The sequence below is a fragment of the Mesocricetus auratus genome, unplaced genomic scaffold, assembly GCF_017639785.1.
Source record: "Mesocricetus auratus isolate SY011 unplaced genomic scaffold, BCM_Maur_2.0 Super-Scaffold_100003, whole genome shotgun sequence".
Lineage (NCBI taxonomy): Eukaryota > Metazoa > Chordata > Mammalia > Rodentia > Cricetidae > Mesocricetus > Mesocricetus auratus.
Genome location: NW_024429188.1, coordinates 5,740,079 through 5,812,167, shown reverse-complemented (window position 1 = coordinate 5,812,167; position 72,089 = coordinate 5,740,079). Strand labels below are relative to the sequence as shown.

General features: G+C 40.1%; 1 long non-coding RNA gene across 1 annotated transcript; it reads right to left on the bottom strand.

Moving 5' to 3' along the window:
- Window positions 1–35,340: 35,340 nt before the first annotated feature.
- On the bottom strand, window positions 35,341–49,881 carry LOC110339379. Its single transcript, XR_005876682.1, has 3 exons — window positions 49,832–49,881; window positions 36,211–36,347; window positions 35,341–35,718 (listed from the first exon to the last, which is right to left on the bottom strand). It is a non-coding gene; the product is annotated as an uncharacterized LOC110339379 (long non-coding RNA).
- Window positions 49,882–72,089: the final 22,208 nt, after the last annotated feature.

Genomic DNA, 72,089 nt, shown 5'->3' with positions numbered 1-72,089 from the left:
TGCAAAGTACTTTAGATCTTTTCATCTTAGCTATGACTGTAGGAATAGGATACAACTCCTCACTAGTGAGGCCTAGGTTTACTTGATAAACAAAGATCACATATTTGCCTATTTTCCTGAACTAGTGATTCTCATCTCACCTGGTCTTATGGACCAACCACCTTTCAATGTCTTTGGACACTGTGCACGCTGACTGAACACCGGATATTGTGCAATGGAGAGTGTCTTTGAGGGGACACAGGGAGCGGGACTCACAGAGCTGAAGGTCTACAGATGACACAAGAAGCTGGGCCTTCCTTGCAGAGGTATCTCAGAAACTGGAGTCTGGATGGCTCCAGAACTCTCTGCAGATGCAAGATGCTTTCTCAAAATGATTGGTTCTGTCACTGCAGGGACAGCCTAAGGTAAGTTGAGAGGAGGAGGCAGGACTAGGCCCAATTGGTGATCAGCTTCTTACCTTGAAGAGTCAGCTATATTTCTTTTTTCTTTTCATGTGAAATGAAGCTTCCCTCTCTGATTGAAGACCCTGAGACCATCAAGCCCCCCACCATACTCCCAGCCCTAGTGGACAGTGTGGCAGCACTGGAGGGGACCTGCCAGGGTCTCTGCTGCCTTGCTGGGACTCATTGTGACCAAAGGATCACGTGCAAGTGCTGAGAGTGAAAGTAAACAAACAGTGGAGGGAGGGAAAACTGACCCTAAAACCTCCTAAGGGTGGTAGTGTAGGGGGGAGGTGTTCATGGTTAGGTGCATTGAATAGGAGTGAGAATCAGTGTATGACAAGCTGGGAATGCCTTTCCGTTAGAGTCCACCACAAACCACTGATTTTCATTTCTTTGCTTCTGTCCATATCTAAGTGGAACACACTGGAACTGCCCATCGTGTCTTACAGGAAAAACCAAGCAGATCAATCAGCAGTTCATTGCTCAAGGAACAGTGTGTGTCAATGTGAACACCTCTGTATTCACTGAAATGTGAGATATATATCAGGGCTTAGGTGTTTGGGTGTTGGGGTATCAAGTAGCTCAGTTTGCTTGCAAATTCCCTTTCTAACCAGGATGACCTTGAGGTTCTGATCATGCATTCTCCACATCCCAAGGCCAGCTTTAGAGATCCATGCCAGTGCACCACTTTATGTGACCACACTAAAGTCTTCCTGCATCATAGGCATCTCTATAAAATTAAATGCAGTACCAGCCCACAAAAGGGTAGGAACACAAATAATGGGTTTCTTTACAGCAGTGCATACATGAATACTATTGGAATTAGCCCATACTCACCGGATCCACAGTCCTCACTAGTATGCCTCCCTTTTTGCTTATTCCCTTCCTCTCTGAAGAGCCAATTATTGTTTACAAAAGGCAACATTATCATTCATTAAGTGATGGCAGCAGCATGAAGGTGTTCGGTCACCTTTTTGAGCCCATCTCTCTTCTTGATATTGTAAAATGGATGAGGAACAGAAGGCTTTGGCCTGCTTTTCCCAGTGAAGGATTTAACAGGGTTTCCAGCCTCTTTAGGCTCTTTAGTCTTAAGTGCTGTGCTGTGTCGCCATCTACTGATGACTCTCAGCTCCACACCTGCACCTCCATCTTGGTGATGGTCCTCAGTTTCTAGTCTCCTCCCAGACACTCTTACCCAAGAACCCCAGGGATCCTGGACACTCTGTGTATCAACTTGAGCTCAAGCTACCCAAACATTCGTGATCTTATGTCTGGTCTAGTCTAGGTAGTCTTTGAAAGACTCCACCGTCTACCAGACTAAACCAATGCCTCACAATACTTCACTGCTTCCACTGACCCTAAGGCATCCACAATGTCTAGATGACCTGCCAATTCCTTTTTCACCAGCTCTTAGTCCTCTTCCCCTGCTTCACTCATAGTCATGTAGGAAGTAATACAGCAACACACAGAAGGTGTCTGTGATACACAGAATTCCTCAGGTTGTCACGTCATTGCTAGTTGTACATAGTACATGCATGCATGGTGAGCATTTAAGTATGTGGTGAGTGTGCAGGAGTGAAGGGGTATAAATACATATGAAGGTATGATTCTCCAATAGTCTATGGGCAGCATAAGCACAGCCACCTGGAATCTCCAGCAAGTAGCATTACATGGAGACAGGAAAACAAGTCCAGTTTTGCATCTTAAACAAAGATGATCAAACCTGGAGGAATGACAAGGGGGGAAGGATGTGAATCCTTCAGAGTGTGTACTACCAGGGAGTCTCTGCCTTCCTTCCACTGGACTTAAGATAGAACTTTGTCTCAGAAGCAGCTCTGTGTAAGCTGATCCTGCAGTTTCTGGGAATGCATCCCTTGCTATCAGTGTGAAATGCACAGTGAAGAATCAAAGTCAGCCACGTCAGGTTTTCCATTTCCCGTTATTCTTCATGAATGATTTGACAAGGGAATGGGTGAAGACAGAAGAGCAGCACCAGATGAGATTCTAATGACAGAGAAACACTGTTCATGGGTACCACTTCATCATCATCATCATCATCATCATCATCATCATCATCATCATCATCATCAACCCCCATGGTTTTACTCAGCCCCCTGTGCAGTGTCTTTGTGCAAATGAAGCTGCACCTCTGAGAATTCTCATTCTGCTGGAGTGGTCGGGGGCCTGTTCAACATGAATTTCTGAGAAGGAGAGAACCATCTGCCTGACAGCTCTGAAGTGTCATTCAGAGACATGAGGATGTCTCCCCCATTACACTGGAGTTCTCAGAATATAAATGGACACTCATGAGAACAAATAACTCATTCAGTGATGGACATTTAAAGTCTGTCTGTGACAGTATACGTCCCACTCTACCATCTTCAAACCCCTTAGTAGACAATGCCTACAAGTGGGGAAATATATAGGAAAATGTTATGGATTGGCACAGATGCAGTATTTACAGTGATGACCTTTTCCCTAGTCACAGGTAATCCAGAACTCTTTGCTGGTAACAGTATTCTTCTAGGCCTTGGAGTCTTCTGTCTGTCCCAGGTCCTGGGTGCATAACAGGTATTTAGAAGCTGTTTTGAACTCTGAAGGAAAAAAAGAAAACATCAAATCATCATTTGGGCCCATGAAGTAACTACAAGGAAAGATAAAAACCTTGCATCTCATCATTCCTCTTCTGTCAGTGTCCTGTTCTTTGTTTCAGACCCCTGACTCCCTCTGTATACCTATGAGAGTCATTCAAGGACTGACTTTCCACATAAAAGATCATCCCCTGTTAAACCAGAGACCATGACTTCCAGAAAATGAGATAGCAGGAAGGCTACCTGCAGACCTTCTCCTCTCTCTGTTCCTTCAGACCCAATTCCCATTCTCACCCCCAACTCTGCAGCAGAGCATTCATGACTTTCTTATCTTCCCCTGCCTCCATCTACTGTGTTTCCTCTATATCTTCCATTTCTAACCTCACTCACACACTTGTTGCATTGGTCCAGAACCCAACTGCAGTAGACTCTCCTGATACCCCAGAAACTCCTCCCTGGACAACAAGTAGGCTGAAAGTAGACACACACCTATCCTACTGCTTCTGAGATCTAGTCCCACCAGTTTCATCCACAGTTCTGGAGCAGGAAACCTGCTGTGATCTCCCTTTCCTCTCTGACTCCATCCCCATGGATCATAAAGACCTTCTACTCCAACCTACCTCCCCCAACACATGCCAGTATCCCACACTCTGACACACCAGCAGACAGTCCCTGTGAACACACCAGTTGAACAGGCCAGGAAATCAGCCAACACATGGCCATCACACTCTCTGAAAATAGAGAGGAACCCGACACTGAGGAACAAACCACGTATACAATGCAGAAAAGATCAGACATCAGCATCGACCATTTCAGTTGTCCCAAACCCTGATGCCTAGATGCCAATGTAAGAACACAATCAGTATGAGCCAGGGCAAGATGTCTCCACTAGACCCCAGCTATCCTTGCACAACAGGCCCTGAATATTCAACACACCTGAAGCACAAGAATAAGACCTTAATGAAGTCTATATGAAAGTGACAGATCTCTGTGTAGATGAAATCAATAAATCCCTTAAAGAAATCCTGGAATCAGAAACAGACAGTGTAATTACATGTATAACATGGTTCAAGACTAGAAATTGGAAATAGAGTTGATGAAGAAAACCATATGGCTACCAGTGACTGAAATTTATTATGACATCATCTCTAAGCATCAGAAGGCCATATGGGGTTGACCCTATGTCTGGCCGTGGAGTTAAGAGGCTCCAAGCAAGATGTCTCTAGTCCTGATCTCAGCACTGGAGGTCCTGATTGAGCTGTAGGATCCATTCTCACTCTGCTTGCTGTGGGAGTTCAGTTCCTTCCACACATGGGCAACTGAACCCTGTACCCTTGCTGTCCAGCATCTGAGCCCAGTCAGGTACTATTGGAGAGGCTTCCCCAGATGCCTCCTGTGCTCTCCCTTCAGTGCCCTCCAGCAGCCCAAGATGGATACACAGCACTCTTTCTCTATGCCTAGGTCCTATCAGCTGTTGCTTCCATTGTCTAACAGAATCATGAAAGAGGTGCTGGTAGAACTTCCAGGAGGATTCACAAGGGCATTCCCTTCCGCTGAGCACACACACTCTGGAGTTCTTTGACTTCTCTGTTACTTAAGTGACCCACATTAGCATTCAATTTTCACTTACTATTATGCTCCAGGAGACTTTCATATGGGATAGATCATATTTTAATTAGTCCTCTCATGAGAATTCTAAGACTTTTCCAACAGTGGCTGTTACATGGTCCTCAACAAACATTGTTTTACATAAGCCTTCCTGTACATCTTAGGCGGTATTTTGGTATATATTTGTGGCAGTCCTCTTCATCTTCAATGGGCACTTTTTCCTTTGTTTGCATATATTTTAATTTGTATTTTGAGAGAGAATCTCTCTATGTGAATATAACAGGCATGAAACTTACTCTGTAGACTACACTGTCCAAGATCTCACGTAGCAGTGTCTGCTTTTGCATCCTGCTACATGGGATGGGCTATCATACCCTGTCAATGGTGGAGAAAATTGAAGTGGGAAGGGATGCTGTAAGTCATGGAACCTAAACCCTGAAAATGAAGTCCCTTCTGACACTCATTCAAGTCTAACTGGTTCACGAATGCCATACAGCCAGTGGAGTTGCAGTTTCTTCAACCAAAGGAGGACCAAATATTCTGCAAAGTACTTTAGATCTTTTCATCTTAGCTATGACTGTAGGAATAGGATACAACTCCTCACTAGTGAGGCCTAGGTTTACTTGATAAACAAAGATCACATATTTGCCTATTTTCCTGAACTAGTGATTCTCATCTCACCTGGTCTTATGGACCAACCACCTTTCAATGTCTTTGGACACTGTGCACGCTGACTGAACACCGGATATTGTGCAATGGAGAGTGTCTTTGAGGGGACACAGGGAGCGGGACTCACAGAGCTGAAGGTCTACAGATGACACAAGAAGCTGGGCCTTCCTTGCAGAGGTATCTCAGAAACTGGAGTCTGGATGGCTCCAGAACTCTCTGCAGATGCAAGATGCTTTCTCAAAATGATTGGTTCTGTCACTGCAGGGACAGCCTAAGGTAAGTTGAGAGGAGGAGGCAGGACTAGGCCCAATTGGTGATCAGCTTCTTACCTTGAAGAGTCAGCTATATTTCTTTTTTCTTTTCATGTGAAATGAAGCTTCCCTCTCTGATTGAAGACCCTGAGACCATCAAGCCCCCCACCATACTCCCAGCCCTAGTGGACAGTGTGGCAGCACTGGAGGGGACCTGCCAGGGTCTCTGCTGCCTTGCTGGGACTCATTGTGACCAAAGGATCACGTGCAAGTGCTGAGAGTGAAAGTAAACAAACAGTGGAGGGAGGGAAAACTGACCCTAAAACCTCCTAAGGGTGGTAGTGTAGGGGGGAGGTGTTCATGGTTAGGTGCATTGAATAGGAGTGAGAATCAGTGTATGACAAGCTGGGAATGCCTTTCCGTTAGAGTCCACCACAAACCACTGATTTTCATTTCTTTGCTTCTGTCCATATCTAAGTGGAACACACTGGAACTGCCCATCGTGTCTTACAGGAAAAACCAAGCAGATCAATCAGCAGTTCATTGCTCAAGGAACAGTGTGTGTCAATGTGAACACCTCTGTATTCACTGAAATGTGAGATATATATCAGGGCTTAGGTGTTTGGGTGTTGGGGTATCAAGTAGCTCAGTTTGCTTGCAAATTCCCTTTCTAACCAGGATGACCTTGAGGTTCTGATCATGCATTCTCCACATCCCAAGGCCAGCTTTAGAGATCCATGCCAGTGCACCACTTTATGTGACCACACTAAAGTCTTCCTGCATCATAGGCATCTCTATAAAATTAAATGCAGTACCAGCCCACAAAAGGGTAGGAACACAAATAATGGGTTTCTTTACAGCAGTGCATACATGAATACTATTGGAATTAGCCCATACTCACCGGATCCACAGTCCTCACTAGTATGCCTCCCTTTTTGCTTATTCCCTTCCTCTCTGAAGAGCCAATTATTGTTTACAAAAGGCAACATTATCATTCATTAAGTGATGGCAGCAGCATGAAGGTGTTCGGTCACCTTTTTGAGCCCATCTCTCTTCTTGATATTGTAAAATGGATGAGGAACAGAAGGCTTTGGCCTGCTTTTCCCAGTGAAGGATTTAACAGGGTTTCCAGCCTCTTTAGGCTCTTTAGTCTTAAGTGCTGTGCTGTGTCGCCATCTACTGATGACTCTCAGCTCCACACCTGCACCTCCATCTTGGTGATGGTCCTCAGTTTCTAGTCTCCTCCCAGACACTCTTACCCAAGAACCCCAGGGATCCTGGACACTCTGTGTATCAACTTGAGCTCAAGCTACCCAAACATTCGTGATCTTATGTCTGGTCTAGTCTAGGTAGTCTTTGAAAGACTCCACCGTCTACCAGACTAAACCAATGCCTCACAATACTTCACTGCTTCCACTGACCCTAAGGCATCCACAATGTCTAGATGACCTGCCAATTCCTTTTTCACCAGCTCTTAGTCCTCTTCCCCTGCTTCACTCATAGTCATGTAGGAAGTAATACAGCAACACACAGAAGGTGTCTGTGATACACAGAATTCCTCAGGTTGTCACGTCATTGCTAGTTGTACATAGTACATGCATGCATGGTGAGCATTTAAGTATGTGGTGAGTGTGCAGGAGTGAAGGGGTATAAATACATATGAAGGTATGATTCTCCAATAGTCTATGGGCAGCATAAGCACAGCCACCTGGAATCTCCAGCAAGTAGCATTACATGGAGACAGGAAAACAAGTCCAGTTTTGCATCTTAAACAAAGATGATCAAACCTGGAGGAATGACAAGGGGGGAAGGATGTGAATCCTTCAGAGTGTGTACTACCAGGGAGTCTCTGCCTTCCTTCCACTGGACTTAAGATAGAACTTTGTCTCAGAAGCAGCTCTGTGTAAGCTGATCCTGCAGTTTCTGGGAATGCATCCCTTGCTATCAGTGTGAAATGCACAGTGAAGAATCAAAGTCAGCCACGTCAGGTTTTCCATTTCCCGTTATTCTTCATGAATGATTTGACAAGGGAATGGGTGAAGACAGAAGAGCAGCACCAGATGAGATTCTAATGACAGAGAAACACTGTTCATGGGTACCACTTCATCATCATCATCATCATCATCATCATCATCATCATCATCATCATCATCAACCCCCATGGTTTTACTCAGCCCCCTGTGCAGTGTCTTTGTGCAAATGAAGCTGCACCTCTGAGAATTCTCATTCTGCTGGAGTGGTCGGGGGCCTGTTCAACATGAATTTCTGAGAAGGAGAGAACCATCTGCCTGACAGCTCTGAAGTGTCATTCAGAGACATGAGGATGTCTCCCCCATTACACTGGAGTTCTCAGAATATAAATGGACACTCATGAGAACAAATAACTCATTCAGTGATGGACATTTAAAGTCTGTCTGTGACAGTATACGTCCCACTCTACCATCTTCAAACCCCTTAGTAGACAATGCCTACAAGTGGGGAAATATATAGGAAAATGTTATGGATTGGCACAGATGCAGTATTTACAGTGATGACCTTTTCCCTAGTCACAGGTAATCCAGAACTCTTTGCTGGTAACAGTATTCTTCTAGGCCTTGGAGTCTTCTGTCTGTCCCAGGTCCTGGGTGCATAACAGGTATTTAGAAGCTGTTTTGAACTCTGAAGGAAAAAAAGAAAACATCAAATCATCATTTGGGCCCATGAAGTAACTACAAGGAAAGATAAAAACCTTGCATCTCATCATTCCTCTTCTGTCAGTGTCCTGTTCTTTGTTTCAGACCCCTGACTCCCTCTGTATACCTATGAGAGTCATTCAAGGACTGACTTTCCACATAAAAGATCATCCCCTGTTAAACCAGAGACCATGACTTCCAGAAAATGAGATAGCAGGAAGGCTACCTGCAGACCTTCTCCTCTCTCTGTTCCTTCAGACCCAATTCCCATTCTCACCCCCAACTCTGCAGCAGAGCATTCATGACTTTCTTATCTTCCCCTGCCTCCATCTACTGTGTTTCCTCTATATCTTCCATTTCTAACCTCACTCACACACTTGTTGCATTGGTCCAGAACCCAACTGCAGTAGACTCTCCTGATACCCCAGAAACTCCTCCCTGGACAACAAGTAGGCTGAAAGTAGACACACACCTATCCTACTGCTTCTGAGATCTAGTCCCACCAGTTTCATCCACAGTTCTGGAGCAGGAAACCTGCTGTGATCTCCCTTTCCTCTCTGACTCCATCCCCATGGATCATAAAGACCTTCTACTCCAACCTACCTCCCCCAACACATGCCAGTATCCCACACTCTGACACACCAGCAGACAGTCCCTGTGAACACACCAGTTGAACAGGCCAGGAAATCAGCCAACACATGGCCATCACACTCTCTGAAAATAGAGAGGAACCCGACACTGAGGAACAAACCACGTATACAATGCAGAAAAGATCAGACATCAGCATCGACCATTTCAGTTGTCCCAAACCCTGATGCCTAGATGCCAATGTAAGAACACAATCAGTATGAGCCAGGGCAAGATGTCTCCACTAGACCCCAGCTATCCTTGCACAACAGGCCCTGAATATTCAACACACCTGAAGCACAAGAATAAGACCTTAATGAAGTCTATATGAAAGTGACAGATCTCTGTGTAGATGAAATCAATAAATCCCTTAAAGAAATCCTGGAATCAGAAACAGACAGTGTAATTACATGTATAACATGGTTCAAGACTAGAAATTGGAAATAGAGTTGATGAAGAAAACCATATGGGACATATGGAAATGAAAATTTTGGGAGATCTAACAGGTACCTTCAGATGCAAACTTCCCCAGCATTAGACAAGGGATTGAAGAGAAAATCTCAGCCATTGAAGATATTATAGAAGAAATAGTTATGAAACATCTCGAGTGCAAACAAACAAACAAACAAAGTCCTGACTCAAGACACCCAGGAAATCTGGTACAGTAACAAAATACCAAATGTAAGAATAATAGGTATAGTAGAGCAATGTTTCTCAACCTTCCTAATACTGTGCCACTTTAATACAGTTCCTCAAGTTGTGGTGACCCACAACAATGAAATCATTTTGTTGCTACTTCATGAGTGCAATTTTGCTGTTTGTATGTGACCCCTGTGAAAGGATCCTTTGATGTCAGCAGTAACTGTCTTATGACCAACAGGTTATGAATTCCTGGTAGATAGGAAGGAGAAGAAACCCAGCTCAAAAGCCCAATGATGGTTTTCAACAAAATCATAGAATTTCCTAACTTGAAGAATGAGATGCCTTTAATGGTAGAAGTAGTAAACAGAACAAGGAACATGTTGGTGTGGCAGAAAGCCATACATGTACAGAACAAAATAAAAAGAATATTAAAAATTGCCAGGGAAAATGACCACGTAAGTGACCACATAGCATATAAAGGAAGACCTGTTAGTAATATACTTGAGAGCTCAGTAGACATTCTTAAAGCCAGAAGGGCCTGGAGAGATGTGTTGTAGACTCTAAGAGACCACAGATCCCAGCTCAGACTACTGTACCCAGAGAAACTTTCAATCACCATAGATAAAGACAATAAGATATTCTATGATAAATTTAAATTTAAACATTGATGTATAAATCCAACCCTACAGAAGGTGCTAGAATGAAACTTCCAACATAAATAGGCTGACTGCATCTATGAAAATACAGGATATAGATAACCTCATACCAGCAAAATCAAAACAGGAGACCCACACACACACACAAACACTGCACCACCAGGAAGAAAAAAATAACAGGAATCAACAACCATTAGTCACTCATATTTCAATATCAATGACCTCTATCTCCTAATAAAAAGACACAGACCAACACTATTGATGGGAAAGCTGTATTCATACTGAAAGGGGTAAACTTAACTCAAAGGTTTCACTTCTAATAATTTAGAAATAATGGGACCAGACCCTCACTCAGTCCCCTGCTTTAGTAGCCATGACAGGCTACAGAAAATACATGTAGACCTCTGACACAAGGAAACTCCAGATCCTCTGGCTTCCTGGAGTCTAGGGCCAACACTGAACACAAAGAAACTCCAGACACCCCTCCCCCAGTCTCCTAGATACTTGGTTCCTGGGAACTGTTTGGCTACAAAAGAAACTCCAGGGGGGACCAAAACATTCCCTGTAGTCTTCAGGAACCAAAACATTCCCTGTAGTCTTCAGAATATAGTTCTAAGAGCTATTGGTATCTATGTACAACAGGCCACCTGCAAGTAACAAAACAATGGCATAGAAACCACAGAATGTTCCCTCTCAGCACTGACCAATGAAAATAATTGGTCACAGGTATTTTATGCCAAAATATGACTTTGAGAAATTCTCCTAATAGTTCCCAAAAGTCAACCAATCAGAAACCACCTTGGACTTATGGATGTAATCCTGTAACTTTTGTCTTTAAAATCTAGCAGTAGACAGGGAACTTCACTCCCTCTGGAGGCTGCTATGACAGCTAGCCAGACGGGGTCCCTGTCATGGTTGGATGAACAATCACGGAACCTTGCTTTTGCAGTCTGGTGGGTCTTCCTGGTGGTCTGTGGGGACTTTGCAACTTGGGCACAACAATACTTCTGCTGCAATCAAGAAACATATCAAGAAAAGATATTACCTTAGGGTAAAGGGTTGGAAAATGATATTCCATGCAAATGGACCCATGAAGAAAGTGACAGCAGCCATTTTAATATATAACAAATCATATCTCAACCAAAACCAATAAGAAGAGATAGAGAAGGACATTACATCCTCAAAGCAAAACATTCACATAGAGGACAATGCAATTCTTATCACCTATGGAAATCAAACACAAGGGCAAACAAGTTTGTAAAAGAAACACTCCTACAGCTTAATTCACACATTGAACCTCACACATTGGTAGTGGGAGAATTCAATACCACATTCTCACCAATAGATAAGCCTCACAGACAAAAACTAAATAGAGAAATGCTTGAGCTCACAGACATGGTAAATCAAAGAATATTTAACAGATATTTACAGACCATTTCACCAAAGCACAAAAGAATATATGTACATCTCTGCACCTAATGGAACTTTCTCCATATTTGATCACATCCTTAGAAACAAAGCAAGATTCAACAGATACAAGAAAATTGAAATGACTCCTGGGATTATATATAACCACCACATATTAATTCTGGATATCAACAACAACAAAAAAAACATAAAAAAACTAAACAAAATAAAACTGAAAGCATACAAACTCATGGAAACTGAACAATAATAACACTAAAGAATTATAAATGCATCATGTCGAGTGTTGATGATTCATGTACTTAATTCCATCACTTGGAGGGATAGCAGAGTTTCGGGCTAGCCTGGTCTACAACAGCAAGTTCCAGGATATCCAGGACTGTTACACAGAGAAATCCTGACATGAAAAACAAAAGCAAACACAAAATAAAAAAGAATAGAAAAAATTGTTCATGAATGAAATTCAGAATTAAATTGAAGGGATTCTAAACTCAATGAAAATTAATACACAGCATTCCTGATCTTATGAGACACAATGAAAGCGGTGCTAAGAGGAATGAGTCAATAATTAAGGGCCTACATAAAACAGGAATGATCTCCTACTAGCCACTCAACAGCACGCTAGAAATCTTTGAACAAAAAGGATTAAGCACACTCAAGAAGAGAAGTTGCCAAGAAATATTCAAACTCAAGGGTGAAACCAATGATATAGACAGAAAGAGAACAATACAAAAATGAATGAAACAGAGTTTGTTCTTTAAATACTCCATATTATAGACAAAAATTCATGCAAACTAACTAAAGGGAGAGAGAGAAGATCTAAATGAAAAACTAAAAGGTACACAGAACAGCAGACAGTGAGCAAATCCAGAGAATCATAGGAATATCTAAAATAAAAGATCTTTTTATCAATAGGTACCACTTACCAAAAATAAATAAAAAATCAGATAAACAATCTAAGTATACCTACAACCCCTAGAGAAATAGAGGAAGTCATTACAATCGCTCTTTCAAAAACAAAACAAAGCAAAACAAAATAGGATTTGTTGATTTTATTCAGAAGTCGATCACAGTTTGAAAGAAGACTTAAAGAAGCCAGTGCTCTTCAAACTATTGCATAAAGTACAAACAGAAGGAACATTGCCCAATTAATCTTGTAAGACCACAGTTACCCTGATATCCAAACCTCATCAAGATTAAAACATGAAAGAGAATTACAGAACAATTTCCCTTATAAACATAGACCCCAAAACATTCAGTAAACTCCATAAAAATGAATCAAAGAACATATCAAAAATACCATGCAGTATGATGGTTCCTCAGGGAAATGGAAATCAGTCTACCTCAAGATTTAGCAATTCCACAGGTTTCGAGGGAAGACAAGGAATCTTGTATGAAATAAGCCAGGTTTGGAAAGATAAATATCATGGATCTTGTTATGTGAAAGTCTTAAAAATCCAAAGTAAGCTAAAGGAGAACAAAACTGGACATAACATTAAATGAAGGGCTGGAGAAATGGATTGAGAAATGGGAAGAGAAGGGATAACAAAGGGTAGTAACTGGGGTGAATATAGCCAAATTATATTATGTGCACATAGGTAACTATAAAATGATTAAGTAGTTGGTAATATACACTAATAGTAACTGAAAAAGACAAAGCTGCTTTGATGGGTGTCCAGGCACGCTGTCCTCCATCTCAGGATATCAAATGTAACAAGTGATGTTTGACTCCTGAATAAAACAGAGGATGACATCAACAAGCTTTATCTCCTTTGACTCCTAGTGTCTAGTACATGCTGCTTGGAGGGTCATTGGCAGCATTTTCCCACATACCCTCTGCTCCCCGAATGGAGAAAAGCATTAGTCTCCACTAACAGAGTGACCAACTTTTCCAGATCCCACATACAGTCTTTCCTTAAATCCCACAAGTTCTGTCTTAGGTTGTAATCGCTTCTAGAGTTAATTGTCTTCCCAACAATGTCGCGGACCACTCTGGCAGAGAGTGTCAGACCGCGGGAGCTCAGGGTCGAAGGTATCAGGAGAGGTCAGGATACGGCGCAGGAAATGACAGACAGACATTAAGAGTTTTAGTGAACTGTTGTAATTTTATTGAAATTTAAACTTTTTTTATATAGTGATAGAAACAAGGAACTTGACAAGGATAGAAAAAATATAATTTATATTATAGTTGAATTATGATTTTTTAGAATTTGAACATCTTAGCGAAAAATATCTAGCCCCAAATCAGACATAGAATAAGTTTATCTATTAATATAATTATTTGTGGCTTTGTGGTTGGTCATGAACTGGCTGCTCGGTGAATCATGTCTAGTATATCTTTAGAGACAAGTGTCAACTTTTTTTTTATATGGACAGTTTTAGCTTTTCTCTGATGTACTTAGTAATGTGTTTTTTTAAGGAATCACATCTGTGATACAAGGCTTTCCACAAATGCTTGCACAAGCAAGCATGCCAGTATCTTAAGGCTGGCATTATATTTTTTAAAATGGCTTGTCTCTCTTTAATTAGATATTGAGTATATTTTTTGGGAAGTGTTTTATAAGGAATTTTTTTTGTTTTATAGTATTAAAAAAATCTCCCAGAGTTTGATTACTAACCTTATTGTATCTAGCTTTTATATAAACAGTCTGGATAAATGGAGGTGCCTCTAGTAGTGGGTTATCCACCTTAGGGCTGGTGGCATTGTCAGCCTCCTTTTTAGAATTTGGGTCAGCCTATGTTTGGGAAACAGATAGCAAAGTGATTAAATAGATTACGCAGAAAAGCATAAAGAGAATAGAACATATTGCTCGGCAGCGCAGGGATCTTCTGGCGGCTCTCATGGGTCGGGCTTCTCTCTAGGAGACTGCCTGGGGCTCCACTTCGAGAAGCTCTGACCCCGTCCCTTCAGGCGGTTCCCCCCAGTAGAGCGGCATTCTGCTACAGTTACACAGGGGTCACCGCTGTGGGTGTAACACAACAAGGCATGTCTTCCCCCTCTTAGCACAATGTTTGAATGCCCTGCCACAGAGTATAAAACTTTCCTATGTCTCATATACTTATTCTTCCTATTTTTACTCTTCTTCTAGACACCGGTACACCCTGATCCCTCCCTTTCTACAACTATCTGCATGGGTAGGATCTTCTCAGCAAGGATGGCCTGGAACACTCCATTTAAAAGTACATGCTGGACAAGATCTGGGCATGGAGGTGCACACATTTAATCTCAGCACTCTGGAGGCAGTCAGATGGAACTCTGAGTTCTAGCCTAGACTGGTCTATAGAGTGAAATGCAGAACATTGAGGTCTAAGCAGACAAAATACCGTCTCAAAAACAAAAGAATGCAAAACCCGGAAAACCAACAAAGTGTATGCCCTGACATGATAACCATCAGGGTGTAGTATTGACAGACACACATGCATTGCGTATAACAACAGCTTTCAATGTAGACTTAGGACCCACTCAATAGTGAGAAATCAAGCCTGGTACTGGAAAGCTAGTCAAATATCCACAGCCTGGTGAAGTGAAGAATCTCGAAGGAGATTCTACAACTGACATTTTACTAAACCTGCATAATCCCCACCTACATTCTAAGTATGTTTCCTCATATCCACAGATAAGATGATCACTAAGGATTACTAAGGATAAGCTATCACTAAGGAAACTTAACAACGATTCATGGAAAAGGAGACAATGAAGTTGAAAGAGAACAAAGAGAATGATATGAGAGGTCTTGGAGGTTAACAAGGGGAGAGGAAATGATGTAATATTTATCTCCAAGAATCTTAAGTAGATGTCCACCAATCACCAATGGCAACACCTACCCCTCCATTCCCCATCCCTACTCATTTGCTTTCCTAGCAGAAAAACCACTGCCTCCTACTGCACTGTAATTCACATCATGTTGATTCATTAACTTCAATTTTGACTTCTGTAAACCAAAGTACAACATAAACTCTGTGAGTGTTGGCATTTTCAACAGTTCCCTGGATCATGTCCAGTTCTTAGGCCCCTTTTTACCATATGTCCATCTCCTAGGCCACTTCCTGTCACATAGTTGGCGGTCATTAAATGTAGCTGGATAAAAGAAGTGCCTGACATGGAGAAAGGCTCCCTAAATTACAGCATTTGTTACTATTGCTCTCCATCTCTGTGGGGTGAGGCTGGAGAGCAGAGAATCAATGAAAGATTAGGACAGTCTGATGAACCATAGGGGGAAAGCAGGGCTTTGGTAGGGTCACCATGAGCCATTAGTTGTGCAGATGAGAGTCCTGGAAGTTTTTCTCCACTGAGTAGGTGTCGCTCAGTCTCCAGAGAGGTACCCTGTGATTAGACACCATTTACCACACAGTCTTGGGAAGGGTTTGGAAAGAAGCCTTTCAGTTAGGAGCAGGAGCTGTTTCCCAATTTCTCCTCCTACAGAGCATCTGGTCAAGGCTCAGGCTCACCTTTTCATTGCTTCAAATTCCATGTTGCACATACTAGCTCCAGAGCTAATAGTCCATGAAATTGAAGCTGTATCTCTCCCGGCTACTAATAAACAACTGACAGCAGTATGCAAGGCTGCTACATCTGTCCCCAGATCCACAGTATATTAGACTCCCATCAAAGAAGGCACATGAATGTTCAGCCAGAAACAGAGACAATCCTGAAGATACAGAGCTAGTCACAAGGACGGCACTGACTGGAACCATGGTAGGGACAGCTCTGGAGTCTTTGAACTTTCCATCCCATGTTTTTGATATAAACATCTACCTTCATAAGGGAGCATGTATGCATCACAGTGAAAGATTAGTGGGGGTGGTGATAATAGACTTGAATGACTTGAAAAAGAACCTCAAAATAAATGGGGCTTAAGAGTAGACTCTGTTCCTTTAAAATTTTCCTCCTGTTGAAAATAGATTCTTTTGTCACGAGATATATTCTGATTGAGGTTTGTTCTCATCTCAGTTCTTCCACACCTCCCTTCTCATCCATATCCACTCCCTCTCTGCTCTCAATAGAAAGGAAGGGATTGCTAAAAGATAATATTAAAATATAACAAGTTAAGTACAATAAGGCAAAACAAATAATATCACACCAACGAACAGAATCACCAACACAATTAGGGCACCTACCATTATCAAATAAACAATGACTCCAGGGAACTCAATGTGTTCAAATGCATGATGTATTTTGAAACAAGCCATTCCAACTCTCTGCCCAGAAAGAAGATGGACCCATACCCAAATTCACCCTGTGGTGCCCTAAACAAGGCTGCTGGTGGAAGTGTGGGTAGCATGCAGGTAGAAGAACTGGTGAAGGTGTCTGAGATGTCAGCAGGTGGGGACAAACCAGGATCTACCATCACTGCACTATTCACATATAATGCCAGCAGCTCTCTTCCTTCCTTTCTAGTTCTCACTGACGTCACATCCACTGGATTTTGTGTGTGTGCCTGGTAGACCAGCTGTCTCATTGTCACAGATGGAAATGTTGACCACATGACATCCTGGGGCTTCTGGAATTACTTAGTAGAACTGAAAAGGATGCCTGGCCGTGGGGAAAACACTCAAGTAAAGAAGAGCCTCAGCCTCAGCCCACCCAAAAGCCTGTCCTGGGACCACAGAGAAAGCAGAGAAATGACACAGTCAACAGAACATGAGGGGAAAATGTAAATGAGGGCGCTCAAAGCTATAAGTTAAGTAATGGACCTGAAGACCATTCCTTCAAGAGGGCTGCTAGCTCTGGTTCACACTGCTTGTGTGTAAATCCCAGCTCCTCCATTTGTGAGCTTGTTCTTTGTCCCAGCTCCCCGAATTGTGAGCTTGTTTTTAAGTTCCAGCTCCACAATTTCTGAACTTGTGTTCATGTTCCAGCTCCAGAATTTGTAAGTTTGTCTTTTTTTTTTGGTTTCTCTGTATTGTTTTGGAGACTGTCGGTCCAGCCCGGCCTCGAACTCACAGAGATCCGCCTGCCTCTGCCTCCCGAGTGCTGGGATTAAAGGCGTGTGCCACCACCGCCCAGCGTAAGTTTGTCTTTAAATTCTAACCAGACATTTGTGAGCTTGTGTCTATGTCCCAACCAACATTAGTAAGCTTCTGCTTTTGTCCAATCACACTATTTGTAAGCTTCTGTTTGTGTCTGTATCCCAGCTCCAGCATTTTAAAGACTCATTGCGTAGTTTCTCTCAGCACTCCAGTGTCTTTGTGTATTGGAAGTTATAATCAGTCCCACACAATTAGAATAATTTTGGATGGTTGGATGATATTTAACAGGAATCACTTTGAAGAGATCCTGACACACAGCACACAAGAAATACTACTCAGCTTCTGGCAACTCATCATGGTTTAAAGTGTCTTCCCAGGTCACCCACATTGACCTAGTCCTTTGTTCAAACTCAGGCTTATGAATCAGAAGTGCTGAGTGATCATCAGCCTCTCCCTGCTCTCTCCAAGGTCACTGAAGGGTCATTCAGAATCATGTGCATCTCTACACTCTGTGTGCAGATCTGATTAAATGTGAATCTACCTCTTCAGTAGTCACTCTCAGACTGAAGACCCAGACAATTTTGATATAAATGGGGCTCTGTGTGTTTCTAGAACACAGATTTCCTCAGAGTGCTTTTTGTAGTCTCACTGGGTGACGGTTGGAATGTCCAGTGGGCACCTTTCACAGGCTTCTGCAGGGAAATTACATATAAAGGTTTTCTCTTCAGGTTCATTTATATTTCATCATTTCTAATAAACAGAATGACAGAGAGAAGTTGCCATGTAGCCTGCATTACTGGTGGGAGTGCAAACTTGAATAGCCACATTGGAAATCAGTATGGTGATTTCTCAGGAAAATGGGAATTAGTCTATCTCAAGATGCAGCAATCTCACTCTTAGGCATACACTCAAATGATGCACATTCATACCACAAGGACATCATTTCAACTACTTTCATAGCAGCATTATTCGTAATAGCTAGAACCTGAATGCAACTTAGATGCCCCTCAACTGAAGAATGGATAAAGGAAATATTGTACTATTGAATGGAAAAAAGCAATGGAATCTTGAAATTTGCAGGCAAATGGATGGAACTAGAAGAAACCATACTGAGAGACATAACCCAGACCCAGATAGAAATCATGGTATATACTCACTCATAAGTGGATATTAGACATAACAAAGTATAACCAGCCTAAAATCCACAACCCCACAGAAGTTAGGAAGCAAGGAGGACCATAAGAGAGACATACAGGGACAACCAGACAAGGGGAAAGGGCCAAGATCTCCGGAGTAAATGGGAGCATGATGGGGGGAGTGTGGAGGGAAGTAGGAGGATAGAGAGTGGGGAGGAGAACATTAGCGACCAGGAAGACCTAGGTGAGGGAAGAATAATGGAGAGCAAGAAAAGAGATAACTGAACAGAGGGAGACATTTTAAGTTTAAAGAGAAATCTGGCACTAGGGAAATGTCCAGACATCCACAAGGACGACCCCACCTAAAAATCTAAGTAATAGTAGAAAGGCTACTTTAAACTCCCTTCCTCTATAATGAGATGGATGAATACCTTAAATGCCATCCTAGAGTCTTCATCCAGTAACTGATGGAAGCAGAAGCAGAGATTCACAGTTAAACACTGAGCCGAACTCCTGAAATCTAGCTGATGAGCAAAGGGACCAAAACCATGCTGGGTAAATCCACAGAAACAGCTGACTTGAGCAAGTGGGAGCTCACAGACCCTAGACTGACAGCTAGGGAACCATCATAAGTCCTAACCAGGCCCCCTGAATGTGGATGCCAGTTGGGAGACCAGGGCAGTCTTTAGGACCTCTAGGACTAGAAGCAGTATTTATGCCTAGCACACAGATTTTGGGAGGCCATTCTCTAGAAAGGAATAGTATCTCAGCCTAGATACATGGGTAAGGGCCTAGGTCCAGCCACAATTTATATGACAGACTTTGATGATCCCCTATGGGAGGACCACCCTCCTTTGGGATTGGATGCAGAGTGGGATGGGGGATTCCTGGGGGTATAGGAGGACCGAATAGAGAAGGAACTGGGATGGGAATGTAAAATAAGATTGTTTTTAATTTTAAAAAAGAGGAAAAAGAAAATCACCTCTCTCTCTCTCTCTCTCTCTCTCTCTCTCTCTGTGTGTGTGTGTGTGTGTGTGTGCTGCTTGACCACCCTGAGTAAGTTCCTTATTTTTCCTTCTTACTGTATTCATCACAAATGATTGGGATATGATGCCAAGGACTTAGTGAATGCCTACAAAGGAACTCCTGACTCCATGTCCCAATATTCCCCGTTAAGCTCCCATCCTGTTAAGCCTGAGATAACCATGATAACCATGATGAATTTCTTCTGTGGCCATGAAATCTACTGACAGACAAACCTAAAGCTATCTGAATCTCAAAAGTCTCACTGGTAAAGTGAGTGGTCCTAAGGATTTCAGTTTGAATGTTTGGGCAAACATTTGTTTGCTTGTTTTGTTTCTGATAGTTTGTTAGGTGTTTTCAGACAGGGTCTCATTATCTAGCTCTAGCTGTCACTGTGTAGACCAGGGTGTCCTCAAACTCACAGAGATCCACCTGTTTCTGAGTCCTGGGTGCTGGGATTAAATGTGTATACTGCCACCAACACCAGCACCACCAGGCTCCAGTGTGGACTTTCCACATGTGCACTAAGCCTTTGTTGCCATCCTGCCTTCTGGCATTTCTGTCATGTGGTCTAAAGCCTTGCTCACTGCCCTAGAACAAAAACATCCCTGCCTGATTTCTACAGTACCTCTTTGCTTCATTAGTCTGTGATATAACTGGGCAAAGAGGAGCAGTAAGGAGACACAGTGGTCACTGCTTTTCTCACTGTGCTCTAGATATCCATTTAGACCTACTTTAGCCCACTTATTATCTTCTGTTAAAATGTCTGTCCTTTACTGTTACAATCTCACAGCAACTAATTTTAGTAAATTGTGTTTAAAATGCCAAGTAACGCTTGTCCTTCTGTGACAGATCAGAGGGACCCACCCACCTTTCACTCCAGCCCTGGGATACTAAGCCTCATTTATCATTGTTAAATAATGTTATGTATTGTTAAATGCTGGAACTCTAAGTGCTGTCTGAAATTTTTCTTGACTATATTGTAAATCTCTTTGAATATTGTTTGTGTGATTCTCAGACTCTGAAGACTGGACTTTGTCACAGGCTGTCTGTCTTCTTGTGCCTGTTGCTTTTAAGCAGTTCTAGTTTGGAAACCTACAGAAATGCCCTTGTTGTGGTCTGGTGGCTTGAAATAGTTCCCAGATGTCTGGAGCACAGTGCAGTGCAAAGATATATGCATGCCAGCTCCAGCTCCAGAAGGAACTCTACCGACTAGGATGACTTTAAATAGCTTTAAAAGCTTTTTGTTTTGGTTTGTATTTTGGCATCACAGCCCTGGGCATACACCTCAGAAGGCTCTGTAGCCATTTGACCCAGACTAGAGGGTGACCCATTCACCAGTAGATGTTCTTAAACCCATGCACATGCAGGCACCATTAAGTGATCTCAAAAGGATGTGAAAAGATACATGAAAATGGGAGGGAAAGGTGGCAGGAGGGACAGAAGGGAAATTTTATGGTAGGTATGATGGGATCAACTTATATTTACCTATGAGACAATAGAATGATAAAAATAGTTAAAGGCCCTGAAACCAAGTCTGATGATCTGTTTTTAATAAAATTCCGTGTGGAATTAGGAAAGATCCAGCTACAACAAGTTGTCACTCAACCACTACACATAGGGCATAAAATGTATCTGCATAGAGACACACACAGAGAAACAATTATATAAACCTCACTTAAAAAATTTAAAACATATTGGACAGTACATTAATTTATGAGCATACTATTGTGATTATGGAATGATCATTCACTGGAAACTTGTGCTTCAACAATATATAAGATTGCTAAAGACTTTCATTTTCCACAATCAGGTAAAATTAAATAAAATGGGTCTGCTTTGCACAAATACCCTTGGAAAACACATACAGGCTAAATTCGTTTTTTAAAATATAACATCTTATATAAATTTCATGAATAAATTTATTCATATAGCATCTCTACATGATGATATTCTTTAATTTAGATATGTGATATTTCATTTTTCACTCTATGAAATGTTTCTCTGTTAAAGAAATCTTTACATTAAACAACAATTGTAACATGCATAGGTACTGTTACTGATTCAGTTAATTTTCCACTTTAATTTAGTTCATTATAAAGGCATAAGTCAGGAAAAATTTCCAACTGTAACCATCAATAGGGTCAGCCAATAATGGGTATAAATCCTTGTCTGTGTAGACATAAACTTTGCTTTTTATGTTCAGCTAGATTTTAAAAGATGGTTTAATTGAAATGCCTTTAATCTAAGTGAGTATCTGACCATGAAGTATTTTCTCCGACACTAAAGCAAGATTAAAGACCATGGAAGAATAAGTGAACCCAGAGAAATATATGACTACAAAACAACTAGGTATTATCTTTAATTAAATAGCTGATACAAAAATATCCCTCTAGTAACATATGAAGAATATTCAAGAATATTGCCATCAAATATCACAAACTAATTATTTGTGGAAAGAGGGGATTGTAAGAAGATACAAGGGAATGAAGCCTTAACATACATTGCAGATACAGTTTCAGCCAGAGTTTTATGGTGGCATTCAAGTCAACTAGCTACAGTGACATAATAATTGTTGTTATAGCAACAGGAATGATCTAACAGTACACCAGCAGTGTCTGTTGGTAGCTACTCACTAAAGGGAATCAAAAGGAGAGACAGCAGAGAAGCTCTATGGACAGTGAAAGGTGCCCTGTAGCAGGGCCTAAAATCCTATAACCTGGATCGAGTATATAACTGGGTGATAAGAATGGGCCTGGCTAGGTAGAGTTTTAACGTTTGTCCATAAATTTCTTCATGTATTTGATACAAAACAGTGGTTCAAATGAATATTCTAGCTTGGGGATCTTGAACTTGGGCTTGGGTACGCATGAAAGTTCTGTTGGATATGTTTCCTTCACTGCCCAGTGCCATCTGTCTGTAGAGTGTGTGAATCCAGCAGAGCAGTTCTGACTGGTTCATTCCTAGACAAGGCCCCAGATTTGGGTATTGACACAGGGCTGAATGTTAAGCACCCAAAAGTCAATTGCTGAATGATGACAGATTTTCCTCTCTCTTTGAAAACTATTTTCAGGAAGAGGCCACAAGATGACGAGGAAGACAATCACCAAGCTCCTCGTTCAAAGAGGAATAAGAAGGACAAGGCCTCCCAGGACTCTCGTGCTGTAGAGGTATGAGCCACAGTCACACAGCTTCTCCATTTAACTGGTTGACGCTATGCAACATTCATTCCCAACTATACAATGGTAAAGAGAATCTTCCTAGATGCCCTCATGAAAGTCTCCACCTTGGCTGCAATGGTTTTGAGACAGCAGGATTTTAGGTGCTGTCATAAGCATGGATTTACCACACAGCACAATACAACACAACACAACAAAACACAGACAGGGCCAACAGAGAGGCTTTCCTGAGCACAGTCAGGAGGAATGGGCTTCCAGGAATTCCCCACCTTAAAAATGGAAAAAGAATGGAACCCCATCTTCTGTGGTTAGAACAGAGAGGCATGCTACTAGCTGCAAAGATCTTCTTGCTTTCTTCCTGAAAGCAAAGCAAAGGTTGTGTGAAGAGATTTGGGAAAGCTTTAGCGATGCTTGTGCTGAGGATCTGACATTTCAACTTCAAGAGTCTTAAGTTAAAAACCATAAAGTGGGTAAGGCAGCATGGTTTGAAAGGATGCATAACTCAGTGAGGAGGGGGCACTGTAAAGTTTTGCTGGACAAGGCTCACCAGGTAATGAGTAAGTATGGTTCACTTTAACCCACCTCGAGCAAGAGATACAGGGCTTGTCCACATGTGCCAATCCTCTAGGACACAAGCACAGGTAGGTTTGGTATAAAATGTGCATAGATCTCCCCGATTCAAGCAAGAAGTGTTCTTGACCCATGTAATTCTCTGTGGCCTGTGTTTCCATGGTTAGCATCTTTAGACCTTCACATGTAAATCTGCTGTCTGGATCACAGGTATGAGATATGGTAGTGCAAACATAAAGACTGAAAGCCTCTGTACCTGTCTGTCATCCTCATAAAGAACAAGGGCTTCACAGTGTTTTCCTGATGACTGGGTAAAGCAGGAAATAGAGAGTGCAAGGAGAGCATGAGGATTACTGGTACAGATCCCAGATTTACTCTGCTTTGATCATGTGGGAACCACTGCTCAAGCTCCAAGGAAAGCAGCAGGAAGACAAATGAGAAACATACATTAAGGGCCTCACACCTATTTAGGCTAGATGACTGTGCATCCCTGATTTTCCCCACCTGTTGGGACTATAGCTCTTTGTGACAGCACTGTTTCAAGCACTGTTAAGCTGTCTGCTGGAATGTTAGGCAACCTGTTCTATTTCTTTCTCGTGTTATCAGTTTGTGGTCTGTGCTGGTTAGTTTAGTAGTCAACCTGCCAGGACATGGAACCACCAGAGATGAGAATCTCTTTTTAATACTCTTGGAATTTTTAAACGGTGAGACTTTCTTCCCCAAATTCATCTTCTTGATGCTTTTATTCCATGGAATGCATGCATCTGGAAGGACATACCAAAAATAAGAGTTAAACTGTGTTGAGAATACAGGGATACCAAAGTAGGATTTGCATGGCAGGCGGGATGGCTCAGAATTTGCTGATAGTATCTTCTCTTTCAGAGGACCTGGACACCCATATTGAGGGGGTTCCATCCACCTGTAATTCCACTTAGAGAGTATGCATCACCCTATTCTGGTCTGTATAGGCACCTAAGTATCCATTGTGTACACAGCATGTACTCAGGAACACATAAATCAACCAAATTTTTGTTTGTCCATTTGTTATTTTTTTGTTTAAGAGAGAGGGTTTCACTGTGCAACCTAGCTGTCCTGGAACTCAGTTTGTACATCAGAGACCTGACTCCCTCTGACTTCCAATACTGCTAAAGGATTGGGCTTCCTGCATGAGTGGGCATTGTGAACAGACGTTTATGGAGGCAGTCAGAACATACTAAGAAGCATTCATTTCTCAAGGAAATTTTGAACAGTCTTGGAACTTTTTGGGTCTTATATGTTCTGGGAAAAGAACTTGTTTATGAAACAGGTGTAGGAAGATGGAAATATTTCTGTTATGAAGAGCTCTTTTGCCTGCCAAAGGGGCAGTCTGATCAAAAAGCAAACAATTCCCAGTTGGTTCTATATTATACATATCTCTAAATCATGGATTTCTCTTCAAGGTCATTCTCACAGCAAGACTGTTACTAAGTTATGACTTTGTAACTGGGAGGACTGTTGATAGGGTGCTGTGGGATGGGGAGGTAGACTGTCCTTGCAAATTTGTAGGACACTGAGCCCTCTCCTGAAGGTCTTTTTATAGCACTACAGTTCATTAAACTCGTTTTGATATCAGGAGGAACTGAGTCTCATAATCTATTTTCATTGGCATAATGGTAGCATCTGTGATTCAGTTACTTACAGCGGGAATCTCAGTTTTCTGTATACATCACTTTTAGATGAGTTTTAAAGTGAAGATAACCAGTCACAAGCTGAACAAGTATGTGGTGGTTTGAGTAAGAATGGCCCCGATAGGCTCATATATTGAAATGTTTGATCCTCAGTAGCTAAACCTGGTTTGAAGGATTAGGTTGTGTTGCCTTGTTGGAGGATGCCATTCCCAGTTAATAGTTCTCTCTCTCTCTCTCTCTCTCTCTCTCTCTCTCTCTCTCTCTCTCTCTCTCTCTCTCTCTCTCTCTCTCTCTCTCTCTCATCTCTCTCTCTCATGCCTAGGTCATGGTGTCCTCACAACAATAGAAAGTAACTATAACAAATACAATAGGAATGTTTTCCAACCAATGATCAGTGTTAATATTTATTAACGACACCTCAAAGTTTTAAAATGACTTGAGAAATGCAGACATCCCAAAGGAAATCAGGGACATCATTGTATATCTGCAAATACACGACTATGTCATCTTTGTTACCAGAAATGGTTCGGAGGTATCTATTTAGTTAATAGGTGTAGTATCCTTTAGATTAGTAGACTTTACCTCAGCCTTTCTTTTTTCCTTCTTTCTTTCCTCTTTTCTGCATGCCTGGCTGGCTGCCTGTCAGGCTTTGTGTCTTTTTGTTTTGGCAGGTTCTCCAGACACAGCAGAACTGGTTTGGAACACAGTAGGTAATCCAGCAGGGCCTCCAGATGCTCCTACCTTCCCTTATAAATATTTGTTACTGATTTCTGGTCGTTAATACTTAAGATGCTGAAGGGGTACAGCCATCAATGAACATTATTGTAATTAGGCCACTACACAAAAGAGGTGAAAGTTTTATAAGTCAACTAGAAATTAGAGACTGGTCATCTAAGGTTTTTTTCTTTCAATGACTCTTGTGGTCTGTTAGAATTTTTGTAAGTTCTCCTAGGCAAGGCAAACTCAGAAGATTCAAGTAAACATCACCCTGACTATGTTTCCAAAGATGACCATAACCTTGTCTTTGTGACCCTGCATCTTCCTCCTGGCTCTACAGGAGTGTTTCTTATCACCTGCTGTGCTGAGCTGGGATTTAAGCCAGGACTTTTCCTGTGTGCTAGGGAGTTCTCTTCCAGTGTCACCATATCCTCAGCCCCTTAATGTACTATATCCCCTCTTCATAAGATACTAATGTCTTCATGACACAAGAGTGTAAACCAAATATGCTTTCATTTGTGATGATAATTAGAAGGCACAGTGACAGCAGGTCCAGAGGATATGAGAAGGAATGTGGAGTAAGAAAGCCTGTGTTTGTACCCTCTCCCTGACATCCGAGAGACTGGCCTTTGGGCCCATCACACATCTCCATCATGGTCTGCAAAATGGGTGATATTAACTCAGCTAGAGCAATAACGCTGCTGTGAGGAGGAAATGACCTACCCAATGATTGGATTTGATGGACTGTGAAGCCTTTTGGAGAGTGTGATGCCAGTATTCTTAAAGCTGAACAGGAAATGATGACAATATCCTAATAGCCATCTTCCTTCTGTCTTCCAATCCAGAATGCATGTCAGACAACTGATCAAACCAGAAGGTCCCTGAATGTAACTTCAATGTCACCGAGTTCTCCCAGGAGCAATTTACAGTGTATGAAGGTCTTTACTCCCATATTAACCAGACATTGAAGGAGGCCCATTTCTACAGCCTACAGCAGAGAGGAAAATATTAGATATGATGTCCTAGGTGATCCTCATCCCATGTTTATAAAAAGCAATTGCATTCATACAAAGCAGTCTTTCCTTTTGTCTGTATTTTCAGTAAAAGGTCAATGGGCGTTTGTACTCTTTTGCAGTTTTGCTCCACCACTCAAACTTCAAAAGTCTTTCATGATGCTTTGATGTGTTTCCTGTCAAGTCTCCTGTCGAATTCATGTTAAGAAGCAATAGGACGACTTCTCCTCATACTTAATGGCTTGTATATCCAATTATGTTGGGTTCTTAGTCACTCTTTTCTGTTCTCCATGATAAATGTGGTTTTAAAATGTGGCCCCTTTTTCTGAAAGGCTAGGTAGCCTGGAAAAGTGTGCGGTTTTCATTAAAACATGAAAGAAGAAACAACATAAATAAACAAGCCAATATCAAATCGGTAACTAGCATTGGGAAGGAAGGAGAATGTGACTTGTTCTCATTCTGATATGAATGGCATGGCTGCTCCTCACAAGGGAGATGCTGCACAGATATTGCTCTCTACCTATCATGGAGACAATGTGAACCCATGTGATTGTTAAAAGGAAGCCTGTGTCTAGAAACTGCACCCTTTGCATTCCAATGAAGAAGCCTTCTTCCCTTAATGTCCCTGTGTGTGCCCTTCAGACCTGTGGAATGCACTGGTAATTCTGTCAGTGAAGTGCATACCAATGTTGTGGCTTAAGTGTAAATTCTAGATATGAACAGATTATGTTTGTTCCTTATCCATATCCTTGCCTAATGGTGATAAAGTCTAAGCTACTCAACACTATATTTGACTTGTGAGATGTTGTAAAGCTGGGAGGGATGACTGTTCGTTGTATAACAAGCCTTTTTTTCAGGAAGAGGGTATTTCACAGCATCAAAACAATACAGTTGTTTGGGGCAGGGTGGGCCAGTGATACAGAGACTGCCTAGCCTGTGGCACATTCCAGTAACAGTAAAACTATCAACACAATTAATATGTCTTGAGATCAGTGAAATGAAGCCCTGTTAGAAGAAATGCCATGGCGTTTAATGTTGGATCTTTGTCTGTGGTTAGGATTTTGCCGTTCCCTGTTATGCCTCACTTTTGAGTGTGCTTGGGGATCCTACCTCAGGTCCTCACTACTATGATCCAGACACTTTACTTGGCACCCCAACTATGAGATGTATTCTTTTAATTAATTGCATTCCTTTAAGTAATATCATCCATTTCTTGAGTAGTGAAACCTCCATCACAGTGTGTTTCCACTATCTGACTCACTGTCTCTGGTGAGCTGTTTATTGGAGGAGCAGACCAGGATATATTTCTCAGACTTACAACAGAGCAGGCAGAATCTTCTCAAGCCATTTTCAGTGCCTTAGGAGTGTTGCTACTGCTCTCAAAAACTCAAGTGTGTTACAAAGGCTGGGTGTATAAGAGAGACTCCAATTATGCATGGATTGGAGTTGTCATGGTAATGCCGTTGCAACACATTTCATCAGTGCACATGATTTACCTGACTGATTGCACCGTGCTAACCTCGCCCAGCCATTTTGAAATACACAGAAATTCTCCCACTGCAGCATTCTAATTTATTCTGATGAGAGGTTGCAGAACCGTGTTCCTTAAATGTCTTGACTCAGCTTGATGCCCCGTGAGGTCTCTGGACAGGAGGCGTTGTTGGAGGTGTATGTTGTTAATTTTATCCAGAAACCACTGTGCCAGAGGAAGTCAATAACCTGGGAGAAAAAGAGATTTTTCAGAAAGGATGGAATCCTGGTGGTTGCCTAGATTAGCTGGAGAGAGAGCCAGGTTACACATGGAAACTGCCACATGACCAGACTCATTCTACAGGATCCAGGCGTGAAGCAAAAGTTTAGGGGACATGCTCTCTATATCAGAGCCTTCTCAACATTAGGACTTTCCTGAAGGTTCTCTCAACCTGTTTGTGACAAGCAAAGATACAGTGGATAAGGACACAGGCTCTGGCCACTATTCCCATCACTCAATGGATTTTCAGTGAGAGTGTGCAGGTTGGCAGACTTTCCTTCATGTGCTAAAAGAAGAAAGGTCTGTGGAAACCTGTCTGGCTCTTGTGTCTGAGCCCCAGATGTTATTTTTCATGTGCTGGTGGCCCTGATGTGGTGCATGTGGAGGGTAGTTTCATAAAAGTGCTACAATTGAACATTGGTTAGATTCTACAGTCTGATGTTGAACAAAGGAATTCTAAATATTCCAGAAAGCACCTCTCCCTCTCCTTATCTTCCTCTCTCTCTCTCTCTCTCTCTCTCTCTCTCTCTCTCTCTCTCTCTCTCTCTCTCTCTCTCTCCCCCTCTGCCTCCCCCCTCTCTCACTCTCTCTTTCTGAACAGAACTTAGGAAATTGTGAAATGTCTCACACCATATATTCACTCAGAGGATATAGCACTAAATTAAGTGAGCATGAATGGCCTCTATGTCTTTGGAACTGGGTAACAAAGAATAGCCTAAGAGAGATATGCAATGCTCTGCCTAGTAAGGGGAAATAGGAAATAGACAAGCCCATCTGAGTAAATCAGGAGAATGAGAGGGAGGTCTGTGGAAGGGGAGACAGGAAGAAGGAAGGGCAATGAGGAGGTGAGCATGAGAGAACAGGATGGTCAAATTGGGGGAAGGGCAGAGGGGGGAGAAAGGAAAGGATTATATTAATATAGGAGTCATTATAGGATTAGTGGGAAAACTGACAATAGGGAAATTCCTAGTAATACACAAGGATGACCTCAGATAAAACTCTAAGCAATAGTGGAGAAGGTGCTTGAACTGGCTTTTCCCTGTAATCACATTGAAGATTACCATAATTTTCATGATAGAATACTCATCTGGTATCTGAGGAAAGCAGATGCAGAGATTCACAACTAACCACTTGTCTCAAATCATGTAGTCCAGTGAAGAGATGGAGGAGTGGATAATAAGAGCAAAAGGGTCAAGACCAGGATGGGAAAACCACAGTGACACCTGACCCAAGCTAGTAGGAGCTCACTGATTCTGGACTGACATCTGGGGAACCTGCATAGGGCCCATTAGGCTTGCTGAATGCAGGTGACAGTGAATGGGGTGAGAAGTGTGTGGGGTCACTGAACGTGGGACCAGAATCTATCAATAGTGCACAAACTGGCTTTTTGGAGCCCATTTTCTAAGAAAAGATACCTTGCTCAACCTAGATATGGAGAGGTCCTTTGTCCTGCCACAAGGTTGTAATGGGATGGACTTTGTTGACTCCCCATGGGAAGCCTGTCTTGTCTGAGAGCGAAAGGGGGGCATGAGTGGGAGATTGGGGGAGCAGTAAGAGGGGAGAGATTAGTAACTGGGATTAGAATGTAAAATATGTAAATGAAATATATACATACATACATACATAAACACACACACACACACACACACACACACATATATATATATATATATATATATGACCTCATTGTCTGTGGAACCTCAAAATGGTCATATCATTTTCACTGTGACAAAATAGATTGTTTTCCAGGGTGAGTTCCATGTGACTTATCCCAGCAAGGATGCAATGTCCTACAAGGTGACTGACTGTGCCTCCATTTCCCAGAATCCTCCATGTCTCCTAGTCCCACCTATCTTGCTTCCCTATTGGCCAATATATACACAGAAGGACTTCCCCCATCAGGAACCACTTGACATGAGAATCTCTTTTTAATACTCTTTTGTGTTCTTTCATATTTCATGCATGGATAAACTATTCCTTGATCATCTTTACCTAAAATCTCTCCCTGCAACTTTACCCTGGACTCCCCAACAAATATCTGTGTAGTCTTCATATCCTCCTTTTGATTGCATAAGTATGTACCTATTTAACTCACTGTGTCCAGCTAGTTCTTCTGAAGTACACAGAACCTTGGGGTCATCCACTGATGACCAGGGCCCATCTCCCCAGAGAGAAGTGGTGACTCTTCCTTCTCCAACAGTCATCAACTTCCAATAGTTCATATGCTAGAAGTTCAGTCACAACAGCACATCCCAGGAGATTATCCTGGCTTTAGTTAATTCAGGTTTTGTGAAGGTAACCACAATTACCATGGTTCACTTGTGCAACAGCCATACCATAACCAGGGGACAGTATTTAATAACATTCCTTTATGTAATCTGGCTCTTGTATTCTTTCTGCCTCCTCATCTACAATATTTCCTGAGCCTAATGGCAGGGGCAGGTGGATTTAGATGTCCCATCTGTGGCTGAGCACTCACAGTTGCCTAGTGTCAGCACTTAGAATAGTTACGTGTTTCTACATTGAACACTACTCATTGAAAGTACAGGTTCCTCAAACCACTGTGGAGAGCAGTGCAGACCTGTGCATGCAAACATGAATATATGGAAGGAAGATTAAGAACATGATCATTTAGTAGAATTAGAGTAAGTCCTCCCCATGCACTTCCAAGGAACAATGACCACGTTAATAACAGGTTTTGAATGTGTTAACAGTACCAAGCATACATACACTCACTTTTGTAAAGCAGGTCTCAGATCCAATGAGGAGAACAAATGTTTAGCCCCAGGAACAGAACTGCAAGTATTAGAGCAGTGGGCTCATCATGCCTGACAGGAACATAGTATACCATTCAGGGTCCAGCCATGGGTATGATCACTTGTGACGTTTGCCTTACATCAGCCAGCATAACATCTTCTGGATGCTATGAACATTAGTCAGCTGGGAGTGGTTCCTGTTGAGTTGAAGACTGATTTTCCAATGACATGTAACAATCATGTGTAGCGTCTCAGCTACAGGGACGTATCATCTTGTTTTGTTGTGCAACCAAGAAGAGCGGAAAATCAACTTTATTATTCGGTCACCTTTGGGTCTGTCGGGATAATAGAGAGGTAATCTGTGTGCAATGCTGAGATTTTACTTAATGACCTATGACTTGGGAATAACATTTAGCAATATTTTTGTTTAAAATGGCATGTATTGTGTCTAGAGACAATAAAAAGCTTTATGTGATTTGGGAGGCAAAGTTCAGTGTCCATCATTTCAGATGCATATACATGTGCCTACAAAAGCATATCTCACTTTGGCTGATAAGATATTTTGAAAAAGCAAGAGAGAAGCCTTGATCTTACCTAAGAGTTGGGTCAAGGTGAACAAACAATGTTATTGGGATGCAGCTTTCTTTCTTTTCACCCCTTTGCTCAATGTGAATTAATTCTCCAAATCTAGGTACCATAGGGGAGGCCTGTGATGGCAGTTACCAGATTTTCATACGACTCTTTTTGTGCTCATCTATATAGAGAGGGCTGAACTGGCCTCATTTAGCTTCCTGAGAACAAGATATAGCTCCCAACTTTTGGCATCTGGTATCACATTAACTGGAGTCAGTTAGGCACTCTTTCACCACATGGAAACAGACAAAAGGAAGTTTAGAACAAGATACCCATATCTGAACACAGGACTTGTTGGATCCTAAGGATGGCTATGGGAGAACAGAAACGGTTTCTGAAAATGAAATCACTCATGCTGATTGAGCATGCTTGTGAATGTTTGTAATCCCAGCACTTAGTAGGTGCTGTCAGGTAGACCATCTTCAGTTGCATGGAATTTCAGTTCAGTCTTTGACTTAAGAGGCATGTCTCAAACAAACAAACAAACAAAAAATGAGCAAGAGAGAGAGAAATTGCCAATGATTGACACTAAATAGAAATATGATGTATGTATGTAAGTATTCAGTAAAATCTGGTTTCAGTCTCATTCATAGACACTTTCTTCATACCTATGTATTATTCACTAAGTTATTTTTGCATATATTCTGCCTGTCACAATCTGTCTAGCAATGCTTTTACTATGCTTCTAAACCTCAATAGCTACACCTAAATTCTTATGTTAGAATGTCACTAGGAGTGCTCTCATATTTCTAGTTTTATAATGACCTCAGTTATTATTTTTCAACATCATATTGTTTTTAATTATTTATTTTTCACACTTTATGTGTCAGCCTTGCTTTTTGTCCTTTGGTTTCTCAATGCTGTTCCACTGCATTGAACTCTTTAGCATAAGCTCCATTCTCACATAGTACACACTTTCTTGGTGATGGAGAAACAAGTGCTTCAGGTCAGACATTAGGTGTGGATGCCTAAAATACACAGCAATATTATGTTTGGTCAACATCATAAACCAGAATCAGGAATGTTTGGTCCTTGGATTAGCCATTCTTATGAAATCAGTGGTCTGACATTTTGCATTAGTGGGTGTTAATATATCAAAGATTTGTTTTAAATTTTTGTGGAAACTTCTTAACTATAAAGAAAATATTAGTAGATCAAGATCTCTTTAGCTTACGTTTGGTAAAAATCTAACTCAAGTCTCTGCCTGAAAGAAATGGGTATTTATCAACCAGCAACACTATAAACCACAACCAATTTATTTCTCATTTGCAATAGAAATATCAAAATTCCGTCATCATCCTTTATTATACCATGTTATTAGTCTATCACAGTACATATCCAATATTCTCACCCCATCCACCTTCCAGAATCAATGACACACTCACGAACACACATGCACATACATACATGTAGGAAATTGGAGATATTCAACTGAGGCTAAATTAGAAAGTTCTGTTGAAGAATGTCAATTTTAAATAAAATATTCCATATTCTTTAAATTATGAATTTCCTTCAATATAAAATTATACTTTATTTACATATAATGTTAACATTAATTAAATATATGTTCTGTGCCTAGAAAAACACATGTTTTGTGAGCTACAGGAAAGCTGATATACACATCTATTGAATGTTTCCTGGAAACTATTAACAAGGAGAAAACAAAACAGTTTTACATTTGAGATATCACTTTAGCATGTGCTGTGACTTCTGTATCACTTACAAGGGCTCCGAAATCTATAAGATGTCATAAATGAATCTATTTAAAGCCATTAACAAAACCAAGAATGATTGAAAGTATTAAGGCATGATCTCAAGCTCTGCTTACTCTAAGCTCAACCTGACCATGGTGACAGCTTTGAATTGACAGCTTGGTACCTCCCAGCACTGTGGTGGTATCATATAGGTGCCAGGGATTGATAAACTTTAAGATGATAGCTCTGCAACTTATCACAAGAAATTATTATGCATTCTGTGGATAAGTAGATGAGAAGGAGCTTGAAGTTTAAAACACAAAAGGAACGGAAATGGGGATATTAATTTTTTCCACACATATTGCATATATATATATATACACTAAAATTTCACACTTCAATTCATAAGTGCTCAAATTAAATTACTGATAACTGAGAAGCTTTGGGACTTTGGCAAACTGATTTATGTCTCTTGACCTCCTTGTCTTTTTTTTCTTTCATAAATTGGAGATCATTCATGTCTTATCAGCACTTCCCAATTAAGGTGTGATGTGTGATGAGCTCCCTTACTCTCTTCAGCTTTCCTTTGGTGAAACAGATCTCTGTTAACTCAGAGATCAGAAGATTAATCTGGCTTGCAGAACAAAAATGGAACTCACTCCAAGGTGCTTGATAGTGACAGAAGACTTAGTCCATGAGCAACGAACTATTTGAGGAACTAGAAGAAAGATGAAAAGATGCTCAAGAGTCCGACTCCAGACAATCCTCCACAAATAAGATGGTGTGGCAACAGAATGAGACAGTGTCTATGAAGTCATCTAGCATGTGAATACATTTAACATTTTGCCCACCCCTTGTATGTTAGTGTGCTTTACAAATGTTCAGTCATGATATAAAGGCTCCATATAGGGATTTAATGAACAAGAGAGTATTTTTTCACAACTCGATATTTAATATCAGTTGGTTTCTAACTATTGAAGAGTGTGTACCAATCCGTATCTGGGCATCTATTGCAAACAAAATATCATTTCTGTAAAATGTTGTAGTGCTGAACATAGCCTCATGAGGACATAATCTTCTCACATGACTACTCAGTCAAAACCTGCACACACACACACACACACACACACACACACACACACACACACACCATCTCTAGTTCCCACATACTCTTCAGCATTGTAATTCTGTTCCCCTTCTCCAGCCAGGTATGAATTGCCCGGTATAGCACCCTGGGTGTCACTCCATCCTCTTGACTACTAAAGAATGTATCCACAAAGACTACACTGACATGCATCTGGATTGGGGATGGATTCTGCAGAGCAATGGAAGTATTGCTGGGAATTAGGAAAGGCAGAGCCTGCAAGGCGGTGATGGAGGTTTGAGGTAATCTGTACTAGCAGGTAGAGCTCACAATGACAGCAGGAACAATGGCAACAATCATAATGCCCTTTGTTGTCTGTGGCAGGGTTGAGGGGTGTTAAGAGTCCGAAGCAGGCGGCACTATGGACGTGCTGCCTAGCTGAGGCCAATAGCAGGTATAAAGATGCCGGGGAAGTGGCTGGGAAATAACAAAATAAGAGGGAATGTAAACCAGTGACCCTTGTCGGCAGTGAAAAGCGGGAGATTATAAAACATTTCATACTAATTTCCATGGAGATTTCTTTAATTTAGCAAAGATTGCTTGCTGGCTCTGTCTGGCCCACTGCGTCCTCGGTGTTCCCGGCTGTCTGCTTCCCGGGGTTATTCTTGTGGCTCTGACGAGGTCTCTATCAGCTGCCATGCTCTCACTCTCCTCCCACTCATGCGTGGGATTCTTTTCACATGATGGCTTTATCGCGGCCGCTTTCCTCTTGATCCTTGCAAGCTCTTTCTCCTGCCTGGCATATCAAAGGAGATTTGTGGGTCAGTGAGCCAGCACACAATGAATGAAGTCATCAGCCAGTCGGGCACCGCCTTGATCATTTCACATTATGCTCTTGTTAGGAGCCACGGATGTGTAGTTCCTCTAATAACCAGACTAGTCCTTTAAACAAAGCAAAAAGTTGCCATTTTAGAGATGTTAAAAACAAAAGAATGATGTGCTTGCTTGTTAGTGTTTCCATACTCTCCCAAGGGAAATACTCCCAGTGTAAGAAAAAGAAACGGATGAATGATTTTAAACATTATATAGACTCCTTTAGCCCAGTCAGTATTCCAGGACATAGTTGACGATTTACCTATTAAACATTGTGCAGATTAAATCTGAATATTACAAGCCACATTTACACTCCACCCCCATGTTTGTGGGTGCCTGTACACACACCTATTAAAGAGTAGTTGTTTCGAGCATGCCAAACAGTGTAGACTCAGTCACCCTTATCACAAGGAGGGATGCATTTTCAATGGGAGTGTTAATCAGGGTGTGTGTGGGAAACTGGGGTTCTTGGGATGCCCAGGTGGGTTAGGGAAGTCTGCAAAATGAAACAGGATCTCAGGAAAGTGGGGTTTGAGAGGACTGGCCATTTGTAGAACTCACAGGATCTTAAGACAGCCTCTTCCTCTCTCCTCTCACAAATGTTTCTTGCTTCATCTAGTTCTCTGAAAGTCTGGTAATGGGCACAACTCCTAGGGCAACTAGAGCTAAAGCCCAAGGGAACAGCTCCAGTGTCAATTCTGATGGAAAGGAAAGAAAGCCAAGTTAATTTTGATGGAAGTCTCTTCTGTGGCTCTCCATGTTTGTAGTCTGCATCCCTTCTCCTCTTTCTTCTTGAGAAGAACTTCATTTTACGTTGTCCTGATCATACATCTAGAGTACCATTCACATGTTTTTTCTTTTTATTAAAGACACAGTTTTCATGAACATACTTCAATTTGCCAGATCCTGAAAGATCAAGGCAAGTGTCAATGGCTTAATTATCTAGAACAAAGTTCCATCTATGTCAAACTAGTTTCCTCTTAAACTCTTGTCCTATGATTAGGAATACATTTTCAACATGATGATGTGTTTTGGAGCACTATGAAAGAAACTCTAATAAAACTAAATGCATTTTAAACTCCTGCTAAAACAAACAAACAAAAAGCAAAATGAAGTTTCACTGAAATCATTACGATTCTTGGGACCTACGGAGTTTAGCATACAAGCGACTTGCATACCTTTCACAATATCATGAAAGTAGTCCAGGGTAGATAACTACAAATACAATCTCTTTCTCTAAGGGGTCTCATACTGTGGCTTATACCATTAGTATTAGCACTTGGGAGACTGAGTCAGGAGCATTGCTGTGAGTTCAGGGTCAGGCTGGGTTACACACCAAGTTCTAGGGTGACCTACAGGGTAATATTGGTGATGTTCAATACAGTGTTTTCATATCTGGAGCAAAGGAAACAAAAACACATCACACCGAGGTCACACATGGTCTCATAAGCCCCTGTAAAAAGCCACAGCACCTCCATAAGATGAATTATATGGCCATCACTGATAGGACAATAATTCAGAGAAACAGGAACTATTGTGCAGTTGTAAACAACTAAAATTATCTCAGTAATTCTTGAATATTTAGAACATAACATGCTTTTCTAATAGTCTCTATTACAAGAGAGCTAGATTTCAACCTCCACCTGATGTTGCAGAGATGTTTGACTTTTATATTACTATTACATTTTAAGAATATTCAGCATTTCATTTATTCACAACACAGGATGTAAGGACTCTTTAGCTCACTACTGGAATATGAAAGCATTGTCCTGTCTTTGTGATTGGATTTTTATAAATAAGAAAATCATGTCATGCTTAAGAAAATGCCATCATAGTCACTTGCTGCCCATAACTGTTGCTGACACCATTACAAAGAGTTGGGACCTATAATTTATCATAATGTTTTTAAATAACCATATATTAAAACTCATCGTCCTCACTAAGGAAACAAGGGAAATCAGTTTCCTCTAACATCCATATGTGTTGCAAGCCAGACATTTAGAACAAGACATGTCACCTTAAGTAGATATATTCATCTGGACATGGAACACACATATGCGATGACACAATTTTGGAATTTGTAACCTTTTTTATTATGTAAATGGTCATGAGCCACTGAAAAATGAAACATAAATTGATATGAAAGGAAAAGTACCTGAATCTTTTTTGCTTGTTTCAATTTGTTCTCATTAAGTTCCTACATTGACTGTACAGTTTGGTCTCCTACATCACTTCTCCAAAATTTGAGATTAGTTTTACATTTAATTCTGGGCTTAATAACCATGTAGTCCTAGAGGATCAAATACCACCATCCATAGTTAAAGTTAGGAGGGATAGTAAGAATATGTCATTAATTTCATAAATATGCACTAGTTAGATTAAGTGGTATCCAATGCTGTCAGCATTTAGCAAATGCCTGCGCATACACTAGATTACATTAACCAAATATATTACTGGGATATTAGATATTCATTTTGTAAGAAGATTTTCTAAAACTGATTTCTTCCTCTTTGTTTAAGAGTTGTATGGATTGTCAAGATAGCAAATATGAAACAGGGATTTTACCTGACTCTTAGTACCCAGACCTGACATGTCACTAGTCTTCAGTTTCAGCACTTCCCACATACTCTTCTTAATGGCAGTTAGAATCCTCAAAACACATTTTCATTCCTCTAGTAATAAGATTCAAGTGGAGGTATAAACCTGGATCTGTTTATCAATAGCTGAATGCAGATAATATGGCCAAAGTGATGTCAGCTTTCAAATAAAACCTTAGAGTCTTTATTCTCATTTGCTTTCTTTGGGTAATTATACTTTTATCAACTCTAGAAATCTGAGAGGTTTCTTTTGATTATTTTTGATAGTATCTCCTTCTTGCGTGTGTTTCTTAGAAGCAATGATGGGAAACAAAAAAACCTGAGATTGAGAATAATTGAGAAGAAACAGTTATCAACAATCAAAAATAGATAAGGCATCATCATACAGGGTTCTGATGAGCTGTCGGTAATATGTGCTTTAACCCCTTTTTCTTACTTACTTCTCCAGTTCCTAAAAGTATTTGTATTATGTGAGCTGATAGGACACAGGGCAGCCAGACTGTAACTCTGCTGAGAAGCTAAGAACAAACATATGGTCTAATTTGTCATGGCTATGAATAGAGCCTTCCTGAAGATATTTTTTCTAACCCAGGGCTTCTCAACCTTTGTGTCTGATTATTCTCTGTTGTGAGGATGTCCTGTGTGTTGTATGATTTCTGGCAACATCTAGTTTATGGACTCACTTCTGTTGAGACAACAAAAACTCTTTCCCTAACTTATAATATAAGGGAAGATTGCACAGTGACTTTGTGATGAGCAACACTGCTTTGGATCACTTCCTTCTATTCTGGTTGATAATTTCTCATCTCCTCCCCTGCTTTTCTTAAATCCTTGTCTCACAATGGTTTCTCACTCTTCAGCTCTAAGGTAAGAAAGTCCCAACTCCCGAAATCCTGGTTAACATGGAGAATTTTAAGTGTCCCACTTGGTTTATTTGTAGTGAGTGTTCTATCACAACCCTTTATCCTCCAGAAATAGCTCATTTAAGAAAGAAATGGCCTATAAAACTTCAGCACCTAGGACAGTGTCCACCATGGTGGGTCTGGGTGGGTGTGGGGCCACTCTTAAAGAGGATGCTGAGGCAGAAAGTGTCTGAGATTAAATTACTGGCAGGTGTTACAAATACCATCTTCCTCTTTGGACCTGACCCAATTCCAAAACAATCTGTGTTGTCTTAGTAAATTCAGCCAGTTTATCATTGCTTTCTGAAACCTACTCTACAGCTCATAATGAAGAAAGCAATTTTGAATGTGACTGCCTGCTTTATTCTGTCTTTATCTTCCCAAAGAGCTCATTTAGAAATTTGGGTTGATAAAAATGTCAGTCAGGCCCATTGCTTTTCATTTCAATATGGCGAATTTCCCTGGTTCTCATACCTTGGGGAAATGGTCACCTCAAGAGGAGGAGAAAGCAAATGGAGAACTGTCCTTGTGCCAGTGACTCCACACCATTCTCTAGCCAATCTGCTCATAGAGAAGCAGTTTGGCAGGCTACAGGCCTTTCTGTGGGTGTGCACCACAGAGACTTGCCACAATAGCAGGCTTGCACCTCAGCACTGGCTCCTCTCCTGCGTTTTAAGGTTATTAAGATTTTTCAGTTCTGTTCTCTCTCATTCTTCTCAGGGTGGAACATTTTAAAAGAAGAGAAATGATTCTGATTTGGTGGTTTTCAGACAACATGGGTAAAAATTGAAAACATATGGGTGTATGGACTCTTTTTGTCATTTGTAACGGCCCCCAGGCACTGAAGAGAATGATATGCAAGCAATCTGAGCTTTCCCTCTCAAGCAGGGGCCTCTCATTATTTTTGACTATGTAAATGTCTCCACAGATGATGTACCTTAAGACATGGCATATGAGAAGTCACACATCCATGGTAAATAAAGCATAAATCCATGATTATTAGTGCATTTCTAGTATTTACACATTTTTCCCCACTTGTTTATCAATTGACAAATAAGCAGCAAGTAAGTCAAACTGAAGGGATCCATAGGGTAAAGATGAGCTGGAGGCTTCAAGGGCATGTTCTTAGTACTGTCACTTAGCCCATGTTTTCATATTTTGTGCCTCTATCTCTCTTAATGTGTCAAACACTTGAAGGGTTAAAAGTGAAAGCAAGAAGTAGGTTATAGATGCAAGCTCTCCAGAGTATTCTTATGTTCATTCACTCATCTCATATGAGGCACTAAGAAACCAAGACCACATCCATGTTTGAGACGAAGCATAGGCAAGAGAAGTTCTTTAATTTCCCTAAAGATGACTTACCCTCACTGAGTACCTACTTTTTACCAGCCACTGAGCATTTTATTTAATGAACACAATGATTTATGTTTCTCTATCTAAAATAAGAAGGCAGGCATAAAACAGAGTGGAAGACAATAAGAATATTTTATTTACTTGTCTGATAATATTGGGAGCAAAATGCATGTGATTGGTGCTGGGTGTTGGCACTGCTGTGCCTGATTCTTGTTCTGGAGAGCTCAGTTAGTTATGAGCTATGTCTAAGTGTCAAGAGGCAGCCTGCAACATGGACCAGTAACTAGCATGTGAAACGGAATCAATGGAAACACAGGTGTCAGATGGAGGGGTGAGATGAGACAGGTGTCAATGGTGGAAGGAAGTTGGGGCACTTTCCCAGTCTGGAGGTCTGTCAAGAGGGCTAGATGATAATGTCAGTGTCTTATTTGATCTTCCTGGAATTATACGAGAGTTCAGAAACTACTTACCCTCTCTTGGGTTGGCTGGATCAACCTCACATGCTTTAAAAGAAGGGAATGGCCAAGATACAGCTGACTGGAGCAAATGTTGACATTCACCACCTGACTTTTATCTCTCTGATTTTTCACATCACACTTCTCTTTCACTTTTAGTCAATGATGGGCATTCATTTATAATAAGAACAAGGAATTGGTTCCCATTGGCTTACCCCTTAATACCCAGAAGACTAAACATTGAAAGAATGAAAAAGCAAGTGAATATTCAACAAGCATGTTGACTCTTGTGATCTCTGGAATCCTGCCCAATTTTGGCAAGTCTAGAACCACCACATAACACTGAAGACTCAGGCATAAATTGTAAAATGGAGTCTGAATCATGACCAGAAAACTAAATGCTCGTAATCCTTATGTTATTAGCTAACCAACAAGCCAAAATATTTACTTTCCATAAGTATGTTAACCCTAAAGTCCAGGGACCTGTATGTGTTAAGAGAGGACAGCAACAAAACCCAGTCACTCAAGGTGAGGGTGGGGCTAATGCAAAAGCCCCTTGGAAGCTCCTTAGAGTTGGTAAACAGTTGGGAGAAAATGAAAGCGAGAGAGAGAGAGAGAGACAGAGAGAGAGACAGAGACAGAGAGACAGAGACAGAGAATCTCTGTTAATTAGAAAAAATTTAGAAAGAACAACATATAAATTTGTTTACCAGATATTTAGTAATATATGTTAGTATTCAGGCATCTGTACAAGCCTGTCTTTGGGATTCTAACAGGATATATCCTCAGCTGCACCACCTGTGCACATTCACTCTGTTCCCTTTTAAAAGGGACCTACCCACCTCTCATATCTGTCTGTTTATCTCTTTCTCTCTCTCTGTTTCTCTGCCTGTCTCTCTGTCTTCCCCACCCCTCTTTTTTCTTCTGCTACTCCTGTCCCCAGAGGCATGTCTCTCCCCTCCTGACCCCCTTTCTCCTTCCCTTTCTCCTAATTAAAATAACCCTCCATGTGAGCTCTGTCACATGGAGTCCTTCTCTCTTATGCCTTTTTTAAAATTACAAATACATATATGTCATATATGTGTGCATAGGGTGTGTGTGGGGGTGTGTTCATGTACACATGTGTGTACCTAATGTATAGTCATGTATTTTATACATGAAAATAGCTAGGAAAGGATTTTGAATATCTGATAAATGATAAAGAATTAATAAATGTTTAAGGTGATGTACTAAACTCCCTGGCTTGACACATTTTATTTACATTTCAAAGTTACACCACATCCACATAAATATGCCCCATAAATTATTATGTCAACTAATAATTGGAAATATATAAAAATACCATAGAAAGCTTTCAACAGTTAGCATTTTTTTGCTTAATGTAAAATGCACATGGCTATTTCACAATGAAGGAAAACAGTTAAACACAAAAATAAGTACTCTGCAATTGTGAACAATCTTTTTTCCTCCTTTTATTTGTTGTTATATTTCCTTTATATTGAAAAAAGAATATAACTTTAAAAAAGAAATTTAATACATTATATGAATTGAACCTTCTATGGATAGAGAATGGTTTTAGGAGCTCAGTAGGACAGTAGTGTGGTTAGGCTGGAGGGATGTGTCAACAGCTAAGAGAGTACATTGCTTTTTGAAGAGGACCTGGATTTGGTAACCAGCATCCATGTAAGTTGGATTACCCACTAGTAAGTAGAAATGCCAGCTCTCAGGTGCTCAACATCCTCTTCTGACCTCTGTTGGCACCTTCATTCATGTGCATATAACCATCCATGCATGCTCTTGCTGGGCCATTACACACACACACACACACACACACACACACACACACACACACACACACACACTCACTATTAGATAATTTTTTTAAAAGAACGGAAATTGTAACAGTGGGAGCAGGCACTGGCTGTCTCTGACTCTGTTACCTGCTTTTGGGACCCATTCCTCAACCTGATTGGCCCAGAAAGTCTTAATAGAAGAGGAAGTGCCTAAGTCTCACAGCTGATTGATATCCATGGGAGGCCTTATCGTTTTTGAAGAGAAGGAGAGGAGAAGGAGTGGAAGGGGGTGGGGAAGAGTAAGACAGGAGGGAGGAGAATCTTTGGTTGGGATGTAAAAGCAGACAAAGGAACAGAAATTGATCTACAGTTGAATCAGGGTCAGCATAGAACTGTCCTTGACAAGATTTTGGCCCTGAATAGAACTTGTTTACTGAAAACAAGTTGCCAAAATTTTCTGGAAGATTCACCTTACACTTTACCCAAACCATGACCAAAGGCATCTACCACATCATCTAATGTGTAATAGAGAACTGAAGAGCAATTATCAAGTTACCAGAGGTGGGGAGAGAGAGAGACTGATTAAATTCTAGTCTGTTTTTTAATCGAAGTGTGCTGTTTTTAATCACAGTCATTTCCATTGCCATCCCTGAAGAGATATCAGGGGCCTTTGTTGAATTCTCTTTAGCTATCTTGCTAGTCTTTGATGATTTTGAAATCTATCAGCAAGAAGAAACTTTGTTTCAGATTTTGTTTGAATAAAATTAAAAAAACCTGGAGATCTATTTTTGTTTCTTTTGGGTCTTTTAGGTTCCTGCTTTTGCAGCTAAAGATTACAAGCTTTGTGTACCTTTCCTTACATGGGGGCTTGCTTTCTTTAAGACTCAAGTAAAACTCTTTTCTTTGGTGAATTAGAAATATTTGCACACAGAGTACTGGCTGCTTGTCCTGTTCAAGCTGATCTTGTGAGATGCTACAAGATGTACAGTGATATTCCACATGGATAAAGAGAGGATATGGTTTTCCCATACTTTTAGCAAATACCACTTAAAGTTTCATAGATTGAGCTGGAGCCAGGGTGTCTAGAACACCAAGATTTCTGATGGTCTAGCTTTTAAGTGCATCAATTGAGTTTTCATAGTTGGTGACCCTTGGGACCTAAGCACTAACAACATCATTTGAGGTCTGTGCTTTTTGTTCAGAATGCCACAGGAAGTCTAAATCGAACGACAAGTGCCTTTTTCAGCCTTGAGTCTGCTTTTGGATATTTGTACCCATAGAAGTCCTCTACGAAGGGGGAACAGTGCTCCTTTGTGTGACCAGCAGGCAACTGGTTACAGGATCTCTTCTAAAGTGTAGTGTCTATAGAAAGACACTGGCTATATATGATATTAATCCATAGTTTTATTAATAGGCAGAGTATGGAAGCTTAGGGTGGCATTAGTTTTAATGACAGGTTTATCAAATGAAAATTATCCTATAATCATTTATTAATGATTGAAAAGTAGACACCATTAATTAATTACTATAGCAAAATGGAATAGGTATCTTAAAATAAAGTCTACACTTTTTGCTTTTAGTAAAGCCAACTTCTCCCTTGGCAATTTTATCAACATGGTATTTTTTCCTCATACAGTCAAGGGAATGAGAAAGTTGAGTCATTTGGAATAATCACAGCCATTGCACTGATGTCAATAAAATGTCACTGGTACATCACAGATACACCACGCTCTAGGACATATTCCCTAGACATTTGAGGGAAATGTGATTTCATAAACAACTTTCTTGCCTTCTTGAACCTGTAACTTCAGACTCTGTACCTCAGGCTTCTCCCAAAGTGTGTGCCACCATTGCCCTAATGCCCATTGGAGCCACATTCAAGTCGTACTTAGTATTCCTTTAATATGGTCTTTGAGCAAAATGTGGTCACAGGAAGCTTTACAGAAGCCCATGATCTAAAAGTCCAACACCACACTCCACACTGACACTTTCTATTTCCTAACACTTGCTGCTCTAAGCCACCGTGTTGTTTATTAATCTCTGCATTTTTCCTGTTTATAGCTACCTTTCCAGGTGTGTAAAGTCAAATGGAATATAAAATGTTGAAATGACAAATTTACCTTGTTTCCAAGCTGTACCTCTACTTACTGAAATATAGTATGTGCCCACTAAATATGTTTTGAATGAGTTAAAGTATACTTTGTTAAGAGTCAGTATGTCCTGTGACATTGAGATACATTTATAGATAATATAGTTTTTATCATGAGCACTTACCAAAGGTTCTTGCATTAAGGCTTGATGCTGGCTCATGGTGTTATTGAAAGATGGTATGATCTTTATGATAAGTGTACCTATTGGAAGGAAGTTAAGTGGAGGCATGCCCTAGGGGGAATTATCTGATGCCAGTCTTTTACTTATTCTGTTTTCTTCTTCATCATCATACGTGACTTTCTTTCTACTATACTATGCTCCCATCATGAACTAATACCTTATCACAGGTCCCAAAACCAATGGGCCAAGTGATCATGGAAGAAACCTCTGAAACTGTATGCAAAATAAAACCTTTTTAAGTACAGTGTGCTTGTTTCAGGAATGTCATTAGGACAACAGAAAGATGACTTAACAGGACAATACATCTTAACTGCAAGGAGAATGCTTTTCCAAGGCCTTTCAGATGGTAAATATTAAGCAGTTGAGAAAGACAGACTATAGCTAGGTCCCTGAAACTTATTTGCCCTTTGACCCTGGTGCCTAGTTTCATTTCTTTGTATTCTTCATCTATTAGAATTAATCTTATTGATGATATTTTCTGAGTTCTTAAAATTAAACGAGTAATTAAGAGCATCATATCTGTTACTATTATTGATACTATGGATTTATTTTACTATTACTGTTTAAGGCCATTTTACTCATAGTCATTCTGTGCCAAAAAGCAAACCAAAGCAACTGTTACAATAAAAATGAAGATTTACCACTTTGCCTGAGAGATGATGAATATCTATTGCTTAAGAACCATGTCTTTCATAGTGAACAAGACAAAAAGGCAGCCCACAGAGTGGGAAAAGATATTCACAACCCCACATCTGACAGAGGGCTGATCGTCAAATTTTACAAAGAACTCAAGAAGCAAGTTTCCAAAACACCAAAGGATCCAATTAAAAAGTGGGGTACAGAACTAAATAGAGAATTCTCAATAGAGGGGTCTAATGTGGCTGAGAGACACTTAAGGAAGTGCTCAACATCCTTAGCAATTAGGTAAATGCAAATCAAAACAACTCTGAGATGTCATCTTATTCCTGTCAGAATGGCTAAAATAAAAAAAAAACACTAATGACAGTTTATGCTGGAGAGGATGTGGAGAAAAGGGAACACTCCTCCACTGCTGGTGGGAGTGCAAACTTCTACAGCCACTTTGGAAATCAGTATGGAGATTCCTCAGGAAAATGGGAATCAGTTTACCACAAGACCCAGCATTTCTACTCTTAGGCATATACCCAAAAGATGCCCATTCATACAACAAGGATGTCTGTTCCACTATGTTAATAGCAGCATTATTTATAATAGCCAGATACTGGAAGCAAGCTAGGCGCCCTACAACTGAAGAGTGGATAGAGAAAATGTGGTACATTGATTAAGGGCAGAGGGCAGAGGTGAGCTCCGGGTCCCCATTTTAGATCAGATTTCCTCCCACTCACCCTTTCTTGGATCCCCTGGCCTGGGGACCACATCCAGTTCAACTCACCCCTGGATGGATGATCAAGAGACTAGGAGCTTGCAGAGAGAGCGGGTCTACTTCTGCCTACACTCAGGGCATAGGGCAGAGGTGAGCTCCGGATTCCCATCTTAGACCCGAATTCCTTCTGCTCGCCCTCTCTCAGATCCCCTGGCCTGGGGACCACAGCCAGTTTGACTCGCCCCTTGATGGACTACCAAGTGATTAGGAGCCTGCAGAGAGAGTCAGTCTATTCCTGCCCACACTCAGGGCAGAGGGGAGAGGACAGAGAGCAGGGGACAGAGAGTATTGGATTTGCTCGCACCCACCGAAAGGCAACCCTGGTCTACTACCCACCAGGAGAGGAAGAGGCTCTTTATACACACACTGGAGGAAGTGATGGGAAAGAGGTAGTATAAGAACACACTCAGCAACAGAAAAACAAATATGATACCACCAGAGTCTAGAGATTCTAAAGCAGGAGGAACTGAACACTCTAATGTGGATGAAGCAGAAGGGAATGAACTTAAAAACACCTTCATGAATATGATAGAGGCCCTCAAAGAGGATATGAGAAAATCCACTAAATAAATGGAAGAAAAAACAATCGAAAAAATCCAACAAATGCAAGAAAGGGAGGAAAACACGAAGCAAAAATTACAAGAAACAATTCAAACAGTGCAAGGGTTGAAAGCTGACATGGAAACAATAAAGAAAACACAGTCTGAAAGAATGCTGGAATAGAAAAGCTGTGGAAATAGTCAGGTATTACAGATGCAAGTATAACCAACAGAATACAAGAGAATCTCACATGTTAAAGACACACTAGGAAAAATAGATTCATCAACCAAAGAATATCTTAAGTTCAACAAATCCCTAACACAACATATCCAGGAAATATGGGACACCATGAAAAGACCAAACCTAAGAATAATAGGTATAGAAGAAGGCGAAGAAACCCAACTCAAAGGGGGAGAAAACTTATTCAACAACATCATAGAAGAAAACTTCCCCAACCTAGAGAAAGACATGCCAATGAAGGTACAAGAAGCTTACAGAACATCAGATAGAGTAGAACACAAAAAGTCTCCTCACCACATAATAATCAAGATCCCAAGCATACAGAATCAAGAAAGAATACTTAGAACAGCTAAGTTAAAAGGTCAAATAAATACAAACCTACCAGAGTTACACCAGACTTCTCCATGGAAACTGAAAGCCAGAAGGTCCTGGATAGATATTATGTCAACACTAAGAGACCACGGATGCCATCCCAGACTACTATACCTACCAAAGATTTCCATCACTATAGATGGAGAAAATAAGATATTCCATGACAAAACCAGATTTAAACAATACATATCCACTAACCCAGCCATACAGAAAGTTCTGGAAGAAGAACTCCAGTCCAAGGAAGTTAACTGCAACTAGAAAATCATAGGTAATAAATAATACCATTTTACCAACACACAAAAGAGAAAACGAATGTTAATCCACAAACAATCACACCAATATCAGCCATTCCAAAACAAACAAGAATGAGCAATCAAATGTCATTAATATCCAACAATAATAATGGCCTTAACTAGCCCATAAAAATTTATAGTCAAACAGAATGGATTTGAAGACAGAATGCATCCTTCTGCTGCATACAAGGAACACACCTCAGCTTCAAAGACAGGTGTTCCCTCAGAGTTAATCATTGGGAAAAGATTTTTCAATCAAACGGACCCAAAAAACAAGCAGGGGTAGCAATCCTAGTATCTAGCACACTAGATTTTAAACTGAAATAAATCAAAAGAGATGAAGGAGGTCATTTCACATTCATCAAAGGAGAAATCCACCAAGATGAACTCTTGATTCTGAGCACCTATGCCCCAAACACAAAGGAATCAGCATTCGTAACAGAAACATTACTAAAATTCAAACCACACATAAAACTTCACACACTTATAGTGGGAGAGTTCAAAACCCCACTGTCACCACTAGACAGGATTTCCAGACAGACACATAATAAAGGAACTAATAGAAGTTATGATCCTATTGGGATTAACAGACATCTATAGAACCTTCCATCCAAACACAAAAGAATATACCTTCTTCTCAGCACCTTTTCAAAATTGACCACATACTTTGCAACATAGCAGACTTCAACAGGTACAAAAAATTGTAATAACTCCATGTATCTTTTCATATCACGATGCTTTAAAGTTAGAGTTCAACAACAACACAGATTGTAGAAACCTTACAAACTCATGGAAATTGAATAATGAGCAATTGCACCACTCATGGGTCAAAGAAGAAATTATAAAAGAAATTAAAGTCTTCCTAGAATTCGATTAGAATGAAAACACAACTTACCCAAACATATGGGACACTTTGAAAGTAGTGCTAAGAGGAAAGTTCATAGCACCAAATGCCCTCATGAAGAAACTGCAGAATAGTCACATTAGAGAATTAACAACACAACTGAACGTTATAGAACAAAAAGAAGCAAACTCACACTGGAGGAGGAGCCTCCAGATAATAATAAAATTGAGGGCTGAACTCAATAAAGTACAAACCAGGAAAACATTGAGAAGAATCAATTTAACAAAGACCCAGGATAGCCAAAACAACCCTATACAATAAAGGAACTTCAGGAGGCATCACCATACCTGACTCCAAGCTCTATTATAGATATATAGTCCTGAAAACAGCTTGGTATTGGCACAAATACAGACAGGTAGACCAATAGAACTGAATTGAAAACCCTGATTTTAACCCACACACCTATGAACACTTGATTTTTGGCAAAGAAGCTAAAATTATACAATGGAAAAAAGAAAGCATCTTCAACAAATGGTGCTGCCATACCTGGGTATTGGCCTACAGATAGATCCGCATCTATGGCCTTGCACAAAAGTTAATTCCAAATGGATCAAAGATCAAAGAGAGAGAGACTTGCATGAATACTCATACACACATAGTTGGAGAGAGAGTTAAATGTAAAATATTTAAAATAACTGTTATGCTCCTTACTTCATATTCTTCATTCATGAATCACTCTTACATATAAAAGATTTCCTTTGAAAAGTACTCCAAGACTCAGTTGCCCCCTTTTCGACCCTGATTAACCATCTCTCTCTAAAGACTTGAATCCTGAAGGCTATGTTTTGTGTCATTCACTCCAGTAGAGAGGTAAGGATTTCCAGGAATTTCCCAGCAATCTCATATTTCAGTTTTATCAGGCAAACTTGCTGTTGACATGTCAGAATGAAATCTTAACAGAGAACATCTATATGGTGTAGGCTTTAACGGACGCTGTAACAATACGCGACACACAATTACTGACAGTAAAGCTAAGTATTTAATGTAGAAAATTACTCACAAGATACCAAACCCAGAGGAGCAGTTTTCAGTTAGCTGCCGGACCGGAAGCCGAACTCCAGGAAAAGAGAGCGAGATTTCCTGTGCGCTGTCTTTTATGCCTTCCCCCGTAACGCCCCCTAGCCATGCCCAAAAGTGGGCCTGGCTAGTGATAATGGTTGTCAGAAGCGGGATTGAATTTCCACGCAAAACAACAAAAGCTTTAAAGGAATTTTAGAAACAGAAGAACGGAGAGAAGCATAGATTTTGGTAGCAGCATTTTCTCAGGTGTGCTCTGTTTTGCTAGCGACAAGCCGAGATTCACATGGCTCGTTTACCGGAGTCTTCCTGACTCAGCATAAAAAGAAAAAGAAAAAAAAAAACCCAACAAGGTTGTTTTAAGAGACTCTGCTAATGATTGATAGGTGTGTACGTACAGCTGGAAGTGGCAGCTTTTGCTGGAGGTCAGCATGGACTGAGGCGGTAAGCTGGAGTCACGCTTACGCCCGCCATCTTGAAACGGCAGTTTAAAACAGCCGCGGTTTTACAGATAAGACACGTGGCCAGAAAAACATAAAGATTTACAGTAAAGTCAGACTTGGATGAACAAAACTTTTAAAGGTTTACAGTGTGTTTAAAAATATACGTGAGATTGAGAGAGAAAATGAAACGGCAAAGTGGTAAATAAATACAAAAGCCGGCGTTGTGGTGGCGCACGCCGGTAGGATTGCTCCAGAGGCAGAGGCAGGCAGGTTTCCAAAGAAACCCTGTCTCAGAGAAAAATAAATAAAAGTAAAATAAATAAAGTAATAATAAATAAATAAATAAGCCACGTAAAGATGGAAAATACACAGAGAGTCTGGATACTGTACGCTATTATGTTTTTCAGTTTTTTGCTTGCTCAAGAAGGAACTGCTACTAAAGTACACTTGCTTATAAATGCTGCTAAATTAATACAACTTATATCTTTTGAAAATACCTTGACTTCAAAATTTAAGCATAAGGATATGTTACTCGGAAAAGGAGTTTTTATTTATGTTTCTACAGAAAATGAAAAGCTGAGAATTCCTTCCATGTTTCTGTGGTTTCACGAACCAAGACCCCCGGAAGCAGTGGACCAGGTGTTTCAACGACTGAGACAGCTAAGATGATACAGCCTTACAGACCCCGAAAATACGGACTTATACAGGTTTCTGAGTTTTGTCATGATCTCCATGGTAAAAACAGCGCCCCCTTCCAGCAGGAAGCAGTTTGGAATGAGCGACGTCCCAATTCCCATCTTGTTTATAAATCTTTGTTTTCATTTAAATGGGATTGTTTATAATTGGCTAGTGATCACAGCCAATCTTTTTTAATGGTAAAAAGGGGAATTATGGTATGGGTATTGTTTTTAATTTATTGATACAAATTCAAGGTCAATTTTGTGATGCTTATATTTCTCCTCTTGATTAAGTATTGTGCTTATACTGATCTTTTACAATGTAATGCATAATTGAATACAGGCTATAGATAGTTACTTATAAGAGTCAGATCTTATAGTTAGGTAAGTTAGGTTTTCTAGATATATAGAGATGTATTTGAGACAGATAGTCTTCAAACCTCTCAAAGACCATCAGAAAATGGCATTTTAAATGGTTTAGGGTTTTTCTTGACAATGAGAAATGTCTGCTCCTGGCAGCACCAATTATGTCTGAGAGGAAAATGGGCATCGAAGAAACTCGTTATGGAGTTTGCTTTCAACGTGGCAATATTAGCCATTTGGGCAAGAAACTGCTCTTGCCTAGACTGTTTGACTGTTGTTATATAATCTGGACATGCAGGACCCACAGAAAAGTGACTGCTGAACTCAGTCTTACAGGGTTCCTGCTTCATGGAAGAGTCTAGGAGACATTCTGCAGGATAAAGACAAATGACTGACAGACTGCCAATGCAGATGGACAGTTTGAAATTTCCTGCTTTGCTGAGAAGTGTTCCAGACACATTGTGGCCTATGGGCTGAAGATGGATGCCCCAACATTACAGAGGAACTTCGGGTGACTGTCCAGGCAGTAAGATACCTCTGTCAATCCTAGTGTTTATATATTATCCTTCTGTGGTCTTTGATGGAGTTGAAGACAGATAGTTATAATTATAGTTTTGCTTAGTTATGATAAAAGATAAGCTACATATAGAACTTAGGACTCACAAGGATGGGATGGATCATATTTTCTTTAAATCTTGCTAAAATATTGTAACTATGTTCTTATTTGATAACTGTTCTGTTATATACAATTTGACTATGTTAAAATTAAGACCTTTCTTTTGTTTAAACAGAAAAGAGGAGATGTTGGGGAAGTCCTGTTATTTGTCAATAAAGTACTGTTGAGCCTATAGAAAACCTAGATAGGAGGGACTAGGAGTCGAGGAGGATTCTGGGAAAGAGAAAGACAAGAGAGTTCGAGATGTAACCGCCATTGGGGTAGGAAGCCTGGAAACCTCTCCGGTTAGAGACATACTTAGATTAACAATTATGGAGTAATTACTTAAGTCAGAGCTAGCCAGTTAGAAACAAGCAAGGCCAACAGCTTCATAATGAATATAGCCTCCTGTGTGTTTATTTGGGACTGATGCGGCTCTAGAACCAGGCTGGAGCGGCAGAGCCCAGGCGACTGGTGGGGGATAAACCAAAGCGGCTAGCAAAAGAAAAAGCTTCACTTAACAATACGGGACAGTTCTAGTAAGTGTTGTCAGGTCAAGTGTAAGCGATGAATATTTAATTCAAATTTAGAACATTGTTTTGGGTAAGTTTTACTCCTTTAAACTTTCCTATAATGTATATTACTGTACCAGCAACCAGTATGTTTCAATCTCTAATACTTCCCCGTGCCTTTCAAAGATAAGTTTTCTAATTTCATCAAAATATATCCATATTCCACATATTTTCTTCCTGTCTCTAGGAGACCAAACACTTGCTACTAGTTTTACCTCTGGAAATTTTCCCTTCTACTTTCCCTATATCCTCCTCCTGCTTTAAATCGGTGTGTTTTCTATGTTTGGAATTTGGGTAGTATTTATATCTTTGGATTACCTTATCCCAATTTTCCACATGACTGATTCTGTCTTACCATTCATACTCCAGCTTAAGTACCAGTTACTTGAGTTTTCTGTCATACAACACAATCAAGCATGCCTCTAGCCAGTCACTTCCTCATAAATCCCCCTTCAACCTTTATGTCCTCATCTATTCTAGTGACATTTGAAATCCACATTGATAATAAATGTCTATGGGAGCTCTGAATAAAGCCAGTGCTCAGTGTATCAGAACTGAACCTATGACTTTTGACTTTACAATGGTGGAAAAGTAATACTGTATATTCAGAGTAAGTTTACACCTTGAAGTTTGAAGTGAGTCTTTTCTATGGAGGCAAGGTATTCTCCAAGCATCCCTGGGCAATAATTGTAAGCCTTAGCTGCTAGGTTGTTTCATGTAACAAGGGAAACAAATATCTACCCTTATATGTGTAGCTGAGTGTAATGTTCCATAACTTAAATAGATTCAATGCATTTCCAACTTGTGATGTTGCAATTTATGATGGGTCTATTGAGATTTGCTCCATCATAATCTAGGGCCATCTGTAATATAAAAATATATGTACATATACGAGTTTATATTTGTGTTCATATGTGCATCATCTACTTTAATTTTCTTTCTTATTTTATGTGTTGCCCTGGCCACAACGTAAGAGCCACAATACTAGAGTCTTCCTTCACCATCTGCCTCATTTGCTGATGTGTCATTTACTCTTAAAACCACATTATTTTTGCAAAGAGAATAATTATGTGAATACCAAGTATGAGTCAGTCAAAAGAAATTTCAAAGTGTATCTTAGTTGCCTATAAACCTTACAGTATGAGAATTAGGCTCCTGGTATGCAAGATGATAATTTAGTTTATATTTAGTATAATTAATGAGTGAAAACAATAAATAATAGAATATATGAATGTGGGAAAATCATTTTGTCCTGGTCCATAGTGGAACATGTGATTGGGGAAAAAAAGGTCATTTAGTAAAGTGTTTACTGTGCAATCATGAGGACTTGAGTTCAGACCCCAAGGATCCATGCAATATATTGGCATGGTTTCTGAATGTCTGTAACCATAACACTCTTGATGGGAAAGGGGGCACTGACAGTAGCATCCCTGTAGTTATTTGGAGATCCAACAGAGTCCATCAGTAATCTCAGGGTTCAGTGAGACACCCTTTCTTAAAAGATAAGCTGGAAAAAGGTTAAGACGCACACTGATGCTGACTCCTGGCCTCCATATTCACACACACACATGCACTCATGTCCATATACACAGACAATCAAACAAGCATACACAGTGAACCCAAACAGCCATACATACTCACACTTAAAAACAAAGATGTAAGAGTGGGATGATAAGAGAGCTAGCTTTTAAGTTGGGCCATGAGATTGAGGAAGGTTTGTAGAGGGAGCATGGCCATACACACTTCTTCATTTTAGAAATTCAACTATATAAGCTATACAGCTTAGGTGGAGCCCAAGGGAAGGGAAGAAATGCTGTTTTCAGTTTCTAATGCTGTCTGTGCAGATGCTGTATGGAGTAGCACCTTCTTCAGATAGGACACTGTGAACCACTCCAGTCTTTTCTCAGTCACTGGTCTCTTGTTCTACACATTCACATACTTCTTTTGGGGTTTGATTTGCCTCCTTCCCTCTCTTACTATCTTACTAAGTGCCCTAACTCTTTCTATTGGCCCTCCTATTTCTCACTGTGTCTCAATTCTCCATCAGCTGTACCATTTTATTTAACTTTGTAATCTAGGAAATACACTTTAGAAGGTCCCTGCCTTTACACCAGCCCATGTTCCATGCACTTTGCCTTCAGCCTCCTGTATTTCTTTCATGTTGCTGTAAACAAGGTCTTATCATTACCTGAGGACACAATGAGCACGGGGCTCTCCTCCCAGACGAGCTGAGTATTTTCCAAATAGATGAATGACTGCCAGAAAGCAATGTTCCTTAAGTGGAATATTGGAATGCTGGACTAAGCTTGAAACCATTTCTTCAACCAGACACTTGCACTTAATGGAAACCAATGTGAAAATGACAGCGATACCTTATTTACAAGGTGCTTTGTTCACTAAGGCTATTAATGAGCTCTGATGTGGGCAGTGGTGGAGACCTTCACACAAAAGATTATTAATGATTCAGCATGGGTTAACAGATGGGTGGTAGCTCATTAATTCAACTCAAAATACTTTACTTTGACCACATGCTCAGGGTGGACCATTCTGGAACACTGACAGAATCTGAAGTGCATCCTTTAGGCTATGTTGCCAGGTCTGTAATGATGGTCAGCATTATAAACACCAGTTAGTAACAATAACACCTAACACTAACTGAACTGCACTGCATGCCAGGCACTAGTCAAGGTGCTTTACACATAAAATTGACTATCTCCATAGAACATTCTATAAAACGAAGTGACATGTGCCCAGTCATGGGCACCATGTGACATAGAACCATGCTGTAGTCTTCAGGAGTCGTACTACAGGCTTCAGCTATTCCCTGAGGTGTGTCAGTTAAGGGGTGTTGCAGAGAGACGCAACGCATTCATGCACTTGTTCATAGCCTTGATGCCATTCAGGACTCTAGATGCTGACAGTGGTCCCCAGGGACTTTGAGTGACTGGTTGCCTTTCCATACTCGTACCTGTGATCTTGATCTTTATTAACTATATCATTAAATTGGCAATGGATCATCTTGGCATATTGAGGAACATCAGGATTTCATGTGCATTTCCCATTCACTTTAAGTTACCCTTTTCACTTTTCCCTCAACTTGCATCCTTGGGAGTTTGCTGGGTTTATTTTAAGGTTTTTTAGGCTCTGCTCACATAAATAATGCTTTAGGGAACATAAAGCAGTTTCACTAGTTTTTTTCTACTTGTCAAATGTTAGTGGTTCCTAGTATAATGTCCTAGTTATGACAGGCAGTTTTCTGTAGACTAATTCTTCTTTCAATATTGCATCGTACTATAACATCTTCAAAGACACATGAAATCTCTTCTAGGTATTCCTATTTTAATAAAATTTGACTTGGTAGGTTGTGACTGATCTAAACAGTGGGATGAAAGCATCTTTCTCTTCCCAGAATAAAGGAGGAAAGAGTTTCCTAATCTCCCTGCTGTTCCATTACTCAAAGATGACTTGTCAAGGAACTCTGGGGAGTGAGTTCTCAAAACAGTCGTGTGGAAACCAATGTGAGTGACATGACTTCCTCAGAGAAGATAGGAATTTGCATCTCTGAGATAACAGATATGCTTTATTCTATATGAATAAGAATAGCCATCCCACATACCCTTGGCATCATGGGTTACTTTCATGGTAGATTTCTAAGTCACAGAAATCAATAGGCTTAGACCCTCCATTTTCTTTTTCCTGCATTAAAAAATATAGGCGAAATTCAGAGGCTTGCAGAGACCTGTTGGGTCATTCAAGAGATACTGGTCTGTCAGAAACCAACTTTATCTTGTCATCTCCACATTGGATTTTGTGACCCAGATTTGTGTTGTCTGCTGTCTGTCCTCCATGGCCTCCTGCCCAAGTCCACTTGGGAACAGAACATCACAAGTAAACTGTCTTTCAGTCATGGGATAAAATGGGATATATGTGAGAGTAGGGATCATGTTTGGAGGTTTTTTCTGAACTGTTTAATTGCTGTTTTGTGTAGGAACTTGCATTGATCATCAGGGGTTTTATGAAACACTGTAGCCTCATTCACCAACAGACTACTAATTAGATCATTTACTTGGATACTAAACTCATCTAAGAAGAGAAGCAGAGCCTAATTAGAAAAATCTCTAAGGATATTAAACTGTGATCCATTAAAGTCACAACTTTTTAAAAACAAATCTGTAAAAGTGTACATACATGCACACATGTGTCTGCAGGCACACCCACAATAAAACCAAGAATTCCACATGGGTAATATACCCAGTTGTTGGTGATCATTGCTAATTAGCAAGGATCTTTCATTACTATTGTTTGCTTCAGTATTTTCAAACAGATAAAATGAACAAAAATATGCTCACACTGAACAAAAATGAAGACTCATTTTCCCTTAGAATCGTACAAATCTAAGACATTCATTTTTCTCCTTTTTTATTTATCTTTTTACACATGTTACTATCAGTTCCCTCTCCCTCCACTCTTCCCGTATCCCCTCAACCCTCCCAACCCACCACCCCATTCTATCCCCCATACGCTTCCCATATAGGGTAAGGGCCTCCATGAAGGATTTTCAGAATCTGTTATATCATACTGGGCAGGGCCTAGGTCCTCCCCCATGTGTCCAGGCTGAGAGAGCATCCCTCAATATGAAATGGGCTCCTAGAGACTACTTGTATGCCACAATAAATACTGCTCTACTCTCCAAGGTCCCATAGATTGCTGAGGCCTCTTCTCTGACACCCAGGCTGGGGGAGCAGTGTCTGGATCAGTCCCATGCTGGTCTCTCATGCATCAGTCTGGGGTCCATGCGTTCCCCCTTGTTTAGGTCAGCTAGCTCTGTGGGTTTCACCATCCTGGCCTTGATTCCTTTTGTCATCACTCCTCTTTACAACTGGATTCCAGGAGTTCAGTTCAGTTTTTAGCTGTTGGTGTCTTCCTCTGCTTCTGTCAGCAACTGGATGAGGGTTCTAGGATGGCATATAAGTTAGTCATCAATCTCACTATCAGGTGAAGGCATTTAAGGTAGCCTTAATGCCAGTTGGTGTCATTTTTGTAGATCTGTGAAGATCTCACCATTGCCAGATCTCTCCTCTAACTTGTAATGGCTCCTTCTATTATGGTATCTCTCATCCTTGTCTCCTCTATTCTTACCCTGGATTCAATCTTCCTGCCCCTCCATGTCCTCTCCTCTCCCCCTCTTTTCTCCCTGTCTTTCTGCCCTCTACTCCCCCCCTCCGCTCCCAATCCAATTAGAAGATCTCCTTCTATAACCCTTCACTGGGTTACCATGCATATCTCTCTTAGAGTCCTCCCTGCTTCCCAGGCTCTCTGGTGGTGGGATTGTAGGCTGGCAATCCCCTGCTCCATGTCTAAAATCCATATATGAGTGAGTACATACCATGTTTGTCTTTTTGTGACTGGGTTACCTCACTCAGAATGGTTTCTTCTAATGCCATCCATTTGCCTGCAAATTTCAAGATTCCATTTATTTTTCTGCTGAGTAGTATACCACATTTTTTCTATCCACTCTTCAGTTGAGGGGGATCTAGGTTGCTTCCAGGTTCTGGGAATTACAAATAATGCTGCTATGAACATAGTTGAGCAGATGTCCTTATTGTATAAGTTTGCATCATTTGGGTACATGCCTGAAAGTAGAATTGCTGGATCTTGTTGTAGCCTGACTTCCATTTTCCTGAGGAATCACCATACTGGTCTCCACAGTGGCTGCACAAGTTGGCACTCCCACCAGCAGTGGAGGAGTGTGCCCCTTTCTCCACATCCTCTCCTGCATAAATTGTCGTTGGTGTTTTTGATTTTAGCCATTCTGACAGGAGTGAGATGGTATCTCTGAGTCGTTTTGATTTGCATTTCCCGGATGGCTAAGGATGTTGAGTTCTATAACTCTAGCTTCCGTTGGCTGCTGCTCTAAAAATTGAATAATATACTTTGATTCTCTCTACAAGTTTTCTTAAGTAATTCAAGTAGTATGCCCAATGCAATCAACCCTGTAAGTTCCTATGTCCATTTAGTTCTTGGGTCTTGGCACTTTTGGAATTAGCCCATGTCATTGCTTATATGTAGCTTTGGTTTTTTACTTTAATAGATAAAAGAAAATTGCTGGGCATGGTTTATATTGTGGATTTTGTACTTAATGTTTGTATTTGGCACAGTCTAAGGCACAAAACGAAATGGTAAATTTCTGAGATTAAAAAGAATGACTTGTTTCAAATAAAACTCCAAACTCCCAGAAAGTAGAAGACATAGAAACACTGAGTGTATATGTATGTTTTTCTAAGCCATATGTATGCCACTCAGACACATTGAGGTTATCAAGGTTTTATAGGCTTAATTAAGTTATCTATTTAATTTTTCACATGTGTTCTTGTGTAGTCAAAGTATTTTAGTATATTATTTCATTGTCCATTTGCTCACATATCAGTCTATCTGCTTGTTGTTATGGTGTGAGAAAATCTATGGTAATGGTTCTCTGTAGACAAAGAAGATGACGCATACATTTTGTTTCTAGAGTGCTCACAGATTAGAAGAAACAATAGAGATAATATACTCTTTGAATTTAGCATGTATTTCTATATGAACAATGAATGCAGTATTGGTGGTGGTCATGCTTCCCAGAGGAAGCTTTATGAGAGCTATAAGTACAAAGAATTAACGGGTAGCGCAGGCATGGGCAGTGGTAGGGGGAATATATGTAAGAAGACATTGTGGCAAACTGGAAACACAAGCTTTGAGGGTTGTAATTAATTTCTAGGGCTTCAGGAAAGGAGGGATTGTAGTTATAGACACAGCTGTAATAACAGAATTGCTTACGGTATGGGAAAATGATTGGCACGAGCCAGTAAGAGTACAGCTATGCTCCAACCAGAAAGCAGATATCTAGGTGCCTGTGAACTCTACTACCCTTTGTCTCTTCTGAGAACTCCCATTCTAATTTTCTGTGAGCACGCAAGTGTTGGTCATGCATGTTAATTCACTCCAAGTTTTTTGCATTTTTCCTTCCCTTTGGTAGAGATAACTTCATATGAACTTTCAATGTCGTTAGACATACCATGTCCTTTAGAAAGAACAAAAAGCGATGAGGCCTCTGCATTAGATATATTATATGTCTGAACTTGGGAGAGTCACAGTTCCAGGGTGGGGCTCCAGGTCTGCAATTCCTTCAGCACTTCATATCTTCTTGCTATACTACCAGTGAAAACATTTCCCTACCTCTAGTCTGTCTCAGCTCAAAATGTCTTGGCCGTATCCAGGTGAAATACAATGCCCATTAACCCTTATTAACCATGAAGCATCTTCTGCTGAGAATACAGTGTTTGTTAGAATGTCTCTAAAATCAAGCCTAGGATGGAGGGAGGGACTGTCAAAGAAGAGAGATGTAGAATAAAAGTCAGGGAGAACACTAACATCACCACATGAATGCCTTGTTGTTTACCTCCCAGAAATCAGGGAAGTGGTTAATATCTTTCTGCCTTAATTGCTTGGTTGACCTCAGGGGGGAAACGACTCTAAGTTAAATGCACAGCATATCTTCTGACAATGCTGTCTCTTGTCTCCAGTTTCCTCTTAGATGAGTACCCATGTGGTTTCTGTGCTTCTAGGCAGAGAGAGTCAGAGGCACATTAATATCCCTGGAGAAAGTGCTTCAGGAGGTATTTGCTGGGAGCAGGATGCCAGGCCACAGCCTTGTCTCCTCCACATACCCCAGATATTGAACCTTTCATTAACTACAATTACAATCAAAACCACAAAATGTAGATTTACAGATTGTTTTCAGCAACACCCATTCAAATTTACTTATATTTACACTAGAAAAATTAGGGTAAGTGCAACTGTGACCAGAGACACACAGACCATGATCAATATCCAACCAGTTCTTGGCAAATGTATCACTTCTCTAAGGTCTACACTTGCTTTCTGCTGACTTTGAGGCTGGCCTCTAATGTCTTATCCATTGACTTTTCCTGTAAATTTGTCTAATCAAGGCCACATAGGATTCTAAATAGAAATAATACACTTGGTTTGGTAAGAATTGCTAATTAACTAAGTATGTAAAACCTGTAGTGCCCACAGCTCACAGATTCATCCTATGGTGAAAATGTATACTGACAAGAAATTCAAATGAAGCTAGCAACTTCAATTTTAGGCAAAGTTTGTGCTTTAATGTTTTCCCCCTTTCTCAGTCTCAACAGTACCAATATCGTCTTCAAGTAAAGACATGCAAATTGTGTAGCAATATTTCTGGAACCTCTTTCTGGGGCAATAATGTTACCAAGGAATTTCTTTAATCATGCTTAACCTCAGTTTGTAAAAAAATACCTTTTTTAATAGCCACGAAAGATTACACTTCATATTAGAAAGGTCAAGAGAGATTAATTTCGTTCCTTGTACACTGGAATCATTAATTTTCTTCTGAGAATGGATCAGGGCATTTAATCAAACCTAAACAAAATAAAATAATGAGTGACAATAAAAGGAAACTGATTTTGAAATCTCTATCACTGAATGTATATTTTCTTTGGTTAGCCCCATGCCACTATATGCATTCATGGGAAGGTATCTGGATTAGCTCATCCTGCCCTAGAGGCCTCCCTTGTACTTGGCCAACCTGTTCCTTGTCATCTCTGTTCCATGTATCAACAGCAATAATTTTCCTCTCTTGGTACAATTATGTGGAGGTTACAATTCAATTACCACAGATGCCACTGAGTGATTTTGTTCAAGGTTTACAGAATGCTCCTGCTATCACCACTAGGTTCCCATCTGAGAAACTATACTCAAGCACCAGATTCATATAAGGGGGGGAAACTAAGGAAAATGGCCAATCTCATGAACACGGACATAAGATGTAAGAGTTGCTGATGCTCTGGGTAAAGTTTTTGCTGACACTGGGGCGGAATGACTGCAGTACTGTGTGCTTGCAGACACATACGGTTTTATTCTACATCCCAGGGCAATTTTCTGTTTCCTTATCACAATATTCCAAAGTCAGATTATTTAGGCAGAAACTTAATGTAGGCTACACTTAAGACTGAATGAAATCAATCTTAGGTGACTTGAAACATAATGTATTAGCTAAATATTTGACCCAAAATCTCTGTACACCTATGCTGCGGTTAGACCAATCTGGAATGATCATTAGAGTATTACATTATGAACGGAATCAATACACCTTAGTGAAACACACTAGGAGTTTCTGTTTATAGAAAATTACTCATTAAATTATGAATGGAAAAATAATACATGAATGATTTTTATTCTAGTATTTGAGATAAATCATAACAGTTTCCATCATCAAAAGTGTTGCGGTAAGATTGAGGAATGGAAGTCCTATAGGAACTTGAGCAGAGCCTCAAGTTGTACCCAGTTCATGTTGAAAGTAGAGTTCTGTAACATTTCCTGGAAACACATAAATATTGATTCACCACTTAGAGGGCGCTGATGACTGACCAAGGAAATGATTCTGCCCAAGCCTAGATTTGTGAACCAATGGTTTTATGGGGGTTATTTACAGAAACATGGATGAGGGATTACTTGTATAAGTCTGAGTTACTCAAAGGCAACTGCATTTACAACCCAACCAGCCAAGCAACCACCATCAAAGAAAACAATATTTGCAAGAGGCTCCACCAAAACAAAACAAAACAAAAACATAAAACTTCTTCTCCTCCCTAGAAGTTTACTATATAACATCGGAGAGTGGCTTTGTGACCTTGTAAATTATGAGCTTCCTGAGTATCATGTTTTATAAGTTTCTGCAATAATATAAGTTTCAGTAGCTTCTTGGGTCTTATAAGTGTTCCTTCCCCTTTCAGATGGGAAGGTTTCAATTTGGAAGAAATAGCCAATAAAGTGACATATTGATGGACTAGCAATTATTTTGATAGATGAGGAGCTCTTTCATATGAGGTGTAACCTATGAGTTCCCACAATTTGATCTTAAATTATATAAGAATTATTTTTCATTTAACACCATTAAAAATGGAAAACTAAAAACATGAAAATGGAAGGCATAGGCCAGAATGTAGAAGATATCTGAAATGTATATAATAGTACAAAATGCATTTGGTAAAAATGATATAAAACAAAAATATAATGTAAGCCTAGCTAATTAGTTAGAGGCATTATATAAATAAGAAGAATAAGTTTGAAAGGTGAATATTACTACAAACTGTATGAAGCATTCATTCATCTGAAGCTGTATTAGTAATCACATATATATAAATGAAGACTACCAAGAGGTTATCACATCATACTACTACCATGGCAAAAATCAGAGTACAAATAAAGCACTGTGCCCATTAATACAACTAATTTGTAAAGCAATGTAAAATTATCTCAGGAAATTAAATTTGCTGCAATCCCAACCTTATTGGCTTCAGAATACAAGATGCCAATTTTCATAGAATTCCTGTTTAAATTAGCAGTAGATGTAAATAACCAAAATAGTCTTCAATAGGAAAATAGATATATTGTGGCTTATTAAAAGGAATATGTTCATGAGGATTAGTGAATAAATAATGGGCACAAATAGCAATATGGAAGAAATATAATATTGACCAAAAATCACAACACAATATTGTAAACCTTATGATTCCAACCATTAATAGTAAAAGAAATGCAATTAATTGATATATATATTTTCAAATATAATACATATGCAAAACTATTACAAATAATGCAAGGGAATATAAACAGAAAACTCAGGATAACAAATAATTTAGAAAAGAGATAAGATAATGAGATAGGAAAGGGTACATGGATGCAAACTATTGGTAATAAAATATTTTGTGATCAATCATTTTGGACTCTAATTTATTGACCATATTAGCTTGAATTGTCATTTTAATACATGTCAAAGATCCAAACTTCAAAATATCTCCTGAGATTCAAAATGATATTTTATCTGTGCACCTATATTCTGGGAACTTTTTTGGCCAATATTCTTTGAGATACAGGCCCCTTCTGACAAGAGTCTCAGGTGTTATGTGTGGACTGGGAGGCAATTGCTCTCTCTTGGGTGGTGGTTGCAGAGCATATGGCAGCTTCAAAATCCTAAGGGCAGAAGACATCAGTGGTGGCAGCTCTCTACCTTGCTTTGTCATTCATGAGTGATTCCCCAATAAATACCTTACTTACCTTTATCTGGTGGACTCTATTAAAATCTTCCCTTACAAGCCTCTGTAAAAATCAAAGAATATTGCATGTTTTCAGTATAGACACAAATTAAACATCCACATCCCAAAAAGAGAAAACAGAAAGACATTAAGGAATGCTGGACCCAAAGCAATACTGAAACACATCAGGGCAAACATCATATTCTATAGTCAGTTTCATGACAGACATTAACTCCTCTAACCATCTCCTGCATCTGGTGCACTTGGCATCATGATATGGGATCCAACTCTCTCAATAGCTTTGTCTTAGAGCATTAGAGCACATTAGATCTCATTCCTGACCTGCTTTCACTCTTTGCCTGAAACTTTTCTTGTCAAATACCCCACTTCCTTGACACTTCCAATGTCCTGGGATCTTATATACAACATAGACTTCTTTTTTTCAGGAACCTTGATTCAAGCTCCCATTCATGAGCCCATAACTTTTGCATTATGCATGCTTTCAAAACCAGCAAGATGTGAAATTATATTGCCATCTCAAGGAGCATCCAGGTCCCATTGGATCATTTCTTCAATGGCAGCCTCTGAATACTGTGGCAGAGTTTCAGTTTTATTGTTAATTGCCATGGATAAAAAATGCAAACCAAAAAGGAACTTTGGGGGAGGAAAAGGTTTATTTGGCTTCCATATATAATTTAAATACCACTGAGGGAAATTAAGGCAATTACTCAAACTAGATTGGAACCTGTTGGAGCTCATTCAGACTGTAGGATTGCTGCTGACTGGCTTGTTCAGCCTGCTTTCTTACAGATACAGGACTACCAGGCCATGAATGACACCATCCACAATGGACTGGGCACTCCCCATTAACATCTCAAATAGTGCACCTGCTGGAGAACAAGTGATATAATCCAGATCCCATTGAGTACATTTCAGATCATACTAGAGCAAAGCCTCTCAAATACTGTACTTAACATATATCAAATTGCATGTAGAATTAATTATTTTTAATACAAAATATTAAAGAATACAAATATTTCCTTTTCTAACATTCTTGAGTTTTAAAAATGCATATATTCTGATTCTGCTACCTTAAAATATAGCATTAGGTAATATATGATGAAACTGGCTGCTCTTCCAAAGAATCCTAGTTTGGTTCCAAGTGCCAACATCATATAGTTTATATTTCCTGTTAATTCTGGCTCCAAGGGATCTAATGCTTTCTTGTTTCTGTGGGTACCCACACCTATGTGGCATTTACACACACCCACGTACAAACATGAGCAATACAAATAAATATCTTTTTATAATAATTTTCATAGAGCTTTATACACTGATATTTTAAATTTTAATATTTAGATATTTTAGGTGTTTCTTGTTTGTTTTTTATATATAATAATTTTTATTTAGCTTTTTATACATGTTACTCTCAGTTCCCTCTCCCTTCCCTCCTTCTCCAGCCCCTCATTCCTCCCAACCCCCTATCCCACTCCATCTCCCTTCCTCTCCCCAGGGAGGGTAAGGCCTTCCATGAGGAATTTATAGTGTCTCTCATATACTCCCGTGTATGGCCTCCTTCCTCCCAAGGCTGACAGAACATCCCTCCAGAGTCCATTTGTATGCCAGGAATTAATACTTACCTACTCTCCAAGGTCCCATAGATTGCCGAGGCCTCTTCTCTGACACTCAGGTTGGGGGGGGGCAGTTTCTGGATAAGCCCCATGCTTGTCTCTCAGGCGTCAGTCTGGGGTCCATGCTTCCTCCTTGTCTACGTCAGCTGGCTCTGTGCGTTTCATCAGCTTGGTCTTGATTCCTTTGCTCATCAGTCCTCTTTACAACTGGGTTCCAGGAGTTCAGTTCAATTTTTAGCTGTTGGTGTCTGCCTCTGCTTCTGTCAGCAACTGGATGAGGGTTCTAGGATAGCATATAAGTTAGTCATTAATCTCATTATCAGGGGAAGGCATTTAAGGTACCCTTAATACCAGTTGGTGTCATTTTTGTAGATCTGTGAAGATCTCATTAGTGTCAGATCTCTCCTCCAACTTATAATGGCTCCCTCTATTATGGTATCTCTCATCCGTCTCTCCTCTGTTCTTGCTCTGGTTCAACCTTCCTGCTTTCCCATGTCCTCCTCTCCCCTCCTCTTCTCCCCCTCTCTTTCTCCCACCTCCCTCTCCCCTCCCATAACACTTCTCCAAGTTACCATGCATATCTCTCTTAGGGTCCTCTCTGCTTCCCAGACTCTCTGGTGGTGAGATTGTAGGCTTGCAATCCCCTGCTCCATGTCTAAAATCCATATATGAGTGAGTACATACCATGTTTGTCTTTTTGTGACTGGGTTACCTCACTCAGGATGGTTTCTTCTAATGCCACTCATTTGCCCGCAAATTTCAAGATTCCATTTTTTTTCTGCTGAGTAGTACTCCATTGTGTAGATACACCACATTCTCTATCCACTCTTCAGTTGAGGGGGATCTAGATTGCTTCCAGGTTCTGGGAATTACAAATAATGCTGCTATGAACATAGTTGAGCAGATGTCCTTATTGTATGAGTGTACATCTTTTGGGTATATGCCTGAGTGAAATTGCTGGATCTTGTGGTAGTCTGATTTCCATTTTCCTGAGGAATCTCTATACCTGGATAAGGGTTCTAAAGCACAGGGCAGGAACCGGAGGGGGCTGTAGACAGAGGTGTGGCCAGAGTCAAGGTGATCCTTTCTGGCAGGACAGGTCCACTCTAGTCACAGATAATGCCCAGAGAGAGCAAAGCAGGGGGATTTCGGGATTTGGGGCCCAGAGTAGAGCCCATACTCACCTCAAGTACAGGGCAGGGGCTGGAGGGAACTGAAGACTCACAAATGAATATTTTTAATGTGGTCTCATGGGCAACAATGAACTGCTTTTGGAGTCTGTTCAGTGGGGAACACTTCCAACCTAATTCTAGATGTATAAAATAAGAATGTGCATTTTGACAGAACATCTATGAATATTAATATTTGACAACAGTGAATAAATTAGTAGGAAACAGACATGCTATACCCTCTCATCACAAATTAGTAACAGCCACTATAAAATATTCTCATAAGAAGATTGTTTAACAATCTAAGATGGTTCCAAAAATTACTTGTAGAACCGAGATATGAACTCCTAGTACTGGATTTTCCAAGCAAATAAAACCATTCTGTAGCCCAATAATTATCTTGCTTAATGTGAGAAAACTAGGTATAGTAGATATAGTAGTGAAATTTTAAGTTTAAAAATGAAAGGAATGAAAGATGATAAATGGATCTATTGTTTAATTTACATAACATTAAAATAAAACAACAGAAAGATTGCAACAGAAAACAATGAATGAAAAGTAAAAAAATAAAACACCCCATTCAGAATAAATAAAAAGAATTACATGAAATCTTAAGAACCTCAATCACCATAAAAGAACTGAAAACAATCACACAAAAGTGCCTGAGTAGTCAGAAAGAGAAAATGGGTCCAACTAAGCAAGCCAGAAGAAATGCATGAGCAAGAGATGAGCTGTTTCTTCTGCTTAGGCAGTAAATTTTTTGGTACTTTCTTCTTGAATCCTGTGAACTTTCATGCTCTTGTTGTTTAGGCTACATACTAACACAACTGAGGGTGACTTGCTCTTTGGGTAGTCACTGGAAAGATAGAAATATTGGTGATGTTTCGAGGACAGTTTTTTTCAAGTCTCAGTTCCTGACTACCTCCTCTGTGAAGAGGTTAAGGTGGGATAAACTCCAACCATGAGCAGTGGGAACTCTCAGCATCTGCCTTCAAATAGTTGACTAGTCCAGGGTTCCCACTGCAAAGATTTTCCTGCTCATCCTTGTCACTGGTAGACCTTACATGAGAGAAGGACCAGATAGCGGCTATAGTGGCTCTGGATGAAAAGTGATCCTTCCTCACGAGGGATTTTTGGAGAGAACCAAAACCCATCCTTTCTGACTTTCAAGCTGGAAGCAAAATGTGGTGGATGTTTACAGGCTTCTAGGAATCATTGCTCATCAAAATGTACTTTATACTGCTGGGAATAAATCTGAGTGTTAGGGCTTCTTTGCAACACTCATTAAAACTGTGTTTTTTTATGAACACTACAGAAAACAGAGAAATAAACAACAGATCCCGTTTGAAGATGAATGAATCCCACAGGTCTGTGCATTGTATGTTCTGCCCCAAGCTGATGGCATTATTTTGAACGTTCTAGAAATTTTTGGACAAAAGATTATGTGAAAGAAATAAGTCACTAGGGGAATGTTCCAGGAGGCCCTACCTTATTACTTCTACACTGGTGTTTGCTTCTTTTCCGTCATGAGGTGAAGAAGTTCTGCTGAGACACACACCCCTACTGCTGTGACATTCTCTCTCATCGTGGGACCAGAATTTATGGAACCGAAGCCTGTGGTCTAAAGATTCTGAAATGTGGAATTAAATGTATACTCCTCCGTTCCATTGTTTTCTTGGATATATTCATCACAGCTATATAAAAATAATGAATACAAATAATTATAAACATACCTAACAGGAAACTATAATAAATATGTGTAAATAGATGTTGCTGAAAAGATTGAACGTTAGTTATTTCTCCATTTTACAGTGATTAGTTTTCCTCTTTCCTGCATTTTCAAATAATTTCACATTGGCAAGAGTGGCATGTATAAACTATTGTGATACTTTGATAATCTTCTACCTAATCTTCATTTACATAAAATAGGTACCTCCAGATTTTCTTTCTCAGGCTTCTGTTATCTCATTTGTAATTGGGACACTTAATACAAACACTTTAAAAGTAAAGTGTTTCAGTAAAAGAAAGTATTTGGACTAAGGGAAGCTTCTGTCTGAGAATGGGCAGGCAAAGAGGTCAGACACTAGATCACAAGCATCTGCAGTTGTGTCTACATGACCAAAGGCCAGAAGACTTTGGGGGAAGAACTGGTGAGTTTTATGACCATGAATATGTGATCTTTACCATCCAAGAATGGCAAATTGAGGATTTGTCTCTTATAACTTGCTTCTAATGCAGAAGCTCTCACATTTGCATCTTCATTAGAATAACCTTGTTAGTGTGTCCATCTCTCATACAGATACAAGGCAGATCTTTTCAATCTGAATAACAGAGGGAAACTGGACGTCTGGATTTTTTGCGAACTCTCCAGGTAATCTTGATATCCATCTAACTTTGAGAAGAATCAAAATATTATTTGAATTGAAATATGGCGTCAATTAAAGCATAATTCCCACTGATTTCATAATATGAAGTCCATGTAGAAGCAGTTTCATGAGTAGTCATTAGAATAGGATCATATGTAACCATATGTAACAGTCATTTGACTTCCAAAGCAGTGGTTTTTTTTCTCTCTAGATATCTGTAGAGGTGATCTGAATTTTAGGCAGATTTAGACAGTCAATGCATTCATATGCTGGGAAAAATGCAAGGTCTGAAAGCAAACAGGTCCAACAACAAGCTGCATCAAACTGCAGATTTCTTGCCCCTAATTTTGTCAACCTGAATAGTATTCCACACTTTCTTGTTGTTTTGTTATATATATATATATATATATATATATATACTTTTTATTTTTTAATTTAAATTTAAATTAGAAACAAGGTTGCATCACATGTCAATTCCAGGTCCCTCTCCATTTTCCTCCCCTCCTCATGTACCCGTACACCAACCCCCCCCCAATATCACCTCATTTCACCAGAGAGGGTAAGGCCCTCCATGGGGGTGTCCATAGTCTGTCATTTCATCCAGGGAAGGGGCTGGACCCTCCCTCAAGACTTCAGGGTAAGAGTGCATCTCTCATTATTGCATGGGAGTCCAAAGTCCATTTGTATACCCGGGAAAAATATTGATCTACTACCCAAGGCTCAATAGATTACCTGGGCCTCCTCACTGACACCCACATTCAGGGGGTCTAGATCAGTCCCATGATGGATTCCCAGGCATGGGTCTGGGATTCAAGAGCTAACCCTTGTCAGGTCAGTTGTTTCTGGGGGTTAAACCAGCCCAGTCTTAATGCCTTTGATCATCAGTCCTCCCTCTCTATCACTGGATTCCTTGAGTTCAGCACAGTGGTTAGCCGTGGGAGTCTGCCTCTGCTTCCATCAGCCACAGAATGAAGGTTCTGTTTCCCAGACTTCGTGGCCATGGGATTGTAGGCTGGCACTCCCCAGATCTGTGTCTAAAATCCATATATGAAAGAGTACATGCCATGCTACTCTTTTTTGTGAGTGGGTTACCTCACTTAGGATGGTTTCTTCTAGTGCCATCCATTTGCCTGCAAACTTTAGGATTCAATTTTTTTTCTGCTGAATAGTACTCCATTGTGTAAATGTACCACATTTTCACTATCCACTCTTCGGTGGAAGGGCATCTAGGCTGCTTCCAAATTCTGGCTATTACAAATGATGCTGCTATGAACATAGTGGAACAGACATCCTTGTTGTATAAAGGAACATCTTTTGGATATATGCCCAAGAGTGGAGTTGTTGGGTCTTGTGGTAGGTTTATTCCCATTTTTCTGAGGAATCTTCATACTGATTTCCAACGTGGCAGTACAAGTTGGCCCTCCCACCAGCAATGGAGGAGTGTTCCCTTTCACAACATCCTCTCCAGCATTAATTGTCCTTGGTGTTTTTGATTTTAGCCATTCTGACAGAAGTGAGATGGTATCTCAGAGTTGTTTTGTTTTGCATTTCCTGGATGGCTAAGGATGTTGAGCCTCTCAGACATTTTAGACTCCTCTATTGAAAATTCTCTATTTAGTTCTGCAGCCCACTTTTTAATTGGATTCTTTGGTGTTTTGGAGACTTGATTCTTGAGTGCTTTGCACATTTTGGAGATCAGCCCTCTGTCAGATATGGGGTTAGTGAATATTTTTTCCCATTCTCGGGCTGCCTTTTTGTCTTGCTGACTGTGTCCTTTGCCTTACAGAAGCTTTTCAGTTTCAGGAGGTCCCAAATATTAATTGTTGAACTCACTGTCTGTGCTACTGGTGTTATGTTCAGGAAGTTGTCTCCTGTACCAATTCTTTCAAGGGTACCACCCACTTTCTCTTCTAAAAGATTCAGTGTGGCTGGATTTATGTTGAGGTCTTTGATCCATTTGGACTTCAGTTTTTTGCCTGGCGATAGACATGGATCAATCCACATTCTTCTACATGCCAGCATCCAGTTATGCCAGCACCCTTTGTTAAAGATGCTTTCTTTTTTCCATTGTATATTTTTAGCTTCTTTGTCAAAGATCAGATGTTCATACGTGTGTGGGTTAATATCAGGGTTTTCAATTTGATTCCATTGGTCTACTTGCCTATTTTTGTGCCAATATCAAGCTGTTTTCAGGACTATAGCTCTATAATAGAGCTTGAGGTCAGGGATGGTGATGCCTCAGGACGTTGCCTTGTTGAACAGGGTTGTTTTGGCTATACTTGTCTTTTCTTTTTCCATACAATATGGATTCTTGTTCTTTCAAGATCTGTGAAGAATTGTGCTGGGATTTTAATGGGGATTGCATTGAATCTATCTGTAGATTGCTTTTGGCAGGATTGCAATTTTTACTACTTTGGTCCTACCTATACAAGTACATGGAAGATCTTTCCATTTTCTGAGGGCGTCTTTAATTTCTTTTTTAAAGATTCAAAGTTTTCTTGCACTACAGATCTTTCACTTGTTTGGTTAGCATTACCCCAAGGTATTTTATGTTGTTTGTGGCATTTGTAAGGGTGATGTTTCTCTGATTTCTTTCTAAGCCCTTTTATCATCTGTATATAGTAGGATTATTGATTTTCTTGAGTTGATCTTGTAGACTGCCACTTTGCTGAAGGTGTTAATCAGCTGTAAGTGTTCCCTGGTAGAGTTCTTTGGGTCATTTATATAAACTATCATATCATCTGCAAATAGTGAAAGTTTGACCTCTTCCTTTCCAAAATGTATCCCCTTGATCTCCATTTGTTGTTGTATGACTCTAGCTATAAATTCAAGTACAATATTGAAAAGGTATGGTGAAAGTGGACAGCCTAGTCTTGTTCCTGATTGTAGAGGAATTGAGTTTAGTTTCTGTCCATTTAGTTTTATGTTGGCTGTTGGTTTGCTTTATATAGCTTTTATTATGTTTAGGTATGTTCCTGTTTTCCCAGATCTCTCCAAGACCTTTATCATGAAGGGGAGTTGCATTTTGTCAAAGGATTTTTTTCAGCATCTAGTGAGATGATCATGTGATTTTTGTTTTTCAGCTTGTTTATGTCGTGGATTACATTGATAGATTTTCATATGTTGAACCATGCCTGCATCCCTGGGATGAAACCAACTTGATCATCGTGAATGATGGTTTTGATGTGTTCTTGGATCTGATTTGCCAGTATTTTATTGAGTATTTTTGCATCAATGTTCATGAG